This window comes from Pithys albifrons, chromosome 4, assembly GCF_047495875.1.
Source record: "Pithys albifrons albifrons isolate INPA30051 chromosome 4, PitAlb_v1, whole genome shotgun sequence".
NCBI lineage: Eukaryota > Metazoa > Chordata > Aves > Passeriformes > Thamnophilidae > Pithys > Pithys albifrons.
The window spans coordinates 40,309,876-40,368,441 of record NC_092461.1 but is presented as its reverse complement, the minus strand read 5'-3'; the positions used below and the strand labels follow the sequence as shown (position 1 = coordinate 40,368,441).

Sequence of the window (58,566 nt, the reverse complement as noted above, 5' to 3'; positions counted from 1 at the left end):
CTCTCCAGCTCAGCACTCGAACCATGAGGGCAAAGCAGTCTTCCTCCCTGATAAAGTACACAGGGGTATATAAACACAGAATCTTATGTTGTATTGCAAACAATATGCTACTCGGAAAATTAAACTCTCAGTTTTTCTAGTGTGACCATTAGATGGCAACAGATCCAGTTTCTCATTAAGTCACTGGCAATACCACATCACCAAGTTGTGTTGAGAGGAGCTGTTGCCAAGACAAAGCAGTAAGAATGAAAGATGAAGCATTTGATTTCATATTCTTGGCTCTTCTGCTGACTCTTTATGCTGCTGGAGCAAAATCAAAAGGCACACACTTGCCACACTGTTCTATCTGGTGTATTTACTCTGGACCAAGTCTTTCCAGTTCAAGGAACACAGCAGATTCACACAGTGCTTTATGCACCAAATCCATGATTTTCTTTGATGCCACTACAGTAACCAACAGGAAAAGTGCAGTCAGATGAATGATGAGGACCAGAAGAGTCATTCACAGGATGCCCAGTGTGTCTGTCTCCAAATCAGTTGAATTAAGAGCCTCAAAAGGAATTCTGGCAGCTTTGCACATCTGTCTGGACTGAGAGGGTATTGCAGAATTCCGAGCTTACCCCTGGAAAAGTAAGTTAGCAATCCCACAAGTTTGAGGGTGAGAAGAAGGAGGTCTTCTCCCAGAGGATAAGGAATTAGTAATCAAGCATACAAAAAACCAGCTGGAAAATGCTAACAGCCCAGGAAGGACACAGACTGTCAAAACTCATGGTATATACAAGAGGCAAAGAAAATGCCTTTACCATTTTGCAACTGATCAGTGAAGGCAAGACTCCCACCCAAAAGCAGGTCATTTTCTTGAATACTCTTATCAACTGCAGGAGATGGTGTCACAGTGCAGCTGTCAGACAATCCCTGGAGATGTGCAGATCACAAGGCTTGTCTTAAGCTGAAATATGATTTAGCAAAACAGAGACAGTAACACAGATTAAAATTTTAATTTAAAACTTTGCCAACAAAAATTGATTACAAAAAGGGAAATTATCTGTACAAAATAAGAAAGGAGGTACTCATTTAACAAGAGACTGCCATTGACAATGTATGTGGGAGGATGAACTGTGCTTCAGGTCAAGTGTAAAAGTGAGAAAGTAACAAACGGAGTTTGTAGTATGGAATTCTGAAGTCAATTTTCCATAAGCAAAGTAAATGGGCCTGAAGCAGTTCAGAAGCTAATTAAGGTTTATAAGAAGTCTATATTCCTTGCTAACCTTTTCCACTTAGTTTAGAGAAGGAGGATGTACTGCAAAGCAAGACCCAGCACAGTGCAGTGGGCAGGACAATGACTTTTGCCATGCTTTCACTCACTCAAGCCTCCCTTCAGGCCTTTTGTACAAAGATATTCTGCAATTTGAGTGTACCAGGGTTTTAGCTGAGCCACAAACTATTGCATCTTCACTTAATAGTTGGGTCCTGACTCAAAATGAAGACAAATGCTTTGGACACGGTGTTATTACTATGACTAAAAGACCAACTTTATCATGACTCCTATCAAAATTATGGTTCTCAGACTGTTCAAGTTCACATCAAATAACAGCTGTTGGTCAGTGATAAATCTGCATTTACAACAGTACCCTCCTCTTTTCTACCTACCATTTTATACAGAGAGACACAAGAGCATCTTTAAAACTCATCACCCAGTAGACAAAAATGGCAGGTGATTGCTGAACTCAAAGTTCCTGTAAAACTTAAGCATACAATAAGATCATACCAATTTTATATATTTTTCCACAAGCCAAATCAACAACTGAGTTGCAGTGAAGAAACGGAATATACATTTGTTTCAAGCAAGCCAGCTCAAAACTTCCAGTCCAACCGCTTATTTTCCACTCAGCTTCCCATCATATAGTATTTATAAGTTTTTACACCTTCAGAACCCAGGTTTAGTGAAGAAACAAAGCAGTAAAAAAAATGTTTCAGCCCAGATTTACTTCACCTACTTACAGTTACCTGAGATACTTAAGTTGGGGCAGAACAGCTTTCTGTGCCTACCTACCCAGTAAAATGACAGACAAGTGCTAAAAGGCAATTCAGTCAGAAACTCATCCTAGTGACAATGCTCTCCTTCCTCCAACTGTAAAAGTGAACAACTACATTCCAACTTAGAAGTCTTGGTTAAGCTTTGAGTAATTGTGTTCCTATCTGAAGTGCTGGATTTATGTGAACCGAAGCCTTACCTGGCTCACCAGCAGCTCCCTCCTAAGGAGGTCAGGGACAGCTGTCTTTAACAATGCTGTGAGACATGCATAAGTCCTCCCTCCTTGCAGCTGGGAAAGCTGAGATAAGCAGTAAGTTTGCTCAAGTCCATACAGTGAGTCGGTAACAAGCTGGCAATAGATTCCTCAATCTTAGACATGTGCTCTGCCCACAGAAACCCAGTGCAAGGAAAGCTACTGTACAGAATCATTCCCTTTTCCATGTCGTAATTTTTTACCAAAAAAAAAGAGTACAGCTACTAATAACAGTGTACATAGTTTCTTATTTAACAAAGAAGGAGTTCTGCAGTAAAGCAATCTGTTCTATGGTATCTTGACCCTGCAAAAATTATTTTCAGCTTTGATTCTTTGAGGTCTTAAAGCTTTTAAGATAAAGTTGAAGATTCAGTTAAACAATGCGGCAGTCAGTACCCTTTGCATTAACCACAATGATGTATCTTCTACTTTAAGCAGAATTTATGCTACCCAATTTGGCAATCAAAATAGAAATCTTGAAGCCAAGAATTCACAGATCTCAGGGAAAAAAACCAAAAGACAGACAATTTCAGTTTTAACAGAACAAGCCTTGTAACATGCCATGAAGAGTTCAGAGACTTCAGTTGTGTGAATATCTGTTATTGCCATTTCAAACAAAAGCTCTCTAATTCTTAGCCTTGCCCAGCCTATGATGTAGCAGGTTAGACAAATGCTACACAGCAAGAAAAGAACTCTCTTCAAAACACAGCTTAGTAACAGAAATGAAACATTTACAATTTGCTTTATGAATGCAGCAGAGATCTCACTAAAATAACATTTCCAAAGAACCTGGGACTTAAGCACAGCTATGGAAAAAGACAGCTTCCTAAACTCGGGGGCTTGTTTGAGCCATCTGCCTCACACTGGATTCTTACTTTACCATGGCCAACAAAGCTTTTAACATACCAGGTGAGACAGAATACCATCAGCTTGTTCCATCACATCATGGAATAGGACAGCCAATGGATCCTGTTGTGACAGACATACAATACTGTATAAAGAAGGCTTATTTTTAATGGCAGAATCAAATTGGACACTATTGGCTAACCTGGAGCAAGATCTAAATTTTTTTCCTTCTAGAGTTTTTAATTTTCTCTTGAGCCAGTAACATTCTTTCTAGTCAGTTAAATCCAAGAGTACTACAGAGAGCTCAGTTCTTTAAGCATGCTCTGCACCAGGAAGGGTCGGTTCTACATCCAGTTAAAACTGAAGAGCTGATGTTTTCCAAGGGCAGGAGTTCTTCACTGGTCACCTAGTCGGAAACCTTGGCCCCAGTTGTGTCTTCCACCACCCTGCTGATCTTCTGCAGCTCTTCTCATGCTAGCAGGAGGGACACCAAACCCCGACACTCCTCCTCTCCTATTTGGCAGCCAGCGGTAACTAGGACAAACCAGAAGACAAGGAGTTACAGAAACAGCTGCACCCTGGGGGTAAATACCAGACTACTTTTCCATGCACTTCCTTTTAGCTGGCAGACTTTGCAATAGAACTGGCTTTTCACAGCATAACTTCAGTGAGTTCTTGCCAAATCTAGAGCCCTCCGAACACTGAGAACTGGGAATACTGGAAAACTTCCATTTCTCGGATATGTAGGAAATCAAGAGAATTGCACATAACCAACAAGACTGATGGCAGTTTCAGAGCTGTTACTGCCTTGAGAGACATTTTTAAAAACAATCTTGTCTTCTAATTCTTAGAGAAAATTAGGTTTGCTACACAGAATCAGAATATAAAGCTTCCCTACTCATTAAAACCTGTACAGAAAGTATAACTGTAATTCAACAGTTTACGCTATGTGTTTATGCTGAGCTGCTAAAATTTGATAGAGAAGGAATATTTACAGCCCAAAAGGATAGGACAAGGGCAACTGAAGATACAAACTTTGGCTTCTGGTTGTAATATTTCGATGCCAAAACAATGAACATATCACAAGTACTCCAGACACCAAGATTTGCAGTCTCAGTCAAGGTGATCATATTACAGTCCTGCACAAGTCTACAACTGATTCCTATTTATTGTTAGACATTGCTTAACTGGTAGCTACTGTAATGATACATAGGAGTACAGAAAAAACATCATTTACAGGATAAAACTTTTTTTGTATACCGTTGGATAATTGTTAGGGAGTTCTCTTTACTGCAGCTCAATTCACTAGCAGAACTATGCCTTTTACTCTCCCTCTTAGGAGTGGGCAAAAGGCATAAGCCATCTGGAGGGATAACAGAGAACTCTCATATGGGCCATTTACAAGAAACTCTACATTTTTGATGACTCATTAGCTCAGTCAACATGATAAGTCTGATGCAGGTTGATTTACCCTTAACAATCCCAGCAAATATATGTCTGATGAGCCACACAAAAAATTGGACCAAACAGTAAGGTAAATTGTAAGGTCAGCTTACAGGAACTGAGGTGTGGACAGAAAATTCCTTCCTCCCAAATCCATTGGATATTTAAACATTAAGAAGAAATACAGGTGTCCAACCAGATTTCCTATCAGCTCATTGATGACTCTGTAAAGCAAAAGAAAAAGAATTGTTTCACATGCTGTCTTCTCTGAAAATGAGTGGCCATATTGTGTTCACCTGCCGTTGGCATTGCAAGGACCGTGAGACACCAAAAATTTCTCTTCCCTCAGCATTTTGCAGCCCGTTCTTTAGAAGGGCCAACTTTCTGTGCCAACACATCAACTGTATGTTCCGCCTTCCCTTCCAAGCCTTCTCTACAGTCTGTACTGAAAATGCAATTAAATACTTATTTACATCAGGGAATTAGACCGTACAGCTATTAAAGCCTAAAATAATAGTCTGCAGAGCTAGAGGAGTTACTGCTGTTTTCACTGGACAACCTGTCTCCTGCTGCACTGAGCTGTTTTGTTCCCAATTTTGCAAAAACAAAGCTGACTGGAGGTCCTTGAGTATCTTCTGTCATGCATAGAAACAGCAGGTATCTAACAGCAAGCAGTTTTCACAAGTGACAGATGAGTCAGTAGGAGGCACAGCCAGAACAGGGAATTTGGTTTTGCTGTACTATCTCCTCCTTTTATAACTCAACCTCAAACTTGTTATTGCCACTAATGGTGTTACAGCGGCACCAAGAGGCCCCAGCCAGTGCAGGGCACCAATGAGACCGAGTGTGCACAGAGAGGGGATTTCTGCATCACAGGGTTTAGTCAAAGAAACCCAAGACAAGCCAATGATTTCATCAAGTGCTAAAATGGCACTGTGGGCTTATTGCCATTTTCTCTTGTTTCACAAACTGGAAAAAAAAATCAGTTTGGACAAGACTGTAAGGGCAAGAAGTAACAGCACTATCAGAGTAAAGCTAACTTTGTTACTAAAACCAGTAATGACTGCTCACACGAATGACAGCACCCTTTATTTTGTTACTTTTTTAGTATGGAAAACACCTAATCCACAGGGTTACTAGAAAATAAACCCAGCTTACTACTTTCCCCTCACCTGCACTCTCAAGTTCTCAAATGCACATCTCCTTTTTGTTTTTATCTTAAATGAAGACCCTGTAACACTGAGCAGTCAGACTAAAGTTTTAAGCTTATAGTATTATTTCTAAATTCAGCAACAAGTTAAATAGCTGTAAAAGTTTCAATAACTTCAAATTGGCCGTAGAAGTAAATACATACGATCCACCAATGATGTAGTTGAACCCCAGAATAACCCACGGAAGGTAACAGGCCTGAAATAGAACACAGTGAAAACAGAAGTTGTAAGTACAAGTTATGGATGTAAACCTGTACTAAACTTCCCACTGCACTAATAAGCATGATCATAATCTTTACATTTTAGGCATGACACAAATCCTGATCTATTACTTAAGCAGATTCAACCTCCCAAGGGAGGATACCCCAGACTGAGCAAAGATTAACAGTTTTAGACAAAACATGCTCATTTAAACATTGTAAGTAGATGTGCCTTTTGCACCCTATGTTCCACAGCAAGCTTACATCTGGAGCAAAGTCCTAAAGGTTTCAATTTTGAAAAGGTCTGGAAACAATGATCAAAAGAGCCTTCACTACAAGACCTGGCAGAAACAGACCGGATCGCACAGGAAAGAACGATCTGAACTATCAATATTTTATCACTACATTCAGCTTGTATCCAGGCTAATGTTTATCAGGATTTTTTTCCTCTTTTCATAACAATGAATTTCAGTTGTCAGGGCATCTTTTCAGTAAAGCCACACTGAGTGACACCACATGGAAGACCCAGAAGAAACTTGTGTTTGCTGCATCTCAAGAAGTATACAGCTATGTAAAACTGTGGGGCATCTTTAATAAGAGAAAATATTTATATTTTGCCCCTTACCCCCTACATGTGCATCTTATCAGCAGGAACCTTTCCAATATCCTGCCTGACATACCTTAAATCTTGTTCCAAACCAAAATGATACAATCATGTCTCTGTTCAGCTGGGCCCACACATAAAGAACTGACATGATCAGCGGAATCATCAGCAACTGCAATGTTAAAAAAAAAAGTCAACAGTTATCATTACTTTCACGTAAACTTAGAGGCAGCAGGAGCTGTAAGCTTCAATAGTTGCTTATGAGCATGGTACATTAGTAAAGTCTTTACAGCTTGCCCCAGAATCTTTGCCACCACGTGTCACGGATCTGTAAAAAAGCTATTGAGAAAACTAAGGAGGAGAACCTACTTGGGTCATTCTCTTGCAAGGCCATACCAAATCAAAGGGTCCCAACCTGCACCAAGTGGAGAACTCCTTTGCTCCCAGCTGCCTCGTAGGACACATACAGCAGAGCCAGCCATGGATCTGTGCCACAGTAATTTCCAGGGCACTAGCCCAAATAGTTACTCCACTGAACTGTCCCCATCCTCCTCAGAGCATCCCAGAGGGAAGGGGCACCAGTAAATCACCACTTCAGGGTACTGCAGCCAGCCTTGGCAAAGCTGCCTTGACAGCGCTTGGAGTTAACCGGTGCTCCATGCCAGCAGATGAGATTGCTTCAAACACTTCCTTACTGTGACTGTGTATAACTGATGGCACTATCTGCAGTGAAAGAAATACAAAGCACCATTTCAGCTGTCTGCTGATGTCTGAACTGAAGGCAGACTGCACCAGCAACATTGCCGTGAACTGGCTGAATGCTACAAACCAGGTGGTGGTTTGGAAGAGGTTGAAACTCACTCCCTAAGGGATGCTGCATCCAACAGGTTCCACATTAATGCTGGCACACCACCACCAGCTCAGCCTTCCACAAGCCCCATGGTGCACCAGCAGTCTGACTAACAACACAAGCACCTTAGGGTCTTCATTAAAATCCTTTTTATTTTACTGAAAAAGCAATGCAATATGAAATTTCTGAAAGTGTCTGACATAGGAATAGAGTGCCAGCTATCCTACTGAACCTTCTTAATTTCAAGCAAAGCCCTTCAACACAAGCAAAAAATCCCTCTTTTTTAAGAAAAACATGTTTGTACATCAAACAATTGATTCTCTTACAAGCAATAATTTGTATGCAGATTAAAAAACCCACATATTTTAAGTACCTTTTTTTAAAGGTACAAATCATCACAATCAGTCTAAAATTCATACAATGTATGGGTGACTCCAGCATGCTTTTGTAAAATTTTGTGGTGTCTTACCCACAGCAAAGGAAAGTTTAAATGCAGAGTTATGGACAGCCCTTAACAGAACTCAACCCTGACTAGAGGTGCACAATCAGTTTTTGTCTACCATGGGAGCCTGATAAGTGATCTAATAAATGCTAAAACGATTTTGTACAGAATACTACAGATACTAGTTCAGGCTTTAGGTGATGGGCACAAATAAAGATGAGGAGAGAACAGCAGAGGCAGGCTGAAGATACTGATACACTGTTGTGTCTAAGAAACACTTCCCAGTTTTCCTGCTTAATATTTGGGGAGATAAGAACTAAATCTAGCTCTTCAGACCACTATCTCAATAACTCCTGTGAGGACTTTGCACTTCACAGTTCTGATCTCAATCTGAAGCTGTTTTTCACAAGATCTTCTGTTGGCAAGTAAGACGCACACTGAATCTGAGAAGATGAATGAACCCAAGAATCACTTCTGAATAAAAAAGTAAGAATGCAGATCCACTTTCATTAAAGGAAACAGTGCACAGGTGACATCTTGTATCCATTTTAGTAAAAGGCTGAACACGTCCTGACTGCACAAAGAGCCAATTTTCATTCCTTGGTTCCCTAACTGGGTTAGATGTGGCTTATGCCATCAGCTGAGGCAAACCTGAACTAAAACACTAACAATGCACACAAAGCAGTCCATTTTGAAACAAACTGAACCAGTCTAACTTAACTGTGTTCTGCAGTTAAGTCAATAATACTTCTATAAAGTCATTAACTAGTCATAAAGTTCCATAAGATTACTATTTAAGAAAGTGTACTGCACTTACCTGCATGTCCATTGCCAACCCAGTTATCTGTCATTGCACCATTAAGGAAAACGCAGCAAAACCTGACAGACCACAACAATAAAAAGGAGCTGCAGACACACTGAACACACATGCAAAGTCCTTTAATGTTTAAAATTAATTCTACACAGGAACACTGTTTTAAGTTAAACACTGAAAAAAAATGAAAAACCTCCAATGATCCAGATATTTACAAATTTAGTTTCAGTAATTGCTTTTTTGTAGTTTTTCAAGCTCCCACTTCATGTCATTACCCCAAAGGCTGATGGATGCAGTAGCCTTTCTTCCCTGATGAAAACTGGCAAACTACGAACTCAACCAGTCCTTGCTTGCATAAAAGCACATTACAAGTTTAACAGCTGGATTATTTCATTAGTTTAACACTGAAATTCTGGGTTTCCAGTTGAAGAAATACCAGATCATGAAAAAAACCCAAGTACATTACCAATGAGTCACAGAAAAGAAATCATTTCTTGAAGTGCATCTGCAGTTACAGTAAAATCAAAAGTGAGCAATTCAGATCTACAGAAAGCCCTGTGAGACTTAGCTATCAGCCAGAAGTAGCAAGGAGCTCAGCTACTTCTGGCTGGTAGGGAGGTGGTTTACTCCCCAAGAATTTACATAGTAAGAATTCACAGGACTCTGCAGGTGCACGAAAATAGCCAGAAATATAATATAAACATGGGACTTGTGAGAGATAGGTTTTAACCAACTGAAGTATCTAGCGTGGTGGTGTGTAACTCTTTTAGCCAATAAGCTGTAGTCCTAACCCTATATAAACTGTGTGCTTTGTGTAATAAAATGTCTTCAATATGAATCTCATGGATTGGTGTGAAGTCCAGTTCCTCCGCCGTTTATTTTTGTTTACTTTATGCATCAATGCAGGCTTTTAATAATCCTGTTCCACCGTGGAGCCCAAAGGATCTGTTGCAGTAACTGCTGAGTACAATCAATCACTGAAGGATTTTGATATGACCAGAATGCTTTTAGCCACTCATGAATACATACAAATGACACCCTGCATTTTCCCACACTATGCATTCAGGTTGCTCCTTACATAATAGAGGGAACAAGTCACTGGAAGCTTTTAAATGACCAGTTTGAAAGTCAAGTCACAATTAGATTCACCTAATAACTCACAGCCAACAACCTGCAATCATAAATAAAACCATCATCCTTGTAACAACATAACTAAACGCACACTGTCACTGCTGTGGCTCAACAGGACTAGCAGGAATAGCAATTCCCTCCATGGAGTGGAATGCAGCTTGAGATAATCTATTGATAAGGCACTTCTACACACTAGCTCACCTGGCTGTATCTGGATCACACTGATGTCACCTCTCCCGTTTTCCCACATGCTGTGCCACTGCAAATTGCTATGTGGAGGTAGCAACAGCACAGAGACTGGAAGCATCTCCAAGGATGGAGGTTCCGCAACTGTGTCAGTGTTTGACTGCCTTTGCAGTAACAGGGGTCTTTCTTACATTTAAATGGAGTTTCCTGTGCTTCATTTTGTGGAATTGGTGTCCAGCTTCGTAGTCCTCAGCACAGAAAAGAGATGGACCTGTTGGAGTGGGTCCAGTGGAGGCCCACAAAAAATATCAAGAGGGCTGGAACACCTCTCTTACAGGGAAAGGCTGAGAGAGTTGGGAAAGAGTTTTTACTAGGGCCTGTTGCAACAGGACAAGGGGTAAGAGTTTAAACTAAAAGAAGACTGATTTAGACTAAATGCAAGGAAGAAAAGTTTTACAGTGAGGGTGGTGAAACACTGACACAGGTTGCCCAGAGAGGTTGTGGATGCTCCATCCCTGGAAACATTCAATGTCAGGTGACAGGGCTCTGAGCAACCTAATCTAGTTGAAGATGTCCTGCTCATCATAGGGAGATTCGACCAGATCAACTTTCAAGATCCCTTTCAATCCAAACTACTGCATGATTCTACGATAAGGCACCCCAGGCTACACAACCCCAACTCTCCCAGCTTCTCAAGTGACAGATACTCCAACCCTTTAATCATCTTCATGACCTTCCACTGTATAAACTCCATTATGTCCATGTCTGTCTTGTACCTGGAAACCTGAAGCTGGATGCAGCGCTCCACAAAGACCTAAAGACTGAGCAGAGAGAAGCAATCACCTGCCTGACCCTGTGTGCAGTGCTCTAACACAGCCCAGGAGGCTGGTGGGCACCTCTGCCATAACAGCACATTGCGGGCTCACGGTCAGTCGGTGTCCAGCAGGACATCCAGGGCCTTTTCTGGAAGATACTTTGTAGACTGTCAGTCCTCAGTCTGTCCTGGTGTCTGAGGCAGCTCCTTGCAAAGGGCAGGACTCTGCATTTCCCTTTGCAGAGCCTCATTCCTGATCAGCCCATTTCTCCAGCCTCTAAAGACCCGTGAGTTGTACCACAACCACCTGGTTTATCAACAGCTCCTCCCAGTTTTGTATTCAAGATCTAAAAGAAAATTCAGATAGAACAGCACAGCTCATGGAAAAACTGTTTCCCAGCATTCTCAAACCAACAAGTCCATCTTTTTCAGGAAGTTGGCTCAGTGTAGGTATTACAACACTGCTTTTCACAGACTTGGATGACTTGTACCCAGGACATAAAGCATCTCTCCATGAGGTACCTGAATTTCAGGGAATGGCAGTGATCAATCCTATTTGCACAAGGCAGCTTAAACACACTAAATTCACTTTTAGGTCACACAGCAACCCACAAAAGCAGCTCATTGAACATCATGAAGCACCAGCAACAAATAGCACAAGCTGAGCTTTATGTAGGCAGAACTCCAGTCCCCAGATTACATACCTTTATCAGCACATGTATTAAGTGCTCTCCCTGCAAGCCACCCTCACTGCCTCTCCAGGAAGATAATACACTTATAAACTCACCTGTGAATATTTGTTACATTTTACAAGTGTTCATTAATAAAACCTGGTCTTTGAACAAACTTCAGGCAGAAACAGAAGAACCAAAATATTCTCAAAGTTTGATGATGAGCAGAAGGATACAACAATGCAGATCCAGTTAAACAGGAGCATGAACATGTAATCTGCTGGCCTTCCATCAAAAGCCCCTGTAAACAGAAAGAATTATTAGGGAAGGTACTGAAATTTTCTTAAGAAATTAAGACAATTTTTTTAACTTTTCAGAGTCTAAGAACATCTCAGCTAATAACAGTTGCTTTACATGCAGTCTGTGGTTTATGATATTTTTAGAATAGAACAACCTATGGACTGAAAAATAAGACATTCAGACTATTGCATTAAGTGCACAAGCAGTGTCTACACTTAAAAAGAACACACTGACTCTGGAGATAAGTGGTTTTAACTACGTCAGTCTTCAAAATGGAGTTAGACCTCATCCTTCATTTGAAACTGCCAGTCAGAAGCACAGAATAAGAAAACACAATAAGAAAATACACATGCACAGCAATAGCAGAGACATTAAGTACAACGACTAAGTCATGTGAAAAACAGCCCTTACTTAGGCAAATTGCATCCTCTTTGCATTATCCAGTCAGACTGAAGAGATAGGACAATTTTTACACTCCAGAAAAAAATAACATATGTGACAAGGACAGTGCACAGTTGCAGCACATTCTGTTCCTTCTTCTAAGCTAATTTCCCATTTCAAACATGTGCCAATTTCTTGAGGACAGTGGAAACAACAACAACAAAGTAAAGCAACATTCCCTGCAGGTCACACTAAACAAAATCTTTAGATGCCCAGTTGAGTTTGTGACCTGGCAAGGACAAGGGTTAAAAAACAATTCCCATAACAACTCTGCACACACACACGGAAATGTGAGGCTCTCACTCTTGCAAGTGCAGCAAAAGGCTGAGGTCTGTGTAAGACTCCCATCAACTTTCATATAGCCCCAGGCAGGCAAGGAAAGCCTGAGAATATTGTTGAAAAAGACCCAGACTATGCAGTTACAAACTCAGCACTCCACAAACAAGCTGAATTACATGCTCATGATTGAACATCAAAAGGCCTAGCAAAGAGAACCACTGCTTAATTTTAGCACTATTTGCCTTCCTACAAGTATTTTACATGTCCCCAAAAATTTAAAGGAAGAAAATCTAGTTTTAAGCATTAGCTTTTTAGAATAGCCTATGTAAACCAAAATTATTAAAATATCAATTTTAAATGTATTTTTGAAGTTCAGCCATCCAAATTACAAGACAGGAAAAAACACTTTGAAACATATATTGGAATGTTTTAAAGCTGAAGTACATAAGCTGAAGTTTTCTCCACACAACAAACAGAAACAAGAGAAGAAACTGACTAAGGTGATAAAAACATCAAAGCTATTATTAGTCCCTTAAATTTTTTCACTTCTCATTATGTAGAAGGCTGCTAACAAGAATATTAGACAAACTATTTAAGTTGATTTTTCAATACATATCTAAGAAAAATGGACTACAAACTGCCAGAAAGCTTTGCACTGGTGTGGGCTGAGCTCTATCCCACTGGGTCCTGCTATAATTCCCAGGGTATAATCCAGTCATCTGGGAGAGCTGCAGTCTCATAACCACATCATTCATACTGCTGGGGAATGAACTCTTCCTATTCTGCTTTCTCTGTTGGTATTTGTTATGTTCTTCTCCAACCCAAACAAAACAAAAACACATCAATCTCCCCTTCCTTGGGAAGCCAGAGGTCAGCTTGTTAGGAAAGCACAAGCACAGTACAAAACCACACGGATATTTTTGACAGCTAAATTTAAAGCTGGCATGCAGCACCAATGTATGCTCAAAACCCACGTGCAATACTGAAAATAAAGTTTTCACTTCCTCAGTTTCAGAAGCAAAAGGAGGAGGCACAGGCCAACACTGATTTCCACCTGTAAACATTATCAGTATATATTCCCACTTGCAGAAGGATTCAAGCTTTTTTCACAGAATTAAGGGCCAGTGTAAACAACAACTCAGTTTATAACCAGAAAAATTACTGCAATATAAAAGAAGCACATTGGTTCAAACAACAACACATCTGACCTCCCAGTTTCAAAATCCAGATGTGTTGCACAGCAGGAATTTACTGCTGAAAGAATTTACTTCCTTTCATGAGACTTGTGCCACAGCATATACTTACAAATTGCTCCAGTTGTCTATGTCCAAGCAGTGATGTCTTAATTTGCATATATTTGCATATATTAACCAGGAATTCTAACTATACCTCACTTTGCCCAGTAGAATGTCAGAACTGCCACCACTCTCACATGCTCACAATCCACTGCAGAAAGGCTCAACGACAAGGAGAAACCATTTCTAGCTATTAAATTACTACTTGCTTTCACTTAGAAAACAATCAAATACAATCTGGCACCACTACCACCTTTCCCTGCTACTCTTTTTAAGTCTTAAGTGGGATTCCACAACACTCTCTGGATGGCAGGTCTAGCAGGGATCTCTTTACCGTGGGACTTCCCAAACATCACCTTGCAATGCATTCCCCCTCACACCATCAGTTCTAAGATTCCATTAGAACGACAGTGAAATTCTTGTTCACACAGGCCTTCAGGAGGAGCTTAGCTTTGAAAATACTTTCATTATTATTTCAACTGAATCAATTTTTGTCTAGCTTTAATCAACTGTGCAGTGCAAAATGAAACCAGTTTTGAAACTACTTGTAACAACAAGGCCTTTTTTGAGAGAAACAATCTATTACCTGATCTCCTTTCTTCCACTCAGTTTTTCCCCTTAACTGAAAATCCTACCAGTACCTTAACTTTTCCAGGTATCTGTTTGGAAGAACAGTACACTCATTTATGCAAGGTATCTCTCAATTCAACACAAACAAGAGATAACACAAGAAAGTATCCCTTTTAAAAAGGGGAAAACCTGATGTTATTTTCTCCCAATGGATATATCCATTATTACACATGCTCTACCATCCTCCTGTGTTAAAGGACACCACAAACAAGAAAACAGGTAATGTCACCTTTTAGTCTGTCTCACCCCCTGAAATTCAAGAACTGAAAGCACCAGGCCCTCCTATTGAAACAAGTATCAAGTTCAGATCCTCAGATCCCAAATGGCCAGAAAATCAGTTTTCAGAGCAGCTTCACGGTGACCAACATAAGCTGGCACAGAGATGAGCCATCTCTATCAGCTCCAAGTAGAGCTCACCATGTGCATGCAAATTAATGGTAACATACCTGTTTCTAATCGTGATGAATATTGATACAGGAAATACAAATTCACCAAGTAGAGAAATCCCGTTCCAGGTCCCACTGGGAAGAAGAAAGTTGCTGTTATTGGCCTCCAGATCTGTGCAGATCAAAAGAGAAATATATATTTATATGATACAGAATTAATTATGCACGGGCCTTTTGTTTTCATTTATTATCAATTACTTGGAAGACCAAGGAAGAGATTAAAAACAGCACAAGTATCAATTCTTGATGCTTCAGCAGCTTTTACAGGTGTTGGGGTTTTAAAATCTGATCAACAAAGCTATTAAGGTTAGAACAGAAATCACACACAACTTCCAGATTGCCTCCAAACCATCTTCGCAGTACTAAGTCTGTACTGCAGTGCAAAAGGGATACACTTGCAAGGATGACACACTGTTTGAAAAGCATCCACACAAATCCCTTTCTTCCCTGTTGAACAGAGGCCAGGGAATTCACACAACAGTCTTTAGTGTACCATTCCAGACAGCACATGCTGCTCTGAGCGTTCTGGACCTGCTTTAATGTCTCCCAATAATCAGTATTAGACATAGCCAACTGCATAGCAGCACATGGCATGGACAGAAAATGTCTGGCCATTCATAATTGAGTTCTTTAAGCACCAACACTTCCAAATAGAGTATGAGGATCCTGAACATCACAGTTCCAGGCAACATAACAGAACTAGAGCAAAACCAGTCATTTCAGCTAATAAATTTCAGGGCTGATACATGGATCAAGCTACATATAGTCATCTTTTTAACTCTTTTTTCACTCAGCCTTTTGTACCGAAGATATATGAACAAGTATAATAGAAATATAAAGGTCGAGATGTTTCCTCTTCCATCTTCTGTTCATCCACTGAGTCCTCTCCCACTACACACCTGCACCACAGAACACTGAACATCAAAATGCAAGAAAAAATACTGTGTCCAGTTTGTGAACGCTTCTGATACTGCTAATGCACTGTATGTCTGACACCTCGTGGCTTTAGTTGTTAGTTTATGTGGCCCACATCTAAGCACAGAAATTGACAATTACAAATAGAAGCTTTTTCAAATTCCAAGCCAGAAGGTGCAAAAGATGCAGAATGACACAATGGGTCAGGTTGGAAGGGACCACAACGGGTCATCTCGTCCAATATCCCCCTTCAAGCAGAGTCATTCCAGAACCCATTGCACAGGATTGCATCGAGACAGTTCTTGAGTATCTCCAGTGAAACAGACTCCACAACCTCTCTGGCCATTCTGTTCCAGTGTGCACACAAATGTCATTTGCACAGAGAAGCTGTTCTTCCTCATGTTCAGCTGAAACTTCCTGTGCATCAGATTCTGCCCATTGCCCTTTGTCCTATTGTTTGGCACCACCAAGAAAAGCCTGATTTCATCCTCTGACACCGTCCCTCTAGATATTTATATACATTGATGAGTTCTCCACTCAGTTGCCTCTTCTTAAGTCTCAGCAGGCGCAGTTCCTTCATCCTTTCCTCCTAAGAGAGATGGTCCAGTCCCTTAATCATTTTTGTTGTCCTCCACAGGACCTGTTCCTGGAGCTCCGTGTTTTTCTTGCAGCTCTGCCCCAAAGTCTCCGAAGCTACTGGCGGCTTGGGATGTTTGCACACCTGGCCGTCACCTCTGCCCCCAGTCACACCCACACGATGACACAGAGCAGGGCAAGTCACCCGAAGCCACAGCCACGCGTTTTATGGCTACAAAGCACTTCGGCACAACCATCGGCACCAGCCAGAACAACCTCCACAAGAAACAATTAGGGAAAGCACACCAGAAGGAGACACACACGAGCTGCTGGGCTGGCAGGGGCCGCAGCCCTCTTCCTGTCCCTCTGGGAGGGTCATGCCCCGCCGCCCCTCAGCGCGGCAGGGCCCGGGGCCTGCGGGCACAGAACCGGCTAACCCCGGGCCCAGCCTGCTGGCCCTGTTAAGCGGGAAGGCAGGTTGCTCTCGCCGGAGGGGCTCTGGCCGGCCCCGGTGCTCCCAAGCGCTGTCGCGGTGCGCGGCTGCCCCTGCGAGGCCGCAGAGCCCGGAGAGGGCGACGGCCCCGCCCGCAGCCCCAGCGCGGTCGCGCACTACAACTCCCAGAAGGACGCGCGCGCGCTGGGCCACCCTGCTCTATGGCGCGGCCGCCGCGGGGCACGCCGGGAGCGGTAGTGCGGCCCGTACCTGGAAGCGGTGGATGAAGGCGTCGGGCCAGAGGAAGAGGTTGACAGGGCTGACGAGGCCAAGCTTGCCCACGAGCGGCACCGCGATGGAGCCGGCGAACCAGTAACGGGTGATCAGCGGGATGCTCCGGAACCAGTCCCCAAGGTCCGACATGTCGCCGCCGTGCCCGGCCGCCGCCGCCGCCGAGGCCTCGCCCACGAACCGGCCGAAGAGGGATAGGCGAGACGAGGGTCCAGCCGCGCTCCCGCCGCCGCACGGGCACGGAGGGAGCCCCAAGCCAGACGTGGCGCCACGGAATTCGGCCGAACCGGCGCCGTCGCTTCCGTCCCCGCCCCGACCGCCGGGAGTCCCGCCCCGGGGGTGGAGCGGGGAACGACCGGGAGACCGGCGCTAGTAACGCGGGGAACGAGAGCAAACCGGGGGCCAGTCCCGCACCAGCCTGGAAAAGCCGCGTCCTGAGCGACCCCATGCGCTGCGAGGACGCGACGTTTTCACTCCACTTTATTCGCTGCCCGGCACTGACTCCGCCGCCGCCTCCCCAAGCCGCCCCCTGCGCGATGCAAACTACAACTCCCGGCAGCCCCCGGGGCCGCGGGTGGGGCGGTTCCATTCCCGACAGGCCAACATCGCGGCGGGGGAGCTCCCAGCCCGGTTCGAGCTGCCCCCTGTCGGTGCTGCGGGAGCGGGCTGTACCATGCGCGCGGCGCCCCCCGGCGCGGGCGGTGGGAGGAGCCCCGGGGAGCGCGGGAGCGGCGGCGCCGGGCGGGGATGGAGCGGTGCGACCTGGGCGGGCGGCGGAGCGGCCCCGTGTGGGCCCGCAGGGCCGCGGCGGCGGCACCGCGCGGGTAACGGCGCCGGGCACGGGGGAGCGGCAGCCCCGGGGACAGGGCGGACTGGGCACGGCCGGCCCAGGCCCGCCCGAGCCCCTGCAGGCTGGATGGAGGGACAGCCCGGGGTGTCCGGGTGGAACGCGGGGCAGCACGTTCTCCTTGAATCACAGAGTCGTTGGGGTTGGAAGGGACCTCTGGAGATCATCCAGTCCAACGACCCTACCAAGGCAGGGTCACCCAGAGCAGGTGGCACAGGAACGCGTCTGAGTGCGTCTGGCATGTCTCCAGAAAGGGAGACTCCACGCCCTCCCTGGGCTGCTGTTCCGGTGCTTTGCCACCCTCAGTGGAAAGTTCTTCCTCGTGTTGAGGTGAAACTCCCAGTGGTTTAGTTTATGGCCGTTGCTCTTCGTCTTGTCGCCAGGCAACACTGAAAAGAGCCTGGCAACGCCCTCTTGGCACCCGCCTTGGAGATATTTGTTGCATTAGTGAGGTTCCCTCTTGAAGGCAGAGCAGGTCCCCGGCCCAGTGGCTCAGGCTGCTCACAGCTTGGCTGGGCACTTACCCCAGTCTAATGCTTCGGTTTTAGTTGTACTGACTAAGATGTCATGGGGAATTTCCAAAGTTTAATCACAATGTGGTCTTCCAGTGAAAACACTGCCTGGCTCAAGCTGAAGAGCAGCAGCGCAGATGGTGCTTTGGGTGCCTCTGCCCTGGGAACTCAGGATGCAACCCTGTGAACACCTTACTCTGTTCTGGGTGAGTTTAGTGGCAGGGGAGCTTTGGAAAGGCAGCGGTGTAGAGAAGGTCATGGGAGAAGCTCTAACTGCACTGATGAGTACTCAGATTTCAGACTGGTTTTAGAAGCAGAAGTCATACTTCATTAGTTAGGGTCTTTAATGTCATGAAAAACACCACATCACTAGATTTTAATTATAATTTAAAATACCTTATCTTTCTAGTTTCACTTTATGGCCTGCCCTTTTTACTGTAGAAAAGAATGGACTTAACAATGAGGTGCATTAGTGTTGTCTGTAGTCTGAACCATGGCTGTATGGCTTTTTTCTGGTGTTCACTCAGACTTTGTAACACCTCCGCAGCTGCATGTGCATGCTGGGTGGCATATTCTGTGTCTCAGAGAGCTGTCATCATCTTACATAGCCACAGTCACAGCATTCTGCAAGGGCTCTGCAGTCTTTAATCAGCCTGCCAATATCCTGCACAGTTTTATATGTTTAGTTTAACTCTGAATTTACATCTAAGTGATGATAGAAAATAAAGGGTTTGCTTAATGTTAAGGCAATCCAAGAGCAGCAGATTTCCCAAATTTTAATGTCCTGCTTTCTATAAAAACCTTCCTCTTACAGCTTGTTCCGCACATAGGCTTCATTTCTGCATCTGGATCCATTTTAAGGGGACAGCACAGTGCAAAGATTGAAGTGAAAACACAGAAACTTTTGTTCTGTATCTCAGATGAATAATGATAAATATGCCTTTCTTCATAGAATCATAAAATGGTTTCTGTTGGAAGGGACCTTAAAGATCATCTCATTCCAATTCCACTGCCATGGGCAGGGGACAGTTTCCACTAGACCAGATTGCTCAGAGCTCCATCCAACCTGGCCTTGAACACTGCCAGAGTGGGGCAGCCACAGCTTCTCTGGGCAACCCGTTCCACTGTCTCACCAATCTCACAGCAAAGAATTTCTTCCTAGTTTGTAATCTAAACCTGTTCTCTTTCGATTCGAAGCCATTTCCCCTTGTCCTATGCTCATGTAAAAATTCCCTTTCCATGTTTCTTGTAGATTCCCTTCAGGTACTGCAAGGCCACAGTTAGGAAACCCAGAGCCTTCTCTTTTCCAGACCGAACAAAGCCAATGCTTTTGAAGACAGTGGAAAGTGATATTAGAACTGATGTAATCCCACATCTAATCAGAGTGGTTTCTTGCAGCAGTGCACAATTTCTCAGTTTTCTAGCATGTTTGTTTGTAGAGGTAATGACCTGTCAAGTTCCTTGCTGAGAGCTGAACTGGGCTTTCAGATTCACTGGTAGATGAAACATCACTATGTATATTGGAGTTATTCATTAATAATGAAAATCAGGTGATCAAGAGTCACATAAAAGGATTGTGAATGGTGGATTTCCCCCATCTGTTTTACTTACCTCCTACCTACCTTCCAGCACAGTGAATCACTTCCTTTTTGGTGTATTTTTAAATTAAAAATACATTGTTTTCTTGAAGATTTTTCACAGAACTATGAAAGATCAGAATTATAAAACGGTAAGCTAAAAAAATTTTAATCTTAGGTCTTGGAGAAATACATAATAAAATGAATCTAAGCATGGTTGTTTTGCTTGCTTTCTTCACAGACTTATAGTGAACATAATTCATAGTGTCCAGGGGTACCATTCAAAGACAATACGTTTTCTGAATGTGGCTTTTGACAGTTCTGGAGATTCTCTTCTTGCTGGAGACCGCCAAGGGAATATATATGTTTTTGACTTGAATGGAAACAGGTAAGAATATTTATATCAAGGCAATTTAACTGTCTGAGATATCCATAACATGCAGGGGTGTGGAACTTGCCTGGACAGGATCCCACAGGTTGGGTTTTAACCCTCATTTTCCTGTGAATGTGGAAATAGAGAGTAGTTTGCTCAGAGCAGGAACTACAAGCCAGTGTCTCATGCAGCCTCCCTAAATATTGTTTCCTTAGTTTAGCTGCTCAAAAAGATCAGAGGCTTGTGACTAAAATGAACAGCAATTTCATGAAACTTGAGTACTACCCCAAGAAGTTATTCTTTGGCTAGTACAGATCACTGGATGAGCTGTGAGTTGCAATAAACTAGTGTTTTTATTTGCAGAATTACATCAACCAAACTTCACTACTGAGTTTTGACATATTAGCACTGTTTTTTAGATTCATTGTAATTAGATATAATTTACTTACTTCTTTTGAGTTGATTTATTTTTTCTCTTGGTGAAATATATTGAAACTAATTAACTTATTACTTCACTTGAAGTATTACTTCACTATGAACCAAAGTTTCCAACACAATGGGAATGTGTATTTTTAAATAGGTTCAACCTTGTTCAGAGAACGATGCAGGCTTGCACTGCTTTGGCATTTAACCTTCGCAGAAAGACAGAGTTCCTGGTAGCTTTGGCAGATTATTCTGTGAAGTGCTTTGATACAGGTAAGGAGAAATTTCAAGGCTGAATTGGCATGAAAGCTATATAATTTTAGTGTTGATCTTGAATTTTTGGATAGTTTTGTTATGGAAATCATACTGTGTATTTCATACTCTCTGTACAAAAGTGAAAAGTTTAGGCCCATGTGGGTTGTAACCCTGTGGGTAAATGAACCTAAATAACCCTTTGCGTTGCCAAGTTCCTTGTTCCCATTGAGTCACCCAGGCATCTGTTTAACTGAAGTCCAGCACAGATCACAGTTCTGTATGTTACCTTTTTTTTAAGCAGTTCTGTCTGTTTGCTTAGAATGAGGTGCTCTTAAAATAAAAGCAAAAATCAATTGACAGTATGTTTGCAACTGAACCAGTTCTTAACTATATTTACAGTAAAACAGTTGAACAAAGTGACAGTATACACTAAAACAACTGTCAATACTTTTGAGTATTCAAGTAGTTCTCTATCCTTGTTCAAAAGGAATATTAAAAATTAATTTCAGAGCTGTGTGTCTCTGTCTTGGTTAGAAGTTAAATGGTGAACAGCATTGACAATTCCTTTTTCATAAAATGACCTTAACCAATCAGACATGCAGGTGCAGTGTCTCTTAATCTGGATTTAAATATTTTTAAAAAGGTTTAGGAATCACTCATCTGCAATTTGAGAATTTGAGACTGGTACTATCTGTGAAGATTTTAATGTAATACAATGTTCTTGAAGAGGGAAAAAGAGTCAGAGTTAAGGTCTGAAATCCTATGGACTTTTTCTCTTCCTTCAACTACAGCAAGACTAAACTTAGATGTTTGGATGCACTTAGAGAAATCTTGATTATCCCAGAAAGTACTGTATGTTTATAGGTGCTGTTTCCAGATACCAGGTCATACTGAAGAATGTTTTAAAATATAAAATATGGTATTCATGTAAGCAGTATTGGGTGAACTATGCTTAGAGATGTATTAGATAGTACTTAGTTGGTAGGCTACATCCCCTTCTTTAGAAGCTGTACTCTCTAATGTCACCCCTCAGATGGTGATAGCCTTAAGCTCTCAGTTGTCTGTGAGCACAGCAAAAGTCTGACTGTTCGTCTTTAGGAGCTGCTTTACAGCCATTTCCCATGTTTGATGCCACTGGAACCACCCCATGGGCTGTCAGGCAAACCACACAATGTAAACTGTAATTGTCACAAGTGCTTGGTTGCTGAGGGAAGATTAGTGGTCATGCAGTCACAAGGGGGAGACAGTGTAGTTAGAGGAGCCATTTCCTTAGTATGCAGTGCACAGCATTAAAATGTTTGGGATTCTAAAAGAATTAATGAGGTGTTGCTTTCTGACTGTATCTTTCTATAGTCATAGCCCGTTGTCATTAAACCTTTTTGCCTTGCACCTGTAAATAGCTGTGTAATCATTCACACATTCTGTCTACAAGTAAAAACAAGTGGAGAATTCTAACTAGAACATCCAGTCTCAACTTCTAGAGATTACTGTGGACGTTCACATCAGATATTCTGTGAGGCATGCTGAACTTACCTGATCACATTGTTCATGGCTTTTGAAGATTGATTTTTAGGCCAAATTAAACAAGTCTGTGCAAGTTGGCTTTCTGTGTAGGACTGAGCATAATTTATTTAATCTAGAAGTTAGCTGGAGATGAGGAGTAGGTTATACCTCTAAAGTATAATAGCTGTGTGAAGACCGATACCTTTGTTTCTTGTTTCTTGGGCTAATGGTATTTCACACTATTTCACACTATTTCACAGCATAGTGTTGGCAATACAACTAAGGTAGTAATTGTTTCACTTTGAGTGACTTTCATATACTTTTCATTTTTTTCAACGACTTCTGCAGAAACCAAGGAGTTAGTCAGTTGGATGAGAGGACATGATTCATCAGTGTCTTCCATCTCTGTCCATGGCTCAGGCAGGTATGCCATCACTACTTCCACTGATACAGCACAACTGTGGGACTTGGACACCTTTCAAAGAATAAGAAAGCTGAATGTTCGTCAGTCTGTGGGTATACAGAAGGTGAGTAAAGAGCAATTGCTAAAGGGTGAACAGGCACACCTCAGTAGGTGTAACACCACATTTAAAATCACATTATTTGTAAGTATTCTTTAAAATACAGCTGAATCTTTTATATCTTCTTTGGGCACATCATCTTAACTGTCATCCTAACACATTACCCAGACCACTGAAATCATGACTCTGTAGTTGCAGAGATCTGCTGGGAACTTATAAGGAACTTTTGTCTTTAGAGATACTCACCTTGCATTGATACGAGCTTGACTATCCCAATTTAACCTGGAAGTTGGAGCCATTTTTAGATTGACCTTGCTTTGAGCTGTAGTGGGCTCAGAGGACCTCCAAAGGTTTATTCCAACCTGAATGATAGTGGAATTTCAGGGAAAAGTTCTGATGTGATAATAGTAACTTCCAAGATTCACCACCCCCTGCCCCATTCAGCTGCTTATTCCAAAGCTGCTCTTCTCTCTATGCACACAAAGCACTGAATGTGGGAACAAACAAGGCTGAAAAGGAATTCAGCAGAAAGAAATTGCTGCTTTTCAGCCTAGTGGTTTCTTTGCTCCTGTTTGCCACACAGACACATATACTGGAACAGAATGGAATGAGAAGGATGACATGTTTATGTCAGGGAGTGGTTTAAATAGATCTTCCTTGGAGTTACGTTGCTTTAAGCAGGTCTGCCTGCGCCACCAAATGTCACATTGTGGCATAAGTACTACAGAAAGTCCTGACACAGAGGCTGAGCATGGCTTGCACACATGCTGCCCTGCAGTGAATACTCTGACAAACACCACTTCAAACCAAAGTTCTTGTCGGGCTGGTCACTAAAAAGCCATGCTGATTTTGCAGAGAACAAGACTATTCATTTGAGTGCCTTCACTCTATTCTAGGTCAGGCAGAAATTCTGCCAGCTTAAAACAGTCACCTAGCAATTACTGTAATAGATGATCCATACATCTTTGTTTGTTTGTTTTATTGAGAATGTTGTGTAGTGTGTGTTGCTTCCAAAGATGGCTGCATTTCTTTAGCTGGTGAGCAAGACTTTACTACTGCTTGGTATCTTTCTTTGTGTAGGCTATGTGTAGGGATTACTGATAAATTGCTCTTGGTATTTGGTCGGATCAGGATGTTACACTGTGGAAACAACCTTAAAGCCCAACAGCAGTGATTATGGTTGAATTAATAAATCACATTTGGGAATTGAGCCTCCTTTTTTTTTTTTGTGTTACCATTTCTGATAGGACATTAAGGAAATGATCTGGATTTCATTTCCTGTCTTTAAAACAGTTATACTTATTCCCTTGCTGCAATTTAGGACATACAGATATGTAAGTGCTTTATTGAACTCACATTTATTGTTAGACTGCAGCCCTGACACTCAATGTCTAAAGCTGGATTCTTGCTCACTGCCTGAGCCAATGGAGTAGAGTCACCAAACTCATGTGCTTTTTGGTGCCTCTTAAGCCCAACACTGCACTCCAAAATACTCCTTCTGTTATGCTGGTATGGAGTAAAACTAATTTAAAAAGAGAGACTGAGCTGCACAGTGTACAGACAGCAGGTGAAACAAAGAAGAAAGAAGACAACACATCTATAGTGACCATTTCCAAAGCTTATTTAACAGCTGCTTGTGACCATCTTGTGGTATTTTCCTATGGCAAAGCAGAAAATTAGGAACTGTTCAGTACTCCAGTTTGTCAAAATTTAAACTTCATCCATCTGCATGATAGGCATCTGCTCTCAATTAATTGTCTAGTCTTCCTCAGGGTCCCTGAAGGAGGACAGACAGCTCAGTCTGTCTGAAAATAAGTGACTCTGGTAGGTGAGGCAACTTTTGCTCACTGTTAAGTGACTAATTTGGCCTGAACATCCAACTTTCAGTCACCAAGAAGAATCCCATCCCACTTATCGAGATTTACAGATTTTCAAGGCCCCAAGAGACCATTCATACCAAAACTCTGAACCTTGTAGCGTTGACTGTTAATCTCAGCCAGTGTGTACTTGAGGTAATCCCTCAGATATCAGAAGACATTTTCTGTTTTACCTTCAAAATTATAGGTGCTTGGAATTCGCTGGAGCTGCACGAGCTCCTGCCAAAGTAGAACCTCTGATCTAAACCAATAATTTGTCATTAAGCAAGAATGTATTTAATGACATCCAAAAATGTAAATAATCAATTTTTTTTCCTTTGGAAACAGATTACATAGAAACAATATATTTGTTCAGAATAATTGAAAAAAATATTTACAGACCTTTTTGTTTCATCTTTATTCATCCCTACAGTAAAATCTGCATTCATAGCTGAAGAATACATTGCTAAACATTCTCATATAATACTTTTTACTTTCAATAGTTGTATGTAAAACTAAGGAGTTTAAGTCTAGAGATGAATGCTTCAGAGAGTGCATTTGTGAGCTCTTGGTACTATCTGAATGCTGAAGGTCATTTGTAGAAGATGCAGGAAGCAGCTTTTCACTGAGCAGTTCTGGCTCATATCTCCCATCCCCTTCTGCTCCTGGGTTCATGTTCCCACTATTTATATTGCATCCTCTCTGACACCCACAGAAACCTCCACAATACAGTTTCAACAGTCATAAAAATAACCCACCTAACAGTTGTGTCATTTTGGTGAGCTAAACTGGCTTAGCAAAGGGTATGACAAGTTCTTAACCAATGCAAGGGAGAGCAGCCCTCCTCCTCTCTAGGCTGCCTGTGGGATCCAAGCCTTGCACAGTTACAGTGACAGCCACACCGTCATGATTTCTTGCCATGTTTTATTTTGCCATGCACTTTGGTTCAATTTAAAATGTACTTTGACAACATCCCATTTTTTTTCTTTTCCATATTCTTCCAGGTTTTTTTTCTTCCATTGAGTAACACCATTCTCAGCTGTTTCAAAGATAATTCTGTTTTTGCATGGGAATTTGATACTCTTCACTGTAAATACCGGTTGCCAACTCCTATAGAAGGTTCTGTATTACTTTATAAGGTGTTTGCAGTTACCAGGTAAATTGATATTTTAAACATTCTAAGGCAGACTACAAAAACTGTAGTTTCAGACAGGTCCTCCTTCTTTATTTGTAACAATTTCTGGAAGTATTAAGCTATATGTGATAAGCTTTTGAAACCTGCTGTGACTGATACTTTCAGCAAAGATGAGTAGAAGTGTTTATTATAGTCCAGTAGTTGTTGAAATAAATAAAGTGGATTTTAATGACCACTAAAATAAGGTTTAAAGTATCCTTTACCGCAGCAAATTCTGTTGTTTAGGAGCTATTTTGTTCTCTTGGGACATTATGACAGGAGTAATGGCAGATTCAAAAGTGATTTGAGGGCTTAGAACAAAATGTACAATCTCTCTCTTGAGCTAATAGTAATTTAAATTATAGAATGCTGATGGAAACTTTATCCCATCTGTGATCCAGAGATGGCAGGACCTTTGTAGCTGGTGGAAAATCAAATCATCTTCACTTATGGTGTTTAGAATCAAAGCGGTTGATAAGGATAATCCAGATGCCTGAGAAAGTGCGAGCTGTCCGTCACCTGGAATTCCTCCCTGACAGTTTTGATGGGGGCTCCAATAAGGTCAGTTTTTTCACAAAGCTTAAGACAGGAGTATTTGGTTAATTGCCTCAACACCTACACTTTGAGGGCTTTTGGGAGGGGACTGAGGATATGGGCCCATACCAAACAAAAGGGAAGTTATTTTGCTGAATCTTTGCTCAGTTTCTCTTTGAGCTTAATAGAATGTCATGCTGAATTGGATATTCCACTTTGTCTAACACTAACAACATTAATTGAGGAATCCTTTTAACTTATAGGTCCTTGGAGTGCTAAGTCAAGATAACATTATGAGGTTTATCAATATAGAAACATGCAAACTTCTTTTTGACATTGGGAGTCCTGAAGAGGGAATTAGCACAGCAGTGATTAGTCCCAATGGACGGTATATTGCCTCAGTAATGGAAAATGGAAGCCTTAACTTATACAGTGTCCAAGCTTTCACTCAAGAAGGAAATAAGGTAGAGTGTTTTATGTTTCTTAAAACAGCAGTAAATTCCCTTAAACTTGGTATTTGTCTACAAATCTTTTCTATAAGCAGTAGTTTGCAGACACGTGTTGGAGTGCCATATTTAACTATAAAAATACAGAGAAAGTGGTTTGTAGAGTTTCCTTCGTAGTTCCTCCAGTCTGTCCGGTAATTTGATGTTTTTAAGCTATATATATCACTGTGTTTCTGGTGTTGGAAGAGGGGGGAGATGGTATTTCTTTCTGAAGCGATTTGTATGCAAAAATTTTCTTTGTAATTACCTTTGGAGGAAGATGGAAACAGCATAGTTGTGCTACTTCTGTTCCATTTCCTACAGGAAATGTTTTAACAAGTAATGCTCTCTTAAACTGTGGGCATGAATGGTGTTTTTGTTACTGTGATTTTGTTGTTTTTACTATGCTATTGGGTACCAGCATCCATCATTTGCGGCACAGCCATGCCCCTAATCCTTCCTAAATAAGAAATGCTCTAAATACCGGTTCTTATTTCATTAAAGTAATTTATTAATGGGAGTCAGGTTTCTAAATCCAGAATTCTACATATCTTTAATCACCATGTCTTTGAAGTGAACAGTAACCAGCTCTGAATAATGATGGAGTTGGAGCTGAGGAAGGATGTGTAAAGATGTCACAGGCATTCCATTTGCACTTTTGCTGACGGTTTGACATGAACTGGGAGATCCACTTTGTTACTTGCTTTCCTAATCTCCAGCATTGAATTAATTAATACCTGCCTAACACTGAAGACTAATTAAAGTTTGTAAAGGTCTTCTGTATTCTTTTTAACTGGTGCTATAGAAATGCAAAGTATTTTAATGACATTGAGCAACACACTAAAGTAAATAACCTTAACAGTACATGATACACATCCATACTATTCCAATTATATTTTAGTGTTTGCTAAGCAAAGAAAAAACATGATTGAGTTGGTCTGGAAGCTACATAAACCTCATAGAGCAATTTTGTTCACTCACATTCTCTTTTGGGAGTATACAAGCCATACATATTAACAAGAAATGTATTTCTGTTCTTCCTCTGTCCAGCAGACTGAGAAACGGGGTATGTAAAATAAACAACAAATTACATTGTTATGTAATCTGTTTTACAAGATTTTAACTGAAGTATTTGCACTTAATATTAGCCTCCACCATCCATGTTCAAAGTTGTACAAGATGGGTCCAAGTGTATATTGGAGACAAATAAACTGATAATGAAAGTGACTCCAGGAAGGTCGGAGGGGCCTTGGAAATCCAAAGGAAGCAAAATTCAAACCAGATTGCTAAAACTGCAAGCAAACACATCACTAGAAAATAAAGAGGTAGGAAGAAGTTGCAAATATTTTGTTCTCCAGTCTGCAGCATTTAAATTTCATTGCCGTTCACTTTCAAGAACAAGTTCAGGCACTGCTGCACTTGGATGTTTGAGGAGAGAGGGGATTAAGGAAATTTTAGTACCATTTTCTCTCTCTGTTTAGCCCATACTCCTATAAAATGTTATGGCCAGAGATGCCTCCACTCAGCTTGGGGTACCTCAGGTTATTCAACCAACTTGTGACACATTTGGGTATTTGCTAAATCTGATCTGCTTCCCTGCTACCAAACTGGCACCTCTAAAATGTCTGTCTAGAATAATTTCATTTTTTATTAATTATTTAGAAGATTAGTTACTGTTAAATTTATTGCCCTTCTGTCATCACTGTGCCATTTTCTCTCTCTATCCTGTGTCTCCTATGTATATGTATTCTCGTATACAACACACATATACACATTGTCCAGGAGAACTGCCAGCTGAAGTTGTGTTTACAAAACAATCACCGGGAAGGCAGCCAAGAGTACCTTGTTGATATAAACAAGGTCTTTGTTTGGGAACAGAGTAGTCAGGACAGATAAAAGGAATAATGTCCCACTCCCCAAGTAATACAAAGCAAAGTCTATTACACTAGATCTGTAAGTACTCTCAGAGACACATAGCAAGAAACAGAAACAACAAAAATGTTTCTACTTCCCTGAATGCAAACAAAATGCAAGCAGAGGCAGCAGGGGCAGAAGCAAGGCCTGCTCCAAGACAGAAGCTGGATCACATCCAGCTTGTACCTCGGCCATAGCAGAACTGACTAAGCCACACCCACACACCAGCTCTTACCCCTTCTGAGATGATGCAATATGGTATGGAATACAATATTATTGGCTAGAAGAAGTCAGCTGTTAGCTAGCTCAGCCCAGCTTAAATCAGCTGACAATTCCAGGCCTAGCTGAACTTTAAAACCTAAATTTAGGCCCACCTGGCCAAACCCATAACACACATATACCTATGTGTGTGTATATATCCTCCTGTAACATGTGTCAACATATGATCTATTCCTTATGTCAGTATTCTTTGTGGTTTGCAATATCCACCATTTAAATGTACTTGCTTCTGATCTGCTTCTTACTGAAATCAGTGGCAGCTTTTCCTTGAGTTCATGAGACAATAACTGGTGTTTTGAATTATGGGGGTTTTGTTGTTGAAATATCTAGGACTATGTAACAGATAGCAATAGGCATTCGATTTTTTAAATATTATGTCAGAAACTTCAATATTTAGCTAATATCATCGATTAGAGTGCAAAAGAGAGCACATCATTACATTTATTGCTGATCTCCTATTTTGTAGAACGAATTGCCAGGTGGATTAAACAAGAAACGTCTGCAGGCCTTACTGAAAGGATTTGGAGAATATCCAGCAAAGTACAGGTATTTTTTGTGTGCATAGTCATGCTTGCACAAAAGAGAATTGCTTGTGTTTACTGGCCTATGAAAGAGAACTTGCTTGACTAAGGCTGCATTTTAATTGCAGGATGTTTGTTTGGCGTTCCTTGTTACAACTTCCTGAAAACCACTTGGCATTCAGCAGCCTAATAGATAAGGGAATCCACAGTGCATTTGTAAATATTCAGAATAAGTATCCCATCAAAAGCAGAAAACTACTGAGAGTTCTACAGAGGTAAAACATGTATTTCTATTTATTTAAATATTATAGATTTTTATTTTCATATAGTGATCTGAAATGTATCCAATAGCTGGAATTGGCTGTAAGGAAAATTCTAAAATTTAATAGTAGTGCTCATATGTAATTGTGTTTTGATAACTCATACAATCCTGAATTTGTCTTGAAGTTCAGACTCTTTCTATGTTGTGGCTCTAAAATACATAGGATATTTTTGTTTGGTTTTGGATTAATGTTTTCTACACCTTCATTTGCCTTTGTGAACAGGACCTTGTCAGCTCTGGCTCACTGGGCTGCTATCTTTGCTGAGACACCTTATATGCCTTTGCTAGCGTTCCCATTTGTAAAATTATTCCAGAACAACCCGCTCATCTGCTTTGAAGTTGTTGCAACAGTAGTAGGTAAGCAGTGATTTTAAAAACTCAAATATGCTGCAACATGTTTAAGCTTTCCAGTGCAAAAGAGCATTTCCTGCTGAAACGAATGAGGAATTTCCTAAGAGGTCACCAAGCTTTCTTCTAAAGGTGTTACCAGGAATTAATTGGTAGCAACTCTATACTTAAGAGCCTCAAGATATGACTTCCTTTTGCAGTGGATCTAACAAAAGGTTAGCAGTTTTAATAGTAGTTGTAAAGTCTAATCAGCAAACCCAAATGTGTCTAGCATAATTACATCATAATAGTTAAGTCTCTTAGACATGGGAAAAGTAGGCACACCCACCCACCTGCTCATCTGCTCCCTGTCAAAAGGGAATGAGCTCTTTTAAGGTATTACTGTGTTTAGTTGTCCTAAGCGTGTGGTAACTCAGAACTAGATGTTTGTCTGAACACTGGCTGTGGCTGTCTTCTGAAGAAACATTCTAACTTAAAGTGCTTTACACTTAAATTAGTTGTTGCAGCAGCTGCCAAGTCTACAGAAGATTGTGCTGCCAAGCATCCATACCCACTTTGCAAACACATGCTGTTAGTAAATAAGTATCCAAGTTTACAGAAATTATTCATAGTACATTAAAAATTACTCGATCTAGGCTGTAGTTTCATGAGACAGAAATACTGGTTTAAGTATTCCCATTTGCCTTCAATGCCTTAGTCCTGCAGCACACAGACTTTTTATATTTGAGTGTTACTCTTCAGTCTGGTTTACAGTGTGTAGACACAAAAACTCATGCCAGTGTAGCTGGAGGAGCAGTGTACTGTGGGAATGGTTTAGGAATAAATGCTAGGAAAGAGAAGAGATAGGAATATCTTAAACAGGCTTTGCTGCCTGAAACTACCTCTTAAATTCATCACCTTTATAACCAGTTTTAAGGTTGTCACAAGTCTGTCACTCTGGATTACAGTGGATTGTGTTGGGCTTTTTATTCTCTTTCAGTTAATTTTTGTCAGCACTGGTTTGAATATTTTCCCAATCCTCCAGTTAATGTCCTTAGTATGATGGAAAATGTTTTGGCACATCATGATAAAGAACTACTCCAGCATTTAATAAAATGCAATGTGACTTCACAGGTAATACTTCTGTATACAAAAATGTACTTCAGTGAATAGCAGTGCACTAGTTTTTTATTTTGATGTAGTTGTATTTTGGGGAAGTTTTCCTTAAATAACAGCAAATGATATGGGAGTTTAAAGAATATATCCTTGCTTTCCTGATGTTTTCCCTTGTCCATAATCATAAATCTGATATACATTCTACTGTAGTTCTTAGAAGTTCTGTGCTTTCAAGTCCACCATGCTTGAAAATCTGCTCACCAATTATAAATGTACCTTTTTTAAGAGGTCTGGTAAAATTGTACTAATGGATTATTTTATTATTTTCCCCAAATAATTTAGGTTTACGCTTGGCCTCTTCTAGAAACACTGTTATCTGAGGTTCTAACAAGAGAGGAATGGCTGAAGGTCTTTGACAATATCTTCTCCAACCATCCTTCATACTTTCTAATGATTATTGTTGCCTATATTATATGTTCCAGAGCTCCCTTGCTTCAGTGTAATCAAGCAGTGGATTTTGAGGTAAACATCTTAATATTTAAGTCAGTCATGTGGAAGAGACTTATCTGTTGTTAGAGAGGTTAAAAGGAGATGTTTCATTTCCATATTAATATATTAATACATGTTTCTGAACAAAGTCATCTGGTACTTAACAAATACGCAATAAATGAGTAAAACATTGAGGAATTTCCTGCAGTTTCATGCCAAGGAGAACTTTAAAAACTTTCATAAGCTTTCTAATGCCACTAAAAACCGTTTTATAAATGTAAATGCTTTATCAACCACCCAATAATTCTGCCTCTCTTTTGGGGATCTAATATGGACTTCTGCCTCTGGAGATAATACACAATCGTTTTGTTACGATGTTTCATTATCCTGTTTTCATATTTGCAAAGTTAGGCAGTATTGTTAGATGTTCTCTGAAGCTGAGTGAAAATGTTTAGCCTTACGTGGGAGAAGGAGTTTTTTTCTTATGAAAACATCTCTGTAGGCAAGCAGAGGGCTCCACCTCTAAAATGTGCTTATGAGCAGTCAATTTGACTGACATCAAACAGATAACATTATTGCTATGTTTTATAATGACCAATTTAGATATTTTTGTGGTGAATAAGATCTTTGACAGAAAGAATAGTTCTGCAAGAAGAGAAACTTCCAAGCTTCCTGATTGAACACCAGAAGTCAAGGGAGGTTCATCCAGTGATAGGAGTGTCTCTGTGGGCAGTTGGACACTGTAAATTGACACCCAGCTTTTCAGATCCCTTACCCAAGTGCCATTTGAAGAGCAGGAAAAGAACCAGAGTGTGCTTTCACAACTTGAAGAGGTTTGGTTCAAGTCATTTGAGCTGGTAATATTTTATGAATTGGTAGGGATAACTAAATAAACCCTTTTTTAATTATCTGTTTAAATATAGATCTTGCTAATTTACCTAATTATTCCCAAATAGATGTATTAAAATAAATACGTATTTATGTAAAATCCATAAAAGTGCATAAACTTTTGTAGAATGTAAATGAAAGCATGTTTCTTACAGTATTTCTTTCATCATCGTAACAACCTGGACATTACTGCTGTGATTAAGGAAGCCTATCGTCTTATGGAGGCCACACCACCAGATATCCATCCACAGCGTATGCTTGAGGACTTCATACCACTTACCAAAGGACAGTACCCTGTATTTAATAAGTATCCCACATTCATTGTGGATTATCAAGCTCAGGAACGGGAGAGGATCAGGCAGGATGAAATCCAATACTTACGAGAGAGGTATTAATGGGAGAGTTGGCCACAGTCTCAGACTGGGAGGGACACAATTGCCTTTTTCTTTTATAATGTGTGTGCTTGAGAAGAGAGACAAGAAAATTCAAGAAGATTACTTTAAATAGTTGCTAAAGGTTCAGACATTGGTTTGACACATTTTTAAGTTAAATTGTCAGTCTTATCTTTAACAAAAATGTTTCTAATTCAGAAAATTGGAAGCTCACAGTCAGACCCTAAACCTTTGTTGACCTTGTGGGGATCCACCATCTGTAGGGCCAGGAGTTCTTAGCTAGCTGTTGAAATCAGTGGGTACCATGATGCCAAGGCACCTTCAGAAACTAGTTTTTGCTAAGAAGATAAGGAAGAAAATACCTGCACTCATCTGTTATGCCCTGTTTATCTCTAACAGTAGCATTGTAACTCTTCCTCATATACTTTATCAGTGCAAAGGGGATGCCATTCCTTCATGTCATCTCATTTTGGCAGTTCTTTGTTAGTACAGTCATCAATTTCTAAGTAATCAAGTAATTTCTTGATATTTGGCTTGAGTTATTAACATGTGACCTCCTTACATTTAGACAATTAGCGCATGAATCAGAAGCCAAAGCACAGGAACAGAAAGCAGAAGATGAAGCCTGGTATCGAAAGCAGAAATTACTTCAAGAAGCTGAAGAACAGAGGCGGAAAATGTTGCTGGAAGAAGAAGAGAGGTTGGCAGAACAGAGGCAGAGGTATTGTAATCTAAAAAGCATTAGGGGTCTGGCTACTAAATCCTGCTATTACATTTCTAACCACAAGTAAAAGAGAAATAACCACTAATCTGTATAAATTGTGCTGTGGGATAACTGGTTCTGGTGGGTCATATTTTGGTGTGAGAATGAAGTGATCTGGGTTGTATTACTGCCTTGCCTGAGGGAATACAGCAGATTAGAGGTCAAGTCACTTCATATTTTTATTTCAGCTCCCAGCCTTATGTCTGGTCTCTTTGGACTGAGAGTGCTCTTAAGCAGTCAATTGCTGTGTGTTTGCACAGTGAGACTTCAGACTGGCACTCAAGTTTGGGAGCAAACTCACACTGCAAATATGAGAGTTGCTTATAGTATCAGTGACTGTACTTGGTCTTATATTTCTAGTGGATCTAGTAAAAACACTGTTTATCAGTTGATGATATATAAAGAGCAAAGAGCTGTGATAGTAATGAAGCTGAACTGTTAGTTTGTGCATTTTGCAGTTGTGAAGGTTTAAGAGAATTTCAACATCTCCATAGTTTCTTAGATCAGCTAAAAGTAATCTTAGAATCATTTAGGCTGGAAATGACCTTCACAATCATTGAGTCCCACCATTAATCCAGCACTGCCAAGTCCACCACTAAACCATGTCCACCACATTTTTGAGTGAGTCTCTTAAACCTCTGTAAGTTACAGATTTGTTTTAAAAGAGGGAAATGAGCTTTTAATTTCAAACTAATTTTTGAGTTTGCAGTTTTGTTCCTTGAAAGAATTTGATATTTATCAAATAAACTTAGAAGCAGTTGTGTGCAACAAGAGGTACCAGGACACTGGTAGTTATTCTGAGGAATAGTTTCCAGTTTTGGATTGTTGCAATACTAAACTAAACTAGTGCTTATTTAAGTGGAACAGAAGCACGTCACAGGACTTGTAAGCTTAACTGAGAACATTGCCATTAGAGGACGTTTATGTGTCTGTGAATTTAGTTTTGTCTCATAAATGAAAACTGGAAAAATTACATGAATGAAAGCAACTATTGTAAGCTATGTAAGTTAGAGATGAGTGCATATTAACTAATGGCTAACTGCACTGCAAGTTTGTGCTCTTTGGTACTGACCTTTTCCATATACAAGTTCCCTTGTTTCTATTTGGTTTGGCTTGGAAGACTTGCTGCTATGAAAAGAGAACTGAAAGTAAAGGAACTACAACTTCTAGATGCTTCAAGAAGGCGCTTTCTGAGCTACCAGCAAGATCAGCTTCAAATGGAACTGAAACGTCTTGATGACGAAATTGCAAGAAAGGTTGAGTATTGCTCAAGCAGTTCTTTTCCAGAAGGTTTAATAGTGACAATAAATAAGGAAAAATGCATAACTAACATTTTAGTTGATAGGCTGTGATTGGTGAGCCCAGAGGTGTATTTAGCAAGAGATGGACTGCTTTAAGTCATAAATGCATAATTTTAACACTTTTATTTGGCACTTACTATGTTCTACTGGCTTGCTTTAACTGGCAAAATTCCTGAGAAAAGTCAGATTCTCTGATTATTGGCAGTGTTGAAAAATATATGAATTCTTTAAAGGACTAGTGAATTCTCAACTGTCTGTGGGCTCTATGTCCAGATTGCAAATTAACTTTGCCATTGATTGAGAGGCTCCGCAGTGGCCTCTGGCCAGGCCTGTCTCTGTTTCTGTGTTACTGGCTTGGGGACCATGGCATGCAAATGCTAAGAGTGGAAGCTTTTAAACTTTGTGGGTATGAATTGAGCCTTTGCAGGGCTGTTCCTGTTGTCTCAGCACCACACTTTGCAGAGCATAGTGCACAGTGCATGGTTATTTCTGCAGTCAGGGCTCTGTAAGCTCCAGCTCAGCACAGGTTCTGCCAGGTGCCAAGTGGCCACTTCCCTATCTGTCTGCTGTCCTTCACTGTGTTCTGGGTTCAGGGACTCCTTCTTTGATTCACAGCTGCATCTGGCAGGTTATTAGCACTAGTTCAAGCCTGACATTTCCCTAACGTGCTTGGCTGGATGCAAAACTCTTCCTGTGCCTCTTCTCCACCTTGCCCTGTGCTTTTGATGTGCAGTGTTTTCTGTTGTTCATGGTATGACAGAAGGTTAACTAGAACTTAGGAGTAGGCTGTGGCTTGGGAGTTTGCATATTTTTCTTGATAATGTATTTTTAAGGGAAAAGAATTTCTTTACTGTATTTTCATGTTACTCTCTTCTCCTCAAGGCATCCATGAGAGAGCAGGAAACAGCTGCTGCTGTTCAAGATGTAGAAGTACGAAGGATGGAGCTTGAAACACAAAGACAGCTTTTTGAGGAGGTAATTGTTAGGGAACTATACAGATGTTTGTATTTAATGGTTCTTGCTTTGAAGTTCTTGGATTCAGTTATGTTCATTCAAGCAGACTTGGTCAGGAAAAAGGGGACCTTTTTTGCCTTTTCCTCTTTAATACCTTTTTTAGAATAAACTCTCTGTTGATAAAAGCATTAGCAGAACTCACCTGTTTTTTAGGTGAAAATACTCATATCCTTCCCATTTTGCTCTTACTCTGTGCAGAGGTATTATTTGGTTGCTGCAGGGTTTAACTGTGCTCAGCTGCTTGAGGGAAGCAAGGAACATGTAAATAAGAAATAAGTCTGTAACAACGCATTCGTCATCCCAGAAACTCCCACCTTTTCATCTGTGGTATCCAGATATATCTATGTTTTCTGGAGAGAACAGTTTAATAGATTGATATAGTTGATGAAAAACTGTCTGGTTGCCAACAACATCATTAAGCAAAAAGGAATGGATGGTGTGCTAGAAATGTGCAGTTTCTTTCTGAAATGACTGACTTATAATTCAGAGAGATTGCTAATAAATAATAAAGGACTTTAATCAGTAACACTGTTTAAAATTAAATGTGAGTTAATTATTATAAATAATTATAATAAATTACTGAAAAGGAAGGATGCCAATGGAAGGCTTTAGAAATGTTTGTTTTGGTTAGAAATAGTAAGTTAAGTGTTTAGAAATCATAGCTACATGTGCCGATCTTGTGTGTGTGTTCATCCAGTGGAATGAAGCAGAAGTGGGCACCCATCTATCTAACCCTTATTTTCAAACATGTATCTGCTTGTATTCGTTTATTTAATGCTTTTGACCTTGTGCTTTCTCTAACCCTCGCTGAACATAACTGGGGTAAATTTCTGTTAGCACTTATTTATTAAATACACAGGCAGTTGTATTGTGGCTACATAACACAAACCAGGCTAAGCTCATTTTCATAGAATCATAGAATCAATTGGGTTGGAAAAGACCTCCGAGATCGAGTCCAACCCTTGGTCCAACTCTAGTCCATTTACTAGATCATGGCACTCAGCGCCATGTCCAATCTGCGTTTAAAAATCTCTAGGGATGGTGAATCCGCCACCTCTCTGGGCAGCCCATTCCAATGCCTGATTACTCTCTCTGGAAAGAATTTTTTTCTGATATCCAACTTAAATTTCCCCTGGCAGAGCTTAAGCCGGTGCCCCCTTGTCCTATTGCTGAGTGCCTGGGAGAAGAGACCAGCCCCCACCTGGCTAGAACTTCCCTACAGGTAGTTCTAGACAGTGATGAGGTCACCTCTGAGCCTCCTCTTCTCCACGCTAAACAACCCCAGCTCCCTCAGCCTCTCCCCATAGGACTTGTGCTCCAGTCCCTTCACCAGCCTTGTTGCACTTCTCTGGACTCACTCCAGCACCTCAATATCCTTTCTGAACTGAGGGGCCCAGAACTGAACACAATACTCAAGGTGTGGCCTCACCAATGCAGAGTACAGGGGAAGGATCACTTCCCTGGTCCTGCTGGCCATGCTATTTTTGATACAGGACAGGATCCCATTGGCCTTCTTGGCCACCTGGGCACACTGTTGGCTCATGTTGAGCTTCCTGTCAATTAGTACCCCCAGGTCCCTTTCCACCTGGCTGCTCTCCAGCCACTCTGTGCCCAGCCTGTAGCACTGCAGGAGGTTGTTGTGGCCAAAGTGCAGGACCCGGCACTTGGCCTTATTGAACTTTATCCCATTGGAATCAGCCCATCTCTTAAGTCTATCCAGATCCAGATTTTATTCCAGTACATGTAAAGTCAGCTCTTTAGGGGAACTAGTTCTACAATGGTCATCCTCTTCAGTCTAGAAAGGTAGCGATTATTTAACTGAGGATATATGTCTGCCCATAAGAGTCTGGCTTTCCCTGCCATGCCCCGAACTGTTTCTCTGCCATCAGTGAGGGGCTTATTGCAGCTTAGGCTGTCTGTGTTAACTTTGCCTCACTTGCTCAATAGACTCCCACAGGTCTGGGAAGGGGTTATGTCTTCTCCAGAAAATTGTGTAGATGTGTCCTGGTGACTGTGAAGAAAGGTGGTGAGAGTTAAAATGCTATTTCTAGATCTGCTGGTGGTTTGTACCACTTTGGCAAATCATCTCTGCATTTAAGCTGCAAATGTGTTTATTATAAGTCCCAGTACCATGAAACACAATTTGTATTTGTGAAATATTTTGAGGTTTTGGCTAAAATTTGCTATAAAAATACAGAATGTTTTCATGATTAATCTAATTCATTTAAGTTAGAATTCCACAGTGGAATGCTCCACTGTAATCCAGAGAATGGAATTACATCAGTATCAGACTGAGAGACCACTGTCATGACTCGGTGTAATTCCAAGTTAATAAAACAGCAGGGACTATCATTTTCTTGAACAGTTACGATATGTTGTGGGATGAGATGTGTGGATATATTCAAATACTAGTTTAATGAAATTTTAATAAGTGTTAAAGAGACAGAATTACAAATGTAGGTTAGTAGCTTAGCAACAATAATTTTTGTTTGTGTGTTTGGCAGCATCTAATCAAAGATCAAGAGGCAGTTACAAAGGAAATGAAAGAAAAGGTGGATGCCCATCAAAGAAAGGTGGACCTGGAAGATCATCATGTTCAGAGATTGATGGAAATAGATAGAGAAGAAAATCAGAAAGCTCAGATAGTAAGATGATTGGATCTTAACGTGTTTGGGGGAGCCAGTATGTTATCTAGTACAAGTAGTACTAGTTAGTAGTATTTGAGTGAAATTAACTAGTGCAAGTTAATATGGAAATATTTTCTAAAGAAATCTAATTTCTAGATACCTATATTAATAGATTAAGATGCTATATGTTTAAAGTCTTGAGGTTTTCAAAATGAAATCTGACTAAAGTGTCCAAACATCTACATAATACTGAAACTCCCTGGATCTACCAGGAATATTAACCTTTTTTTACTTCTCAAAACTTAGAAGGCATGTAAGACTCAAATTGCTTTTCAGAATAAGTTGTCATCCTCCTGTTAAGGAACATGTGTTGTTTGTAACCATTATATAACAAAACTAAGCCTCAAACAAGCTTTCCATTGGTAGGTACTTGGCAGGAAATTCAGCTGTAGATGCTGCCTTCTAGATCACAGTAATGAATATGTGTAGCTTGACATTAGGAATTGTTCAGATTTTCAAGCTCAGAGCTTGCAAGTGCACAGTTGGAAAAATAATTGCAGCTATCCCACTGCCCATATGCTTGGCAACTGCATTTGTATTTTGTCTAGAAATAAACATATCGGCCTGAGTTTTTGCAAACAGCACTTGTGGGTGAAAGCATTGGCATTCAGGTATCAATCTTACATCAGCTGCACCTGTAAATGGGTGGCACTGCAGGGGCAGCCTCCCAGCAGAGGCATCTTACAGTGATACTGGAAAACACCTCAGTTCATCTTGCCTGGTGTGTAGGTCATGCTGTGCAGTTGGAACAGACTATAAATGGGTTGCTGGTAAGAAAGGTGTTTCCTTAGGTGGCTGCAGAAGGCGCAGCCAAAGCCGAGCACAAGCGCAGGGACACTGAGTGGAGGCTGCAGGTGCTGCGGAGGCTGAGGCGCGACGACCAGAACCGTGAGCAGCGCTACGAAGAGATAGTCAAGCTCCTGCATGACAACACAGTGAAAGAAGCTGAACTGCTGAAGGCCATGAGAGAGACAGAAGAAAAAAAGGTATTTGCGTTATTTCCTCTATTTAAGTGTGCCTGGCACACTGGGTAACTGTCTTTTGCCCATAACATGGAGGGCATAAAGCTGAAGGGTATTAGATATATCTTTTGTTAGGAATCTCCTTTCCTGTTTTGACTGGAAGTTTTTGGAAGAACTAGAGAAATTTGGTGAGGGTGTTTTAGACTTGGGAAAGCATATTTCTATTTCTGTAAGTTACTCTCATTTTTTTTTCTCTGACTCAAGACTTTTGTCTCGGTGTTTGATTGAGACATTTTTCAAAATAAAACATTCACACATCTTAATAACATATACTTTGATTTAAGGGTGAAGTGTAATCTGTAATAATCCAGATGGTTTCACTTGTTGTTTTTCCTTGCAACACATCTGTTGAAGACATTTAATGTCTCTTGCACAGTGGGAAGACGTTATACAGAAAGAAGCTCAACTGGAGGAAGAGCAGAAGGCGGCTGCTGCTGCAGATGAACACAGGAAGCAGTTCTTAGATGACAAAATTAATGATGCATTAGAATTGGCTGAAAAGCTGCAAAGGGAGGATGGCTGTTCTGGTGAGCATATTGATACTTCAGTTCTGTGTGGATGCTGGCATGAAGCATTCAACACCTGAACACAAACTAAGAGTCCAGTATTAGGGATGAACTTACACATAACGCCTTTACATAAGCACTTTTTGCCACTATGCTTTCATGAAACCAATATATCAGGCCAGACTTGGTAAGAAATGGAAAGAAATCTCAGTTTGATATCTATATATGGCATTTTTGGTAGGGGCATAGATTTAGCTCAGCTTAAATCAATTCATTAGAAATCCTCTGTCAAATAATGTTGTTCTATGATGACATTCCAGGAAGTGACTTTTCCAAGTGTTTGTTCACATAAAAAACCCCACATGTATGTGCTTTCAGAATTGGCCAGTACATCCTTCTCAAATGCTGCATTTGTGTGTTTTTGCAGATATTTCTCCTATCCCCCCATGTCTTCAAGGCTCACACAAAATTAGTGATTAATATTAAGGTTAGGTGATTAATATTGCTTTGGGCAAACATTTTCAGCCCTTGCCCTTATTTACCCAATGGTTTTGGTACGGAGTAATTTGCAACTGCACATTATTAAAATGGGTGTCTCCTTAAAACTGCAAGTATGAGTGGCCATATTCCATATGATCATAGTGGCCTATTTGTGAGAAGATTAATTACATAGGAAGAAACAGCACACGTAATTTCTTAGAGAGCTGTAATTTCTTAAAGGGAATTTTAAGAAATTAATGAAATTACAGAGCTGTAATTTCTTAAAATGACGTGCAGTGATGCATAGCCTTGACCCGTAGAGTAGAAACATTGACTTCTAATTCTGAGCAAATTGTACTTGCCATTAGCTGGAGCAGGTGATTGTTTTAGGTTTGCTTCCTGGAGAAAAACTGCTTCACCTCAAGCTAGAAAAATTTGCTAGAAACTTAAACACTTCTAATTCACAAAAAATCTTCCTCTCCATTCCCCAGAGAGACTGTGTGATTTAAAGGCTGCACGTACAGAGAGAGGGGTAGAACTCCAGCACGTGCCAAGGTCTGGAAACATCTGTCTCAACGATACATCTGCATTAGTGCCATCACTACACAGTAAGTTTCTAAGTTAGTACTCTCCTTTCTTTCACATTTAGTTTCTAAAGCATTTCTGGAACACCTTGTTGTGTGATTGAGTCATTATTAGTTGTGTAAGTGTTTAGTGGATAGTAAACCAGTCTGTTGTTGTGTTCTATTTCACACCTGAAAAAAAGTCTTTGCTACCAGCACACATAGGAAGTGCCCTGAAGTGTGTCACGTTATGAGAGTAGGCCTAGTAAACCTCAGCCCAGTTCAATCACATTCTGGCCTGATCATTTTAGCTATGCTTTTCCTATCTTCATATTTATGTATGATTTGACAGTGTTGAGAAGATGTAGAGCTGTCTTTCATCAAAATCTTACGGGAGTTATAATCAAGAATTGGTCCAATTATTTCCTCTGGGCTGTCCTAGCCACTCTGGCAGTGAAAGTACAGTTTTAAAATCCTATACACCTTATGTTTAAAACTCTGCAGGCAATGGGAGCACGTATCAACAGACCTGCTGCAGCCACCTGTTCGCATCTGACCTTCTGGTAGCAAAACAGGTGCTGCTTTCAAAGAACTTGCTCTTGCAGGTCTGAGGGCTGTCTCACATACAGTGGTACTGAAAAACAGCATTTCTGTGGCAGAGATACCGGTTTTATTTGTAGTGTATATGGCAAACCATTTGTTGCAATATTAAGTCTGAGTTCCTTGCACTTCAGTGTCTTTAGACAGCAGACGGGAACTGGCCCGCCAGGAGCGGGAGCTGATGGCAGAAGTCCGGCGGCTCAGACAAAGGCTGACCTCACAGGCTAAAACCAGACACCCTCCAGCTCATTTCTCAGCTACAGCGTGGACACCATGAGATGGTTTGCTCTGGACCTTCAGCAGTACTTTCAAATTATTAATCAGTGAAAAGCTGAATATGTATAGTATGATTCAGGATGGGTCATAGACTCTTTATTATAATGGCCTTTGGTGGTATTTTTATATAAAAATAAAATGCTAGATGGAAAATATGTATGTTGTTTGTAACCTTCATGTTATTTTTTTATGTAAGTAATAAATAAACTCAGGTTTTATCATTGAGTTATTGCCTGTGCAGTATTTGTATAATTTGTTCAGGTGCCTGCCGTGACTTGAAGAAACAAACCACTGTTAAAATGTTGTTTTTGTCAGTGATGTGTAAGGGGATTCTACAAGCTGCATCAGGGAAATTTGCAATTAGAGGAAAAAATGATTTCCAGTGACAGCAAAGGCCCAGAGAGGGTGTGGAGCCTCTGCTGCTGCAGGTGCCAGCAGATTGTTGTATGTACCAGCAGGTTCATTTCAGGAGAAAGAAGGGGAGAGAAGATCTAAATAAATACACTGCTCTTCATACTGCCAGAGGAGGTACTGATGGCTAATGGGTTTGACCCAAGAGTAGAACATTATGCAGTGTTACAGTAAAAAAGAGTGAAGCAAAGTAAAATAAATCATTCATAATTGCTACGCACAATGCTGATACAGGGGTAGACTTGGCCCTGTAAAAATAAGAGGACTGGGATCTTAATTTGTTCTGCTTCCCCCAGCTGTTTGCTGATGCTCTTTGGGGCGGCAGTATCAGAGCAGGACTACTCATGGTGTCCCTTGGGGGCTGAAGCAGAGGGCAGCCCTGAGATGATACCTGTAACCAGCAGATCCCTGTCACCTGGGGCTGGGAACAGTCTCCCTGCTTCTCCCTAAATTACACAAAGACCTAAATGCACAGAAATACTTGGTTATCCTCTGCTTAGCATCCTCTGCATCTGGAACTAGAGACAGTCACGTTAGCAACACCCAGGATCCAGGGAAATCTCATCACAGCCCTCGGCAGCGTGCGGGGAAGCAGCATCGCTCCTTTCCAAAGGGAGAAAAATGCAACAAGTGAGGCTCATCTGGGAGGCAACGGCAGCGAGTACATGAGAAAAATTGCCTTGTTGTGATTATTGTCTTAGAGTTTACATAGGACTATTTCTATGTTTAAGGTGACAAACTAAATGCCAGCAGGCCCCAGTGCCCTGCCGTGCCTCCAGAGCAGCTCCCCAGCCTGACCCTGGGTGTGCCCAGGGCCCTGCAGGACTCACTCCCCGTTCCCCCAAATCCCCGTGCGGGCCCGCAGGCAGCTCGGGGGCAAAGAGCCCTCTCACAAAACGCAGACCAATCGGGTAAGTCACTCCCATTAGCCCGCAGCCAGGAGAGACGGAACTGGAACTACAGCTTCGTAAATCACGACAGTCACGACACACCGAGAGGGGTCAGAGCAGCGCCGTGCTGAACAAAAAGAGCTGCCCGCCTTTGCCCCGTGTGAGGATCGAACTCACGACCTTCAGATTATGAGACTGACGCGCTACCTACTGCGCTAACGAGGCGGCTGAACGTAGCTCCTCCGGGCCGGCTCCGGACCCTGTCCAGGTCCGCGCCGGCGGCCTCGCCCCGGGGGCGCTGCGGGAGGACCTGGCACGGGACGGCCCGGCCCGGCCCGGCCTGGCCCTTCTTACCCCCCACCGCCCCCGCCGGGGGCAAACTGTGCTGGGCGTGTGGGGCATCCGAGTGACAACGTGAGACCACGGGGTGACAGTGGGTCTTCGCTGGGGTGACAGTGTGGGGCCCATGGTGGCAGTGTGGAGCCCCGCCGTGGGCATGTAGGGACCAGGGTGACAAGGGAGAGACACTGGGTGACGGGGAGGGACCCCAGGGATGACAGGGAGAGATCCTGGGCTGGCAGGGAGGGACCCCGGGCTGACAAGGAGAGACCCTGGGCTGACAGGGAGGGACACAAGCCGGGGCGGGCAGTAATGTCCCTTGCCCCGGTCGGCGGTGGCAGGGCACAGTCCTGCGTGTCGCGGTAATTAGGTGGCATCATTTTCGGTCTAATTGCGCAGCGCAGGTCAGGGGGTAATTAGCGAGCTGTGGCCGCGTCTGGCAGTGCGGGCGGATGTTGGGGCGGGGCCGGTGCAGGTTTTACAATCCCCGGGAGCTCAGCACGGCCCCACCGCCGCCTCTGCTCGGACACACGTGGGTGTGCCCGGCCCTCCGTGGCTCGGGACTGAAATCCGAACCATTTCATACCCTTTTATCTTTTCGTGTATTTGTCTCATCTTTAAGTGTAATTATATATATATATATATTATTTTTTAACCCCATAAAGCATCTGACATAGACACGGATGCAGAACCTGGAAAGCTGCGCTGACAAACTAGGCCTGTGACTCTCTGCACCCCTGAAGACACCTGTGCTCCCGGGGCCGGGCCGGCAGGACCCTCTCCCTGCTCAGATGCCCCCAGCAGCCGCACCCCATCCAGGAGACCCGACTGGCGCAACCCCGCGGTCCTGAGCGCTCCCTCTGGAGCTGCGGCACGTGGGTGCGGATACAGGGAGCGCAGAGCAAGGGCAAGCCCAGCCCGCGTGAGAAAACTGTGTCACACGTGCCCCTGCACACAGGCACGCACACAGGTATGTGCGGAGACCTCGGGCAGGTCCCTTCCCACCCTGCTTCTCCTTGGTCAGACCAGCCAGCCCGGCTCCCCCGAGGGCCTGGCCTGACACCCTGCTCCGAATCTGCGCCTCCATCCTGCTAATGACACAGCAGTGAGTGGCACCGGGACAACGTGACTCCAGAAGATGCAGCCTGGAAAAAAAAAAAAAGAAACCAACCAAACAGCCCTAAATGTGCACAATCAAGTGATGAGTGTTTGTATTTCGATGCTTTGAGGCCAGCTCACAACCCTCCCTCCACATAATACTCAGGATGTTTGGGAAGGGGTATTTTTCTTTTAATAGGATGGCGTAGTCACAAAGCTTTAAAGAAACAGATGAGTGAATCGTATGTGGTAATAGCACCATACTAGAGATGGGGCGCAGTGACGAAGTTCACATCTATTTTTGAGCCTGCCTGGCAGCATGTAGGTGCAGACCAGAGCCCATGACACTTTGCTGTTCTGAAGCCATGGACATGGCTGCTGTCTCTGTTCCTGTTCAACACCAGAGCTGTTTTTACTCCCTAACGAATGCTATGGGAAGACAGAGAAGCCTCAAGGTGTTTTGAATATTGTGCAATGATGCTTGGGAGCCTACCTGCTTTTGCTTGAGTGCTTTCCTCACTCATATTTCACAGGATGCGACAGGAAGGGAAATACAATCGAATCGGACGGCCGTGGTAAATTGAACTGGAATCCTTCGTATGCCCTGGGGCTGAGGAGGGTGCCTCTCAGATAAGCAACCTAATTCAGCTTTGCACTTGTGTCCCACCTGGAAACAGATTGGTGCTGGAGTACACCACCTGAGAAGCAAGCTTCAGGTTTGTTTTGAAGATAATTGTACGGACGAATTCAGGGAGTGTGAATTTGCCTGCGGTACTAAGATCTCTTTATTTTTATTCACAGTTAATTCATTCAGCCAAGGCGATTTCATGCCAGAATGCAGTCCTCAAACAAGGATGATTGCACTGCCTGTCCCACACATATGCATGGTGCCTGCCCAGCAGATCGGCTGCTTCGACACAGAGCCATGAACCACCCCAGACACATGGGCAAGATAAGGAAAAGGCTGGAGGATATCAAGAGCCAGTCCTCGAAGCTGACCAAAGTGGATTTCAGCCACAACGAAAGCATAAGGTTGGCCACCGACGCCTTCCTTGATGGTGGGACAGACTCTTACCTCGAAACTCTAAGCAAAGAGGGCGAGGTGGATTTCCTCTCCTCCGTGGAAGCTCAGTATATCAAGGATAATGCCAGGGAGTCCTATTATGCACAGGAGTCGCCAACTGCTGACGGGAACGATGCTGGGTCACTCCCTTCAGGGACCTACTTCCCCACCATTTCTGACAGCAGCGAGCCAGCTCTGCTGCACACATGGATTACAGCAGAGAAGCCCTATTTGAAGGAAAAATCTACTGCCACTGTGTATTTCCAAACAGAGAAGAATAGCAACATTAGAGACATCATACGCCGGTACATCAACAAGACCACTCAGGTATGGGGAGAGAATTGCCGTTCCCTCTGCACTCAATTGTCTTCTCGCTCTTAAAAAGATCAAGTGAACATGGTGCTTGATCCAAGGCAGCCTTGTGTGTTGCCATGTAGCTTTGCTCTAGAAAGTGGCTATAAAGAGCCTGTTGTTGAACACAGTCAGTGCTTCTTTTCTTTTTTTTGTACTCACACCAACACCTTTTTATGTTGGTGACTTAAAGCATTCCCTCTTCTAACCTCCCATTAACCCAGCAGATCAAATATGCTGTAGAAGGGGCAGCTGGGCTCTGCCCTGCCTCGTGCAGCCCCAGCAGGATGGTTTGCTTTGTTCAGACCACTGCACCATTAATGAGAATTAAGCCTAAGTGAACTCTCAGCCATTAGGAATTATTCAAGGGGAGGCTGGAGAAAGGCAAGTATGCCTGGTACGCCAGCATCCATCCCCAAAGGAAGGAAATTATGCAGAAAAGAGACCTTTCATCTCTAATATGTTGCCAGTATCACTAAAAACATCATGTGGGCTCCACATGGAGGCTCTTCAGCGTAATTTGGCATGTGGGAAAGGTGCAGATGATGCCCCTGACTACACAGAGGTGACAGGGGCTGCAGAGAGGTGCCAGCCACAAGCCAGGTGCCCACGCTCCAGGAAACCAGAAGGTGAGCAACTAGAGTGGGACAAAAAGCCTCTGTCGTGTGTTCTGGCATCTCTCGTTTTCCTGGGGAAAAAATTGGTATTTCAGGGCTGTGTTTACCATCATCCAGAAGTTTTTCTCTTGTATAAATTCCAGACAGCACCAGCAGTTTCACAGGGAAATGGTCAGGAATGAAACCAGGCTGTAGTGCTGCTGCAGAGCCCCCTGGAGTCACAGGATTCTTCCGCTTTGTTATTCCCCTGCAAGGGCAAGTGCTGGGCCTGATAACACGGAGTGTAATGGCAGGGGAGAAGGATCCCCGTTGGCAACTGCTCTGTCAAAGCCTGCAAGTGCTTACCACATCAGGAAAATTATAAATCTGTCATTTTGAGTTGGGGGCATCAGAAAGATGCAGAAACAGAAGAAATGTCCCTTCAATAATAAAAGAATCATCAGGTAAAATATCAACCCAGACAAATTTTCGGTCCCAAGAGGAGAAAACTTGTAGTGGAAAAACTGGGAAACATAAAATAAATCCATGGTTCACTTGACTTTCTTAATTATCTAATTTACATTAGAAGAGGGTGCTGAAGCAACACTTGCAGTATAAATTTGTCAACTGCTTTTTGAGTGCAGTTTTCCAATGGCAACATTTATTAATTAGCATCTGAGAAGAGTCCATCCCAGATACTCTAGCACTTGATATATGCATTAACAACTTAAACAACAGAATAAGGACACTGTGAATTATATCAAACTGCAAAGGATTGGCAAGTGGTACTATAATCTTAACACATTGGTGGAAATCATAAAATGAAATTCAGGCTAAAGAAGCGAGAAGTACTACAAGTAAGAGAGGGAAGTCAGGTACAGAAATATAAACTGGGAACATCTGCTGAAAAAGCAGTACTAGAAAGAGTGGTCTGGAGCTACAGTGAGGCTGGATCAGCATTGTGCCCTTTGAAAAGACCAGAAGTCGTAACAGTAATTGTAATGTGAGATATTGGACATAATTGTGCCACTTACCTCATAGTGGCAAGGCCCTTTCTGAAGCACCTGCTTTGGCAGCAGGAGAAAGGTGTGGGATCCTCACTGCTCCGTAAGTAGTTTGACCTGCCTGAAGAAGATGGTGGCTGCACAGGATGTGCTTAGTCTTGTAGGATTTCCTCATGGTGGTGAAGGAAATAAGCTTCTTGTTAGGTGTGGGCATGGGCTTTGGTGTAAGACAGTGCAAGTTGGGAGCAATTAGTAAGACAGATCTACAGATATACTGTAAGGTTTATTTTGATTGAAGATGGTATTGTGTGAGCACAGTTATCAAGTAGAGAAACAGGCACCTCCTGAAGATTTCAGGTATTAGCTGGGCTGAACTGCCCTGGGGAGTGACCCTTTCCCTGCGCAACAGCTGATGTCAATCAAGACCAGCACCTTCATGAAGCTGTGTCCAACACTGAGCACAGAGACTGGATTGTGGAACTGGTTTTATGTCACATTTACAGTTCCCTTAATCCACACTGGCTGCAGGCTGCGCTTTTAAATAGCTGCTGAGGCTTTTATGCCCAGTCCTGGGACTTCTACACACTGGTCTGCCAGCTGTGAATTGGGAAGCATGAGTGTATGGTTAAATTTAAACAGTTAGTTTATAAATCAGTATTTTAAAAAAGCAACAGATGGAGCTGTTGAAGTCTATTGCCACACCACCAACAACAGAGTGAGGATTTAAAGCCAGGACCGTTCCAGGTGTAAATCATAACAGAGAAAGCATCATCCAGTGATTGTTGCTGAATGCTCCTGACCTAGGACAACCAGTCAGTTGTTTGGCAAGGGCTATGGTGTCTTAGCTATGTCTTTATTATTCTCCGATTAGCATTCCTAGTGCTGAAGTCTCACCTACAAATTTGTGCATCATCTTGGGTTTTATGTTGCATGTTATATTGGTTTTACATGAGCAATAAAACAATGAAGCATCGTGTCTCTTTGATTTACTGAGTCAGGCACCTAGGGAGAAAACCAGAGCAAATATCCACATGTATCTCTAAATATTTGTGTTTGTTGGAATTTGTTTTTAAACAAATAAACTACATGTCAGTGGCCTCATGAGCAACCTGAAAGTTATGTAAATTGACTCTGCTAATGCCTCTGCTTTTTTTCCCAAGGTGCTAGCTATCGTGATGGATGTGTTTACAGACACTGAGATCCTTTGTGACCTCCTGGAGGCAGCTAACAAGCGCATGGTGTTTGTCTACCTGTTGCTTGATCACGGCAGTATAAATCTCTTCTCGGAGATGTGTGACAAGTTGCAAATTTCGGAGGATCTCTTCAAGGTACTGTGTCTCTGTGAAGCTCTTAGGCTCAGATTCATCTGCCTAACTTCAGGCACTCTGAGCTAGAAGCATGGTTATGCTAGGGTCCATCCACCTTCTAATTAAAGATCACCTGAGGTAGCATTAGCACACCTAATTCCTCTCTGAAGATGCCTACATTTTCCCATGGATATTATGGGAAGGTAAGGCATTTCCATTAGGTCCCTAGATGAAACTAATCAGGGCCCTGAAGTCTTAAAACAGAGCTTAAGTCTACTAGTGGAGTTGTCTGACATAAGCATTACAGCAGCTTCTGTTTAATAGCTCTGCAGCAGCTGTGGACTGGCAGCCACAGGGAGAAGGTGCACAAAACTTTTGTATGGCAATACCTCGGTTGCACTGGGTGGTGCCTGATGAAACATGTTAAAGCTCTGTTTTAAAGATAACACCTCAAATTTAGTTGTCTGTTAGCTTAATCCACCTTCATGTCTTTCAGAGGGAACTGGCTTTAACAAAAACTCCTAAGGATCATTTCAGTTGTTGCTTGAGATGCTGTAGGGCACCTGTGGCATCTCCATGGGATGGGTGATAGTACAGAGGCAACAGACCTCTGGAACGGCAACCGTGTGGCACATGGGAGCCCTGAGGACATTTCACATGCACCAGACACCTGTTTTCCAACAGCTGAATTCCACCCTGTGTATATAAAGAAACTGAAGTTAATAAGGCATGTTTGTAAGTGTTCACATGTCCATAACCCACCACTCCTAAGAAAGAACAAGCCTGTGCTATTTAGTGTGAGTATGCAGCTCTAGTACACAGGCTTTCACAGTGTGAGAGTCAAACCCTTGGTGCTACTCCTTTACTAAGGCCTTGATTCTGCAAAGTGTTTGTGTGGCAGCAGAGTCAGGTCCAGGTGCCTGGGGAGTCTGAAATGCATTTGCTCAGGTACAAGGACAGTGCAGAGCATCACATGGGCCAAACTGACATATGTACTTGCATCTGATCCTGAAGGATAGCAATTGTCTGGGCTGCTCCAGAAGAGCGGCACGTGTCCACAGAGTCCCAGATGAATTAGAGGAGCAGAGATTTTTCCCTGCTATATTTTGCCATGGCCCGCGTAAAACAAGAGAGCTCACAGCTGGAGCAAATTGGGGCTGGGGAGTCAGTGGACGCAACAGGCTGGTCTCAGCTACAGATACATTCTGTACTCATTTTAGTTGTGATGGTGTCAGTCATCCAGCACAGCTCCATCTGCATGAGATTGCATGCAGGTTTATATCCCAAGTGGAACAAGTGAATCCTGTGGCAAGTGAAAGACCTTGGCTAGGTCTCCTCTAGACACAAACCTTCCAATACCACATCAGAGAGTCCATGAAGAAATCCAACATTGGGGATGTGAAGAACTAAAGGCAGTGGGGGGAAAGGACTCTTCACTTCTAATTTTTGATTTTGAAAAAATGTCATTCACTCAATTTTATTTTTATTTACAGAATATTTCAGTCCGCAGTGTTACTGGAGAGGTTTACTGTGCCAAATCAGGCAGGAAATTTTCAGGACAAATAAAAGAAAAATTTCTTATCTCGGACTGGAGATACGTGCTCTCTGGATCTTACAGGTGAGATAAGCCATCGCAGTTCATGTCTAGGTACTCTTTTATGATTTTTAATGTTACTTCACAAAAAAGTGCCATGGCAATTTTTGTACGAGTAAGAAGTTTTTGTGTAACAAAAACCCCCTCATGTTTCCGAATATGTGCCATTTTTCAAAAATCCATTTAACTTGCTTTAAAATGGGTATTAGTTCTTTATGGAGCATGGTTTTTAATTTAATTTAAATGTTCAGCAACAAATGTAAACAACTTTGCTGGTTCAGCCCTGCAGCAGAACTAGAAATGTGTACAGCTTAATATTATGCTTTCTTCATTGTTTGGATTCTCAGGATACATTTCCATCTCCCTCGGGATCCCTTAATGTAGCATATGTCACTCAGCTTATCTGAGGATTTATTCTCCATATGACACATTTAGTGATTAAAGCTAAAACAGAAATTCTTCAGAGACTCATTGTTTTTGCTTGTGTTTCATTAATAGGTAGGTACTATATATCTACATGACTGCTATACCTTTTTTTTTATGCTGCTATAATTATTTCAGGTAGAGGATGTGGCATCTCAACAACTGGGGTTTTAATTAAGATCCTAGATCCTCCTGTCAGGGAAATTCAGGAGACCCTGAGTTTGTATCAAATAACTGAAGTTCCTAAGCATCATGGCTACATAGATAAGCTTCACAAATGACTAGAAATCCAGATAAAAAAGTACAAGAGGTGATTATTTAATTAAAAGGATGTGATTGTTTTTCTTAATCCGAGTTTATGATTTGGAAGCTTAAATGCTTCTGGTCTGATAAAATCATGCCACAAGGAAGATTACATAACTACGGTAACAAAGGTAAAGCTGAATTTGTGAGGATGGCTTGCAGGAGCTCAGATGGCCCCAGAGACAGGCATCCAATTTTCATTCCTTTTCCAAGCAAACCATCAGACAAAAATGAGTGGACACTCAGGGTTTTTATTGACCACTCTTTGGTTTTCTTGTTCCTTCAGGTAGTTTTTAATCCCTCACCAACAATGTGTAGAAATGCAGTAGCAGATTTATATAGAGAGTAGAAGTGAAGGAGATGTAGAAGGACAGAGCAAGTTTTATTTTCTTTAGCCAAGGATCTTCCTTTTGGCTATTCTTTCAATGCTAAAAAAAACCCAAAACCAAAACAACAACGCCTCAAAGTCCTGTGCAGTCACTTCTGCCTTTCTCTTCTGCTGTTGCAATATCTACTAACCTTAAGAGCCTTGTCAAAGCACATAATCCCCTATCCAGCAGCAAACAAGAAAACAAGAGAGTGGTGAGGTACAAATCTATAAACTATTTAACTTCAGCACACTCAGCACGAGTTTGCTGATTCACAGGGGTTATAGCTGGCTATCAGTATGTGTCATTTTCTGCTGTTGCTTTATTGATCTAAAAGAATTCTGTTATGCCTGAACTTTATCCACCAACCTCTTTAGGTATAAACAAAAGTGATGTTGAATAAAACAAAAACTCTTCTGCAATACATTTGTTGGGAGTCACATTGGAAGAGATCTTAAAACTAATACAAAAGATCTTATAACAGCAAATTTCATTTAAGTGCTGTGCACTGCATGATATTGTAATGTGGGGGAACAGGCTGAGGAAGTAAAATAGCCCTTCAGGACATACTGCTCTAAAAGGGACCCTGGCTCACAAGTTTCCCAAAGTATTTGGGGACAAAATATTATTTGCCTAGTAGACAACAAAGAGGACTGAAGCTGACAACTAGTTAAAGGCAAAAGAACCACCACTGAGTCTTTGGCATCTGATGCTCTGGTGCAGTTTTTAAAACCATGTTAAAAAAACATTGTTTGGATCAGTGTAAATAAGTGTGGTCCTGCTACACAGGGCAGACGAGAGCTGAGAAACTTCTGAAGGCTCTTTCACATATATCAGCACAAGTGCAGGGATGATTAAGTGTTTTAAGTCGCAGTTTTACTTTCAATTTTTATTACCAGTGTTTATGGTGTGGCGTTAGGATACAGTATTTCTTTTTGCCATCTTTGTGTTACTCTACCTCATGCTATGATAACTGCTATTCCATTTTTTTAAAATGAATTTGAAATTAGATAGTGCATGAACGCAGTGCTCCTAAAGAAGGCAAAATGAAAACAGCAGAAAGCACAGAACTTGATCCTCAGGGCCAGGTCAGTGTCTCCCTGGCTGCCAATCTGAAAGGCACTGGCCTCTTCTGAGCCAGTATCTAACAACTACCATGGGTGTGCTTTGCCAAGAGCATCAGTTCAGGTGGGCAGGTTTCTCATACCCACGTTATCCCACAGCAGGCAACACTAACGTGTACGTTATTTCAGATCTGAGCTCAGCTGAAAGCCCCAGTCCTTCCTGCTTTTTCAGATTCCATGAAATGCTGCACGTTGCTGCAGTGCTGCAAACAGGGGGATGAGAGCATCCCTAATGAACTGCAGTGCAGCAATGCAGAGGGAACACTCATTATAAAACAAGTGCAATACTGAACAGGTGAAGTGGATTTTAAATCAGACAATCATATATGAGAGGATCCAAGAACAGGCCATAAGTTGTGGGACAGTCTGGCAGGATGGCTTAGAAGTATCTATTAAAGACTGAATTTGTGATACAGTGTTGGCCCCAAGCAAATTTCTTTGTGCTTTCTCTCCTTCCTGATGGGTCTCACTCAGAAGCCTGGTAGAAAAATGATTCCTCTGGGCAGATAGTGGCAAAGACTTCTCTGAGCCTTTCCCAAAATAGCGCTTGGAATGGTGAACTAAGGAGCAAAACAGGGCCTAAAACCTAGACAATTAATTTCCTCTTAGAATTAAGTCAATCAAAACCTGTTAAGTCCTTAAGTCAAGCTCTGCTTTCTTCTTCAGCAAAGTACACAGAATGTACATTGCTGTGACCACAAATATTTGTCTAAAATCACATAGGTCTCACCTTGTAACTTTACAGCTGACCCATTTGCCATCAGTTACTGGAGGATCTTTGGATCCTACTTTCTGTTTACAAGGGTTACAGATAAGATCAAAGAGCCACAAATTAGTATCTCTCTGTCATGTACTCCATGAAGTTACATGTGAGAGTAAATTATCAAAATTGGGCAGAACAGTTTTTTCCTCTGATTTTGTTTGGCTTTTGAAAGCCACTTACAAATGTAATTGATGTTTATTTCTGTCTAAATTTTCTTTTATAAACTAGATGTATCTCCAGCACATAAACCTACCACTTTACACCTCAGCCCTTTCATGAGTTTGTAACCTTCAGTGTAGATATCCTAGACTGTATGTGTTTTTGTATTTATTCCTGACTTACTGTCTCCTTAACAGTTAGATGACGGACATGCAAAAGTTTAGATAGCATTGTGTAGTGAATAAAGGTAATGTTGAGCTCACACAGCAGATGTTACACACACAGCAGGGAGTTAGCTTACAGTGTTCTTTACCTTGGCTCCCAAGGTTTTGTCCATATTTAGAATGATTTGCACGAAGTGGATGAGAAGTGCCTGTATTCCAGTAACTTACTGTGTGTTTTCATGTCCAGTCATAAAACATACAGTACATATTGTAGGGCTGCCTGGTGGCATTGAACTATGGATTTCTTCACTCCTCTCCTTGCTCCTGAAGCAACAGGATAGAACCACTGTATGCCCTCAAACCAACCCTCTTTAGGAATGCTCTGGACAGGCAGATGTAAGTTGTCTGTACTCCCTTAGCATCAGCTCAGGCTGTCTGTCCCACTGAGATTTACAGGAGTTTTGCCAAAACATGACATGAACAAGATTTTAAATGCACACACCTACAGCCAAATCTGACTCTCAGCAATCCTTGTGCAAATCCAATGTAGCTAATAAAGTCACGCAGCAATGACCATGACAGTTTTGCCATCACAGAATAACCTCAGGTTCAATTGCAACACTGCTCTGTATCCTCTGCTGCACAGCTCAAGCCCTGGTCAGCTCAGGGAGTAATTACACTTTATTCTCTCAACTGTGCTCATTTTCTTGGTGCTGTTGCTGCTCAGACATGGCAGCCTGCACAGCACAGGCAAGCTGGCTTGTGGTTTTGTAAAAGCAAGAATTTATGTTTGCTGAGTGCATTAGGGAAGCACATAAAAGAAAAATCATTTAAAAGGTATGGGTTATCCTAAGTTGTGTCACTGGACTACCAGAATGGAAACTATTGTGGTATTTCATCCTTACTTTATAGCAAAGTAGTATGTATATTTTTAGAAAGGCTGTAGGAAATATTTATAATTTAATTTTCCATGTAGTGAAGAAAGCATTTGTCAGGTGTGGTGGTTTGTTTTGTGGGTGTGATACATGACAGAGAGGCTGGGGTTTTATGTGTTTCTCTTGACCAATGCAGAAATATTATGGCAAAATGAAAACAAAGGTTGGTTATTTTTCACTAGTCTTTTTTATGCCAGTTTTGAGTGTGTGAGCATTACCAATTGGCACAGCATTCTGAAGGGTACGAGGTACAATTTATGCATGTGTAAATAAGACCTGGTAAGACCTGAATTTAAGCATTGTGCGTCGGAGAAATGTTCCAAAGAGGAGTCTAACCCCATTTCCGTGGAACAGACACCTAAACCTTGGGTATTGTATCTGACATTTAGTCCTGCAGTGGATCTGGATCAGAACTCCCTTTAGGAGGTTGCATAACTTTACAAGGTTTCTTGAAGGTTTTGGAGGCAGCTGCAATAACAAAGATTGATCCAAGTCAAGGAGCACTGATGTGAACTGACCTCAAATTCATCTGCGACAGCATCTTCATCCTGTGTTTAGACAAGAAGCTTCAGTAATAAAACACATTTGCCTTTCACATCACCCCTGCAGGGATCTCTGGTTCCTCACAGCCGGCGTTATCACTAACCCTTACCTTGTCTCTTCTTCCAGCTTCACATGGTTATGTGGGCAGGTTCACCGCAACCTCCTCTCCAAGTTCACAGGTCAAGTTGTGGAGCTGTTTGATGAGGAGTTCCGGCACCTGTACGCGCTGTCCAAGCCTGTGAGGGGCCCGAAGTCCCCGCCTCGCTCCATGCCCTTCCTGTTCAGCAGGAGCTGGGCCACCCAGCGCAGCCTCCCCTACAGCGATGAGGAAAGTGCCAACACTCTTTCCGATCCCTTCAGCAGCCTCTCAGCTGGCAGCACCCACCAAACCAAGCAAAACTCACGAACTCTCATATTCAACAGCAACTTCAGCCCCCAGTCACCCCTCCATCGGGTTAATTCCTTCCACAGCTATGTCTCGTTCACGCCGCCCCCTCCACAGAAGGCCATCCAGGCTAACTACTATCAGCCACACTACATGGCCGAAAACGCCACAGTTCCGTATAACAACATGAACATTTACAGACCTATGAGACTTAGGCAAGAGGAACCAAACAGGACAGGGTTAAACTCACCCTGGAGATGCCTCCACAAAGCTAACCTGTTTGCATAATAACCACCTTGTTTGGAAATGCAAGTCAACATAGGGAGGACCTGTTTAGCAATCGCTTGTGTACTGATGAATATAGAAATTCTGTATAATACAAAATGAGGATGATTTCAAGCCTCTTGTTTTGTTGCTTACAGATGCTTCATTTCCCTAATTAAAAAGCCAAGCCTGCTAATGTGTGAATCTCAGGTGTGTCGTGATCCCATGAAGAACATGTCTAAATAATGTTGCTCACAGTGCAACACGTGCTGCTGCCTATCACCTGCCCATGGTGGCACGTTTGTGTAGCAGGAGTACAGTAACTGTTCTTCTCATGTCCAGGGAACTGAAAGGGGGCAAGGCACAGTTTACTACTGTACAGTTTATGCACTTGCATAAGGAGACTGAAGGCTGCTATTTTGTGCCAAACAGAGGTGATGCCAGCAGCAGCAGGCAGCCTTCCTGCTGTCATCACACCTTAATCTTGATTTAGGAGGACTCTCTTTGGGCTGGCAGGGAGGTCCTGCCACAGCACTTTCTCAGAGCTCCCTCCCTGTGAGCTGCACAGCGAGGATGTCTGTTCTCAGGAATTCTCAGAAGAGGCCTGCTACCCATGACATGGACCAAGACCAACAGTCCCACTTACAGAAGACACCTTGCATCCGCCACATGCTCACTTCCACTTGTTAGCAACACAGGGGTGTTCCAGCACACTTGGTTACAACCCTCCAATCCTACCAGCTCAGAGCAACTTTCCTTATTGTTGGAGCAGCTGTGTAGATTCAGACTGGAAAATGAAGCTGAGTTAAAGAAGCAAAGTCCTACTAGTAACACTTAAAGACTGAGTTCTAATTCAATTCAAGAGCACATAGATCTAAGAAAATCTCTCCCTGGTCATTCGATTGATCATGAAGTTAGAGATAATGATGCTTTACTTCTGAGTTCTTCAAGGTTTCTAATTGTTAAAGAGAAACTGGGTGTCTGTAGTGCCCATGGACTGCAGTTACAAAGGGTGGCAGAGGTTCATCAGCTTGAACCAAACCAGAAGAACTCTGCCAAATAATCCATGAAAACAAAGGACACTTCTGTAAGCAAAAGAAAATTTCTGAAACAAAGCATTTCCAACCAAAGTGACCAAGACGCCTAATACATTTTATCAGTAGATTATTTTTTTCACAACTTCTTTGTATCATCTTTCATCTGACTCCAACAGAAAACAGAAACCTAAACACACTTGCACATCTGGCCTGTTTTCCCTGACGTCTCACCTGCTCAGAACGGAATACAATTTAATTATGGAAGCTGTGGATGATGAAAAGTGTATGCAGCAGCAAGATCTCAGGTGAGGAAAATTACTCATCCTTGGAAAAGCAATCATTTTGGAAGCATACCAGGAAAGTGTAAAGAACATTATGAAAGGTACAGGATGGAGATATCCTGCTCTAGCTTCAGTATGGATGTTTTAACAGGTCAATTCTGGAGTCTAGAACAAACTATTGCATATAATTGTAAATTCTGTACATAGCAGCATTTTTTGATTCCTTGGGAAGAAGGGAAATGTGATCTCCGTTCCTATGACTACTTAATTGTCTGAATATAGCAATCATTCAAATAAAAGAGACTTTCACTAAAGTCCCTCTGAGAATCATTTTGTTTCTTCATATTCTCTTGACTTGTGCACCTCACTGTCTTCCAAGAGCTGAATGAGTCTCAGAGCCCAGGTGAAGAGGAAACACATTTTGTTTCTTCTGAAATCAGCAGGAACAGAATTAAGGTGTCCCACCAGCCTAATTAAGATTTTTCTTCTAAATGTGGTTCAGTTCACTGATCTTGTTGTGGCCCAGCTGGGGGTGGTT

The 58,566-nt window shown here is 42.0% G+C and overlaps 3 protein-coding genes and 1 non-coding gene across 6 annotated transcripts; 2 read left to right on the top strand and 2 right to left on the bottom strand.

Moving 5' to 3' along the window:
• Positions 1–982: 982 nt before the first annotated feature.
• Positions 983–17,436, bottom strand: DERL1 (derlin 1). The gene is made up of 8 exons (XM_071553900.1): positions 17,086–17,436; positions 14,892–15,003; positions 11,737–11,801; positions 8,702–8,728; positions 6,669–6,764; positions 5,932–5,984; positions 4,691–4,801; positions 983–3,668 (listed from the first exon to the last, which is right to left on the bottom strand). The coding sequence occupies exons 1-8, from the start codon at positions 17,236–17,238 to the stop codon at positions 3,530–3,532; spliced, it is 756 nt and encodes a 251-aa protein (XP_071410001.1). The 5' UTR covers positions 17,239–17,436; the 3' UTR covers positions 983–3,529.
• Positions 17,437–17,735: 299 nt separating this feature from the next.
• TBC1D31 (TBC1 domain family member 31) lies at positions 17,736–42,851 on the top strand. Of its 3 annotated transcripts, XM_071553897.1 has the most exons (22): positions 17,738–17,930; positions 20,284–20,430; positions 20,996–21,111; positions 22,945–23,123; positions 25,978–26,129; positions 26,549–26,708; positions 26,945–27,145; positions 28,315–28,491; positions 29,826–29,905; positions 30,009–30,155; positions 30,426–30,559; positions 31,530–31,663; positions 31,988–32,167; positions 33,178–33,410; positions 33,983–34,135; positions 35,298–35,433; positions 36,361–36,453; positions 38,997–39,137; positions 39,971–40,165; positions 40,578–40,728; positions 41,679–41,795; positions 42,485–42,851. In XM_071553897.1, exons 1-22 carry the CDS (start codon positions 17,854–17,856, stop codon positions 42,625–42,627), a joined length of 3,246 nt encoding a protein of 1,081 aa, XP_071409998.1. In that variant the 5' UTR covers positions 17,738–17,853; the 3' UTR covers positions 42,628–42,851. The 3 variants fall into 3 exon arrangements, with proteins under 3 accessions (XP_071409999.1, XP_071409998.1, XP_071410000.1); XM_071553898.1 differs by lacking the exon at positions 38,997–39,137 and having other exon boundaries at positions 17,736–17,930; XM_071553899.1 differs by lacking the exons at positions 17,738–17,930; positions 20,284–20,430; positions 20,996–21,111; positions 25,978–26,129 and having other exon boundaries at positions 23,001–23,123.
• A 1,228-nt stretch (positions 42,852–44,079) lies between these two features.
• TRNAM-CAU (transfer RNA methionine (anticodon CAU)) lies at positions 44,080–44,152 on the bottom strand. The gene has a single exon. It is a non-coding gene; the product is annotated as a tRNA-Met (tRNA).
• A 1,467-nt stretch (positions 44,153–45,619) lies between these two features.
• FAM83A (family with sequence similarity 83 member A) lies at positions 45,620–58,350 on the top strand. Its single transcript, XM_071553038.1, has 5 exons — positions 45,620–46,080; positions 46,166–46,754; positions 49,539–49,706; positions 51,179–51,303; positions 56,188–58,350. Exons 2-5 carry the CDS (start codon positions 46,200–46,202, stop codon positions 56,732–56,734), a joined length of 1,395 nt encoding a protein of 464 aa, XP_071409139.1. The 5' UTR covers positions 45,620–46,080; positions 46,166–46,199; the 3' UTR covers positions 56,735–58,350.
• Positions 58,351–58,566: the final 216 nt, after the last annotated feature.

What these genes read in the sequence shown, in the direction of transcription:
- DERL1 (XM_071553900.1), bottom strand. Translation starts at nt 17,238, where the DNA reads ATGTCGGACCTTGGGGACTGGTTCCGGAGCATCCCGCTGATCACCCGT. An exon ending in TTAACTGGATCTGCATTGTT is followed by an intron (nt 8,729 to 11,736) that starts GTATCCTTCTGC and finishes GTGCAATGACAG; the next exon opens with ATAACTGGGTTGGCAATGGA. An exon ending in CTGTCCACACCTCAGTTCCT is followed by an intron (nt 3,669 to 4,690) that starts GTAAGCTGACCT and finishes GGTTTGTCCTAG; the next exon opens with TTACCGCTGGCTGCCAAATA.
- TBC1D31 (XM_071553897.1), top strand. Translation starts at nt 17,854, where the DNA reads ATGGAGCGGTGCGACCTGGGCGGGCGGCGGAGCGGCCCCGTGTGGGCC. An exon ending in GAATATCCAGCAAAGTACAG is followed by an intron (nt 29,906 to 30,008) that starts GTATTTTTTGTG and finishes TTTTAATTGCAG; the next exon opens with GATGTTTGTTTGGCGTTCCT. An exon ending in ATTAGTGCCATCACTACACA is followed by an intron (nt 41,796 to 42,484) that starts GTAAGTTTCTAA and finishes CTTGCACTTCAG; the next exon opens with TGTCTTTAGACAGCAGACGG.
- FAM83A (XM_071553038.1), top strand. Translation starts at nt 46,200, where the DNA reads ATGCAGTCCTCAAACAAGGATGATTGCACTGCCTGTCCCACACATATG. An exon ending in ACATCAACAAGACCACTCAG is followed by an intron (nt 46,755 to 49,538) that starts GTATGGGGAGAG and finishes TTTTTTCCCAAG; the next exon opens with GTGCTAGCTATCGTGATGGA. An exon ending in GTGCTCTCTGGATCTTACAG is followed by an intron (nt 51,304 to 56,187) that starts GTGAGATAAGCC and finishes CTCTTCTTCCAG; the next exon opens with CTTCACATGGTTATGTGGGC.